Below are 72,089 nucleotides of genomic sequence, written 5' to 3'. Positions count from 1 at the left end.
ATCTGCCAAAACACATGGAGTCCCAAACCCCACAGAGCTTGCATGAGGGCCTTCTTGGTGAGGTATTGGGAAGGAAGGAGCATGTCATAGCAGACTACAGAACTAGTATAAAACTTTGTTCAAGCCATATACTGTAGTCATGATTGTTAATTGGACTTTTATACAGTAAAGGCAGGTCTTCCTACAGAACTACAGCAACATGATCTTTTTTCCAGGACAGCCTTTGGAAACTTGTATTTCTTTTAAGTAATTTTGGGGTATTCTGTTTTCTTACTGTTGATATTTCTTTTGAATGGCCTTTATAGGTCTGATCCAAAGCCTATTGGATTTAGTGGAAAGACTCCCATTGTATTTATAGACTTTGCATTAGGTGCTATGTGACCATGGTGTGTAGTCATTTTGGAATGCTATATTGCATTGCCACAATATAGCATAAGCAGCCTGATTCTTATACAACTTGCAGCAGTTTAACATCAGTGGAACTCACCATGACCAGTGGAGTTACTCCTGAAATACAGTGGCTTAGATGGGATCAGAATCAGGCCTCTAGCCTTATCTTGAACAATAAAATTTGTTATTGTTTTGAGAAAAATAAATTAGTTGCTTTTTTAAATGATTGCTGTCATGTTACTTTTCAAAGTAGAGGGGAAAGTTTGGGGGGAGGGGAGGAATTGGTAAAAATGTATAGTGTGTTCGTTTTGGTAAGGAAACGTATATTATAACAATTTTCAGATCCTATTTATTCTCAAGGATGTTTATGTATTCATGCTGAATATGTGATAACAGACTGTGTAAGGATATAGAATATTAGAGAAGGAGAAATGAGTATGTGATAACAGACCATGTAAGGATATAGAATATTAGAGAAGGAGAAAATGACTATTATAGTACTTCCTGTTCTCAGTTTCTTCTACAGTAATGCCCTTACACCTTTTCTTTTTCAGGCTTTTTGTAGCATCCTAAACAGAAGGATATTGAAGGGAGCTGATTCTGCTTTGATCCTTATGCTTGTTGTCAAAGCGCTTGGGATTGAAGAGACTGTTGGCTACAATTGACTGTGACAATTAGGAGATGATCAGAGCCCTAGAGTGGAGCACTTAAAGGGTAATTTACATGTCAGTTTGTCGAATAAAAAAAAAGATATTCAGCTAAGATTTTTTTTCCCCCTCAGAGCCTTGTAAACTGCAATTTGTGTGCTAGTAAGAAAAACCTGGCAGAGGAGTTAGGATAGCCATTTCCATTTGAAAAGAGGCAATCATAAGGCCACTGCTGAGCCTATTGTCCACTAAAAATGCTGATTTGCAGTCAGTGAGTGAAAGAGTGGAACCATCACTAAATAGAACCTTGTGCAAGGTAACTCCCCCTTGGTGGCTTTTTAATGTTGGTAAAGGTTTTATATACCTTAAATCCTACATTTACTGTCATTATAACATTGTTATGAATGTCCTTTATCATAACAAAAAATGAATGTATTGATGGGGAGGTAGGTGGAATGCTAGCTAACAGCAAGTTGATAGACTAACACTGGGTATCTGTTATCAGATCTTTCTTATTCTCTTGCCTTTTGTATGCCATCACAATTTTCTTCTTGTAGCCCTTTGCACTTTGCCATTCAAGCCCTCCATAACAGTTTTCTGGTAGGTTTTCCATACTTGTTTACACTCTATTTTACCCAGCAGATTATTAACATTTTCCACATTTAATTTAGTGGGATAAGTAAACTGGGAGGGAGGTGACATGAGCATGTTTAATCCAGAATTTGCTGTTCTCTAACTATTCCATGATTACTGATTGTAATAAATATTGTATATGTACCAGACTGAGATCAGCACAGTTAAAATAGTTGATTAATTACTGACAAATATATTTAATTTTTCTCATATTTGATTGGTCTGCTATATCTAGTCACTTTGACTGTAGTGTCATATTTTTTTTTTATCATGTAAAAATCACAGTTACTCTGGTAGGTCTGGGCCATAGCGTATGTTATATTATTAACAACAGTTTAGGGAAAGGATATAAGGGGATTTACATAACCCTCAAATGTTCGTATGTGCAAATGTGATTATAATAAGCTTTTCTCTTTTATGGTGGATCTCCCCAAAAGAAGATCTAGTAATATACAAAATACCAGGTTTGTGTTACGAGTTAAAATCTTTACTTTATCATAATTTTGACTTACCCTGCCATTTGCTGTCAAGAACTAAAAGACATTGCTATTAAAACCCAGAGGCTACACTTTCAACAAATCCCAGGGCTGGACACAATACGCCTGATTCTGACCTCCTGGACACTGGCGTAACTCCATTGACTTGACTAGACTCCTGATATCTGCTGCTGTGAGATAAGAATCAAGCCATGTATCTCCATAGGGTCATCCGAGTGCCCTTTCATTAGTTGTATTCTCTACATCCTTAGGCACTAAATATGTTAAACACCAAACAATGAAGCTTTTATTTCTAAATTTGTACTTGCAACATCTTTTGAAGTGACTTCTGTATTTTGTAAAGAAAACTTCTGAAATTAATTCTAAGTTGAATGGAGCTATGTAACCCCCACCCTCCAGTTTTCATTTAGAAATATATTATTTCTCCCTCTCTCTCTCTCTCTCTCTTTCCTTTTCTTCTCTTTTAGCACAGGTTTTCTTGTCTGGGAGAATTGTTTGGTTTCATGGAGGAAAAATAACATATAATGCAAGCTGGAGACGTTGGCTTCTGCTCTTACTGCTCTTCAGCCCCCCGGCCCCTCCTATGTTTTAAACTTCCTGAATGCTCAAGTTTTCATGTGTGCATGTCTTTCTAACAAAGAGAGATACATAAAGAACAAATGAATAAAAGAAGATATTAAGGGCAAACAGTATAATGACAGAGAGAGTCTGGGATGTCTTTGGCTTAGCATGTATCTGCAAAATCGAGGCAGTCGTAAATCTGTATCAAAAATCAGGCACAGCAGGAGGTGTTCGTCTCCCAGGTAATGGCTAAATGACGAGCAGATGAGCCATCGTCATATTGATTTAAGCATTTTGTTCCAGCCAGTCACAATTAACTTTGATTTGTTTTTACTTTCCTCTTACAGGTTTGCATTTAAAGCACTCTCAGAGCACTAATTGTATAAAATTCTACTAACTGCACATTCTCTTGCTAGAGAGGTAATGAATGAATGAATAGGCAGGAATTATTTGAGATTCTAAGCAGGGTTTCTCAGCACACTTCTAGCTCTGACTGAAATTGTTTCTGAAGATGAGCAGGAAGGAAGAAGAAAGTTATACCCAATTGGAAATAGCTTTTAGAAATTCCTTATTTTAGGGATGTGGGCCTTGGCTAAAGAATTCAACAGAAGTGTGTTGGGTTGCAAGATTAATTAGGATTTTACTAAACACCTTTTTTTAAAAAATAGTTAAGGTTGACAATGTGTATCAAATGAGTCTAACCTCCAGAAAAGCATTTTACAATGTCCATAGTATAATTCGTCTACCTCAAAAGCATCTCAAAAGTGTGAGAGGCTCAAAATACAGTTAAGAGATGCATCTACTCAAGATATATATTTTTCTTAATCTAGATCTGGTTTACATGTAGCTTTTGTACCAATTTAACTGTTTTAAAAATCAAAATAGTTATAATGGTGCCTTATAATGATGTAACTTAGTTCCCTAAATTTATGGGGATAATAAGCACCATTTTACTAATATAACTGTCTGTGCTTTATGTAGTTGTACCACTTTACCTATAGTGGTTTCAAACCAACTTAGTAAAGTATGTGTTGAGAAGTCCTTACTATCATCCTATACAATGTATACCTTCCCACTCAACCTGAACTATGATCCTTTGTTGCATTCTGAATTAATAACATGTTGGATATAAACAGGTGACATAATATGCTATTTATTTAATGAGAACTAAAGATTTCAAACCTGATTCAGTCCCAGAGTACACTTGCATGTCAGATCGCCATGCATTTTCTACTAGTGCAATATGTTGACGGAGTAGCCAAATGTTTTTATAAATAAGAGAGCAAAACATATTGTAACATTTTTCAAACCTAGATGCCTAAAGAAAGTCACCCAAACGAGGCAATTAAATGAATGGCCTGATTTTCAGAAGTATTGAATTCCTGCAACTACTGCTGAAGCCAATAGAAGCTGTGGGTGCTCAGCATCTTTAAAAAATCTAATCACTTATTTATGGACCTAACTTTAAGCAATCTCCCTCCACTTTTGTTTTCTTAAATGAGCAACAAAGTTTAAATCAAATTACTGTATAAGGTCTGCAGGAGTGGGGTATCCCTCTTCTGACAGCTCATGTGGGGTCCAAAGCAGGACTAACCTCTTTCTCAGGTTATCAAGTCAACGTGTTATGTGTGATGCTGGGAGTTGTACCTGTGTAGGATGTGAGCATAGTGAATGGTATAGTAATGGAGTGGAGGAGGTGGAAAGGCTTTTACCGTTACGAAAAACTTTAGGCAGTCTGACTTTCCCTGTCCCGTTCTCTGTTGGCCCAATTCACTGTTGTCTTATGGCTCCTTTGCGCCCATGCACCTCTCACAAAAGTTCAGAAAAGCAGCTGCGGGAGTTTTCTGGAGGATTGTCCCAGCTCTCCTCCTTTAACTCTGTGCTCTCTGCTGCAGTGGCCATTCTGGGGAAGGCTGGGGGTAGGCTGGGAGTGAGGAGGAATGGTTGGGACATTTTTATGTCCCAGTCATTCTGTTCCATTGTAATAGGACTTCCTTAAACTGCACAAGAGTCCAAACAGGTCCCTGAAATTTGAAGGCAAATCCTAGTTGAACCTAAATTCTGAATCTTTTGAGGTGTACTCATCCCTAGATAAAACTGCCTTTACAGTAATTTGTTGTAGTAAGCTAGGTAACTGTTCTTAGGAACAGCATCTTCTTATGTATGTTAGGGCCATGTCTGGCACGTGTATGTCTTGGCCCAATAAAATGTATGGAGCTGTCTAGTCATTGCACCGTGACCCCCTTCTGCCACCACCCGGCGTTAGGGTGTCAAAGCCTGAGCCTCAATGCCCTGAGCTGGGGGATCAAAGCTGAAACCCAAGGGCTTCAGCCCCAGGCAGGTGGCCTGTAACATGAGCCCCACCACCTGGGGCTGAAGCCCCCAGACTTCAATTTCAAGCCCAGGTGATGGGGCTCAGGCTTCAACTTCAGCTCCAGGTGGTGGAGCTCAGGTTTTGGTTTTGGGCCCCAGGAAGTCCAAGCTAGTCCTGGCGACCTCATTAAAATGGGGTTGCTACCCACTTTGGGGTCCTGACCCACAGTTTGAGAACCACCAGTCTAGCCTATGCAAGTTATCTAAGAGGAGAATTTGGCCTTCAGAACCATGCTGAAGCTGCCAATATTCTGTTACCCTCAGGATGTAATGGGAGTGATCTGGTTTATGAGTGTCTCCTACTTGTAAAAAGAAATGGCCAGATCTTCAGCTGGTGTAAATTGGCACAGATCCATTAACAGTGCTGGAGCTGAGGATCTGGCCTAAATTATTTTTACTGGGCCTTATTCTGATCACACTTAGGCTGGAGTAACTCCACTGACTAAAGTGGAGTTACGTCTTGTTTACATCAGTGTAAGTGACAACAGAATCAGGCCAAATAGGTAAAATACTTTTAAATTTAAATTAGAATGTTTAAGCTTTTTTTTTTTTAAAAAAAGAAAAAGTCGTGTGGAACACACTTAACAAATGAGAGATCCTCACATGCATATAAATTCACTATTTGGATTGGCCAGCTTTTAATGGTGAACAGTAGTGATGGCATGAATAATAAAGCAGAGTCAGGTGAAGGACAATAAAAGACAACATGTTTATTTCTGTCAAAACAAAGGTAGCAGGTCACACTTTTATCACTCTCACCCAGATACATAATCCTACAACCCTGGCATGCCAAATGGCATGACATCACCACCACTGGCTTATCCAGTGCCTGAGCGCTCACATGTTACACTCTAATGATAGGTCTGTATTTTCTGATTTTCTGGAGTTGCCGCTGCCACAGATCTAGTGGTAGGGAGACAGGGAGATGGTGTTATGCCATTGCAGATCCCTGGCCTTTGGCTGACTGGGGGCTGGCACAAGTTAGAGCAGCCCAAAGGGCTACTCTAAGTTGCCACCAGCTGCATATGACCCCAAAGGATTATTCTAGCAGCTGAGGATCACTGGAGTCATATCACATACCAGGAAAGGATGACATAGATCTAATATAGTAGCTCTATGCCACCTGGAGATTCCTGCCATGCTGACTTCATTGGCACTACATTGATTTACACCATCTGAGGGTCTGGCCTTTCATAACTTTTTTGTAGTAAATTATCCCTCCATTAAATATCTAAATGAAAACAAAAAAGTTCTTAATTAAAGAGCCTGGGAAACTGAACATGTTTCAGTTGTATTTGTCATTAGCTGACATGCAAAAACATGGAAAGATTCATGCAGCTCACAGCCACTGCAGAGTGCCATCCAATGTATCAGAGCCACTGGTGTGTGTAAGGACTTGCATGGATAGTTTGCACCCCATGCACATGGGGAACTTGGATTGTATGCTAGTTCTGCTTAGATCAGTACAGAAGAGAGGAAGGATTGAAGGGTGACCTGAAGAAAGGGAAGGGACATAGCCAAAGGATCTGCAGTTATGTGGCTCTAGTGGCCGCACACCGCTGTATAGCATGTGTGCAGGGGTCACAATCCAGGGGTTACTGCAGAGGCTTGTGGGCTATCCCCCCTCTGCTTTTTGGTGGAGAGGATAGATTTTGTGTACCCAGTTCTCATACACAATATCTGTTCCCTCAGACTTTATGCAGGGACTGCGTGAGTGAATTTTACTTTTAACGTGTACTAAATAAAAACTGACGTCATAAAGCATGCGCATTTCCTAAAATGAATACAGCTGTTAACACAGCTATGAAGAAATATGAATTTGTCTTAATCGGGAACCTGATTTTGTTATATGTCAAATTAGATTATTAGAGTTTTCTTTTGGAATAAATAGAGCAAAAGGCGGAGAGTTTTGTTAATTGACTGAATTAAATTATTTTCTCATTTGCATTATTGTAAATCTGGAGTAATTCCATTCAAGCAAAGGGTGTTACTCTAAATTTACAAAGGTGTATTTGAGAGCAGAATTTCTCCCTCACACTTTTGGGTCATAAGCCTTATTTCCATAGGCCCTTTTGTACCATTCTGACAGCATAAAGGGGCCTTAAAGTGGGGCAGGGTGGTGCAAAGTGGCCTTAACATACATGAGAACTAGGTCTTCTGCCTTCAACAGATGCGTGCTCAAACTTGGTAAAAAGATTTTTTTTAAATATATCTTACTTACTGTATACACACATCTCATAAAATCCAGCAGTGGAAGTCCAGTAGATTTATTTCATTTAGATAACTCAACATAGGCTTTTGTTATGTTCCATAATGATAACAAGGTGTTAGAATCACAGAAAGTGCAACTGCAGATTTCTACTTGGTATGGTGCCAGGAACTGCAGGGTCAAAAGAACCTGCAGATTTATGTACTTTTAGTTGGATTTTTACTATCAGATCTTTGGCTCTCCAATAATTCAGAACCAGATTCAGATCTCATTTATTCTGGTGTAAATCTGACAATGGATTTACGCTGCTGTCAAACCAGGCTGTGTGAGAAGAGGCTCAAGTCCTGTATATCCAACTGCGTTTGCAATTCTTTAGATAATGTTTAAGTTGATGAGAAAATTAGCTTTGACATTCAGTATTCATGCTGAAAATATAAGGGAAAATAGGATTATTATTATTAATCAGTAGTGGAAGTCAAGTGTCTATAAAGTTTGATTTGAATATACTTAAATTACTTTCATACAAGACCCTAAAGTTCATATTAATTCATGTGTTTTTCTTTAATCACTGATTTGTAAAATATGTGGATTTTTTTTTATGAATAGTTAACTTTTGGCTCCTCCCTTGAAATACAAAGTATATGTCAGAATTTGGAAAAGATTACTAAAACCTGTAAAGTGAAGTTGCCTTTCAGATGAGTACATTATATTTGGCCATTTGTGATCGTCAGCAACTGCTGTTGTCTTTTTTTTAAAAAATTTAAAAAAAATTGCTACCATATCTCTAAATTTTCATCAGCATCTGCAACATAATTTGGTATGTATTACCTCTGAACTGTAAATTACACATTTCCGGGAACTTAGGACCAAATTCTTAGCTGATGTAAAGTGGCATAGTTCCATGGATATCCACAAAGCTTCGATTTACACCAGCTGAGCACTGGGCTCAGCCATTCACACAGCCATTCCAACTGTACATATTTATTCTGAGAAAAATATTTTCACAATAAAAGGACATATTTATGATGATTGAAATCCTTTTTTCTTTGATATTTTTTCTCTTTTGCTCTTTACCTAGTAAGCAACTAAGCTGCTATTTTCAAACCACAGTGTCTCTTTTCATATCCTTCATAGAAGCCCTCTCTCCCAAAACAATTAAAAATAAAACCAAGTGACATTCTGAGTGTGTCAGGATCATGAACCAGGTAGGGAGCATGTGGAAGGAAGGGAGAAAGATGTGTGCATTCTGTCTTTGCCACCATTTTGTTGCAGCTCTAGAAAGCAGCAAATGGTGGATATTGTTTCATTGCATAGTATGGTTTTGTACTGGATCCATCTGCAAAGAATAAACATGTCATCAGTCCTCATTTGCTATATCAAAAAAACATTGCCCATGTCCATATTTGATTTTCAAGTGCATCTGTGCACTGATTGAAACCCTCCCAACATGCTGCTACACAAATGCAAAACCCACACATTTCTGATTTTGAATCAAGCACTGTTATGCTCCTGCACTCCTGTTTCAAAGTTTGCTTGAGAGTTGCAGTGCGTGCCCTTTTAACACATTTTTTCTTACTGAGAGATCCCGGTGTTCATCGTCAGAGTGTGGTGCAGTCTTTCCATTTTGTTCTTATTTTTGTCTTTGGAGCCAGCTTTCATTTTCACAGTTTATTTACAGCCCACGTGTGCTTTTAAGCAACAAGGAAGTATAAGCCTGAGTTTTAATTTCGGAATTTCTGGCAATTGATAAATTGAACTAGATGTAGCACTGACTTTAATATCAGTTTAGAATTTAAAAGAAAGAGAAAAAAAATACTACATTGAACCACAAAGTTCCTCAAAAAGGATGAATCTGATATAAAATATCAGGGAATATTTTTCTTTTAACATTGATTAAATTGTTAGATTAAAAAAAGATCAGTACAAAGTGGTAATTTTAGAGAAAATTTTGTTGTACCTAATTATTTTGTGCAAGCCCAAAGTCCAAGAGTTACCTTAACTGTGAAGCTCTGTAGTAGCCTTTGCCTGTCATTTTTAATCAGCTTGTTTTAGGTAATTTTTGTTATGCCCCTCATTACTGAATTGTTTATCAATAGGTGCACCAAGTGTCACTAGCTTTTCTCATCAAGCCAGGTCTGACAAAGAGCTGCAGTGCATGGGAAAGAGGCAGCTAGGTGAAACTAATGCCATAGATGTTTGATTCATTAGGAGCTTATTGTTAACGGGGATGTCTGATTGTAAAGGCTCAGTCAAGCAAAAGAGTGCAGAGTAATCAGTCGGATTTATAGTTTGCAGGCCTCAAAAAAAAAAAAATCAACATAAACCTTTGGATATAGCAGAAACAGAAAAATCCCCTTTGGGCAGCCCTAACCTGAGACCAGCCAAATAAGGTCATGCTACATGAAGGTTGCCTGTTAGGTGATGGAAGATATAGGAGGATTAAAGCCATATGGCATGGCCTATCATACCTTCTGACTTAAGATAACAAAGCCAAGCTTTGTGCTTAGCTGTTTTTGACTGACATCATCAATTTTATTTTATGTTGGTCACCTCCGGTAACAGGAAAAAATGGCCTAGGGTTGATAACACATGCCTGTTTTTTTTAGTATTAAGATGCCTTACAGCTAGTTTTGTGCTGTAAAAAATTTCAAAGAATTAGTAGCTTGTTCTTCTATCAGCCATCCTCCAGCAACTGTCAGCCCCCCCCTTCCCTTGTTTTCAGTTTGTACCTTGCAAATGAGAGACAGCCGTATTCAGAACCAGATGTAAGGCTCCTAGAGAATGAGCGTAAGCTGTTGTACTTTAAGCCTAATGGGAAGTTTTATATGCAAGGGCCTTGAACTGATTAGTATAATTCCCTCTTTAATACAGCTGTCCCTCCAGATTAAGGTAAACCAAATGTTGCAATCAGAGATTAGTGTACCTTGCCAGTTATTAACATCCCTGGTTGCTCAGCAAGCACGTCAGACACTAATGCTGTGTATTTATTTGCTACTTCCCCACTGTAACTTGAACTTCTGCACCTGTCAACGCATTCCAGGGAAGAGAGGGGTATTATTGGAAAGCAAAAGTTTTATACCTGTTACACCTGGTTTGGTTTGTCACAGCCTAAGATTTTCTTCTTTTCTTGCCAGGATTGCCAGGTGGTTTAATCCATTACTCTGCTGAAAAAAGTCTTTGTATGTGAAATTGCATTTGTTACTGTCATCTGCTCTCTCTGTTTCGAATATAAGCTACTCACCTAAACTGGGCCTTTTCTGTCTTTTCCCTTCTGTAAGGGAGTTTTCTTCTTTTTTTTCTGTATAGAGGATGTAGCACAGGGCTAGAAGAATCAGCACCCACTCCTGCTGTGCTCTAATCAGTTAGTGGTGCCTCTCACAAGGTGGGTCACACAGTTGTCTTATTACATTTGGCAGGATATCCTGTCCACCAGCAACACAGATGTCAAGAAGGACAATGTCCTGGCTATCGCAGAAAGATCTTTATCCCCCACCCCCTCGACCCGGTCTGATTTTACAGATAATGTATACCGTAAACATACTTAAAAAGCCAAGAGGCCTGAGTGTCTCTTGTGTAGGAAACCAGTAAAGTCAGGACATTCCAAATAACTGCCTCTCTAAAGCATTTAATTAATTTGGCAGATGTGTTAAAATAAGTGTAAATAACAGTTTGGGGGTGGGAGGAGAGAGAGAGAGAGAGAGAGAGAGAGAGAGAGAGACTTCATATATAGAAGAAAAGGCTACCATGAAGCTATCAATGTTTTTTTTACTATGGAAATTATCTGCATTATCTGAGGATAGGAGGCAAAAAGTTAAAATGAATAGCAGAAGACAAGTACATGCTTTTGCTAAGAAAATAACACCCTGTTTAAGCATTCCATTGTTTACATATTGAATTCAGGATTGAATATCAACTATAGTTTCTGAGCTGTTACTGTTTCCTAACCAAGATTATGCTAAAACTTTTCTTACTTAATAGGTTCCTTCTTAAATAGATAATTGACATAAGGTAAAAGGACCATTTTTAGCACACTTCTCTTACAGCACTGGGTTTGCAAAGTTCGTTGCCTGTTGTACACTGTCTGCACATTATAGCTTAATTGCAGATTTTTGAAAAGACAAAATATGTTCATATCTTAGGAATTATGTCTTGCAGCCTACTAAATATGCTAATGCATACTAAGCAGGGATAAAGTTCTTGCCATACCACCCAACAGTTGCGTGGGACACGCTGCCAAGTTATTGTTAATTGTAAAGCACAAGCAGGCTTTGCAATCCATCTTAATTGTCATACTTACTTCAGGTTTTGTGATAAGGCTAGATGTTCTGTTTAAAGTGACAGTGTTGACAAGGGGAAAGGGTGTGGGCCTGAGCTTGTGGTTCTAGAGAGGTTATGTGTTCTGACCTGCCATAGGTTGATATGGACAGTCTGCAAGGGGATTTTAGTTGTCATGGGGTCCCCAGGCAGTTGAATAGAGTGACTGTCTGTCCTGCTTTTTCCTGTTAGGATCCTGACACGTGGAGCATTGATGAACTCAGCATAACGTTGAATAGGAGCTTTTTGGCAGCTGAGACACAAGGGCTAAGCTGCAGGTCAGAGATAACACTAGTGCAGATCTCCTCATGCACACAGTTAGTAGCATGCTTTCTTCCCTCCTGAGTGCAGGAAATCGCTCATGTTAAATACGTTCACTTTTCAGTTTTCCTTTCTTCTAAAATGGAGTTTGACAGATTGGGCTTTTCAGCTCCCCCTTTTTTTCACCACCTCTGCTTTCTACCTCAGAAATACTCTTCAGGAAGCAGGAGTTAATCTTGGCGAGGAAACGATAAGGTGATACTTGATTTTCAGGGGAAAGCAGAAGGATATGACTGCTTAGTAACTGCACAGAAACGTACAGGCCTCTCTTTTTTAGGCTTTCCTTTGCTTTTCCTTTCACATCCCTTAAAGTTGAGAACTGCAGCAGACAGAAGGCCTGGTTGGTGGGATGCAAGAATAGTTAAAATAGAATCTGGAATAGGAAGGAAGTGTTAGGAAGGTACATTGATAAAACAGCTTCCCTGTACTTTTCTATCAGCTAGTAGGATCAGGTGAATTGGGTCGTTAGTTTCCCTACTTTGATGCATCCTGGCTGGCACAGAAATGTGTCTTTTGAAGTTGTTTCATGCTCAGCCAAGTTTTTCACATGATTCCAAATACTGGATAACAAAGAGAGAGAGCATGAACATTGTCTTTATTAAATGATGTCAAGCCAGCATCCTGTATATGGAGACAATGTAGAAGTGTTTGTCTCTTTTTGGCATTAGGATTAAAACTGCACTAAAATGCTTTCATTAAAAGGTCTTGAATATGACAGAGATTTGGGATCTTATTCTTTAATAAGTGTGTGTGTATGTGTTGCTCATGAAGGATAACGACTGAGGCCCTCACCAGTGTGCTATAATGATGTCATGGAGAGACCACCTCTACTGGTGAGGGGGTTCACTTATTCTCAGTGCCTATTTTGTCCTTGGTCTTTTTTTTGCTGAGACTGACAGCAAGAATGTTAGTTCAGAGCAATTTGTGATAGTGGGTTTTCTGTTGACACCTGTCCAATGGGAGCTGGACTGAGACCACCAAATTCATTTCACTGAGCACACTGTTGGACTATTAAGAAAAGTGAAACTATAGGAAAGTTCTCTCTACTGTATACCCGAATCTATTCTTTTCTTCCCTACAGGCTCAACTCTGCCTCCTGTGCCTGCGTGTAGCAGTGCCTTTCTCTTTGAATAGCCCAATTCATTTCAATGAGGCTACTCACAGAAGAGAGCACTGCTCAGCATGAGTAAGGGTGGAAGAATTGGGCCCTGACCCTGCAGATTTCTCCATGTGGGTGGATTCCTCACCCATGTTTAGTGCTCTGGTGACTTCACTGGGTCGCTGTGCTGAACAGCTTGCAGGATAAGGCCTAATACTGTGTAAGTATGTGTGTGTATTGTTCCTATTGATATCAATAGTGATGTGGGAACAGGGAGAGGAGAATGGACATAAATACTGTATGAGCTTCAGTTCTGATCATCTTTTGACACTTGGAATTATTTTACTATTTGTCAATGAATGGCTTGAACAGTTTTTTCTGAGGGGTCTTTGCTCTCACTTTCTTTGATTTTTAAGAAAAAGAAAATGGGTGAAAAAAAAGACTCAGGAATTATTAACTCTTACTTTTATGTCTTGCTTAAGTTAAGTGCCGAGGTTGAAGTATGTGATCCATAGATGAAGTGCTTCTGTTCTTTCCCTGAGGCCACGTCCAGACTACCCGCTGTATCGGCGGGTTAAAATCGATTGCTCGGGGATTGATATATCGCGTCTAATCTAGACGCGATATATCGATCCCCGAGCGCGCTTATATCGATTCCGGAACTCCATCAACCCCAATGGAGTTCTGGAATCGACACGGAGAGCCGCAAACATCGATCCCGCGCGGTGTGGACGGGTGAGTAATCTGATCTTAGATATTCGACTTCAGCTACGTTATTCACATAGCTGAAGTTGCGTATCTAAGATCGATTCCCCCCCCCCAGTGTGGACCAGTCCTTAGAGTAACTTCTATGCCTGTGTTTGGTTTACTCTGAGGGGAAGAAGAGGCAGAGAATACAACAGTTTATTCTGTTTTGTATACAAGGACTAATTTCCACCTGCTTTATGGTGGTTTCAGTTTTTCCTTGGAAAGCAGCATTGGGAGCTCGATGTACTTTCCTGGTTAACTTGTGAATTATTATAAAGTTTTTATTAAAAGAGCTATGATAGTGTTAATATTACCACAGAGCTGAGCTTGGTCCTTTCATTCCAGAGGTTAAGTCACTGGACAGGGAGTTAGAGGATGTGGCTTTTGTTTCCAGATCTGCTGCAACTTCCTGTATGACCTTGGGCAAGTCTCTTAATCGCATTCTATCTCAAGCTTTCATCTGTATCACGGGGAAAACAATACTTGCCAACATCTCAAGGAGGGTTGGGAGGATATATTAACGAGTGTCTGTAGGTGCTCAGCTATTAAAGTAGTGGACGCCAGAGGAAATCCCATAAAATAAATAAATTCATAGATCTCATGACGCGATGCCTCCCCTTGACTGAGTTTGTAAATATAGGTCTCAAATGGTTAATGATAGAATAAAATCCAACTGACATGAATCAATCTCTGTTGAGTGTAAGCCTGAATTGGGCAAGGAATTTTCTAGTGAAGTAATAAAGAAGGGGAAAAATGCAAGAAGTTTTGTAAACAGATGTTGAGGAGTGCACACAGAAAGAGCATGTCTGAGAAATCCTAAAACATGACATTAGGTCAGGACAAAACAACATTAAAGACTTAGATGCTACATGATATAATTATACTAGATTTTGAATGTGCATGTAAGAACACAGACTTTGTTTGTTTTGTAGATGTTGATGAAGAAAGTATATTTAATAAACCAGCTAAGAAAGAGGAACTTGTGTTGAGACAAGAGCTTGTTCAATTAAATAACTCACTGTAATTCACGGAACATAGTAGATGACTGTCAGTTCAAGAAAGCAGATGACCAAGTTGCTTAGAAATGCTGGAATGTGCACATGCGCGCGCGCATACACACACACACACACACACACACAAATATATATGTATGAGAAAGAGCTCACTTCGCTTTCATTAGAGAGATGGACCAATCTATTAGCTTAAGAGAACTGCACTAAGAAATATCATTGTTTTAGTGCTTCAAAAGGATGCCAATCTACTAATAAATACAGGAAAATCTAGGACCTTCATTGTAAGCAATGGGCTGTCTATATCTAGGAAACAGAATGTAAGTTCTTTGGGCTATATGCTGCAGTTAGTTACTTTTAGGGGGAGAAAGAAAGTTGTACACTATGAAATCCAAGATCAGGAAGCCCCAAATAAATAAAAATTATCTAAGGCTCTGTGTTACTGGTATTTACCAATTTTCCTGCAACTTCCCCAGGTTTTGAAAGAGTCAATATTCAGGTTTTACTCATTTTTCACCTGAACGTTGGCTCTTCTGGGATCTGGGAATTTTTTTGCTAGGGAAGTGGGTGGGCCACATTGAAGGCCTGGGGTCAGGAGGAGGCTCTTCCAGCAGGGGGGTCAGTACTAAAGAGTTCCAGCTTTCTGCGTCCCTCATAACTCTGGCCCTTCAGTTGGGCCCTGTTCACTTCCTCTGTGTAGTGGGGGAGTGAGACGGGCCAGGAGCAAGGTCCCAGCAGCTGAGACCACCAGACTGCTGCAGGGAATGGAAGGCTTCCTCAACTGCTACATGGTGAGTAGCCCTCTTTCCCCCTTTATGGGTACTGGGCCTTCTCCCTCCAGTGCCCTTCATTTTTGGTTTTACCGATTTCCCCCACACTATCTGGGTTTTTGAAGATTTTAAACAAAACCTGATACATTCCTGGGAGATTAAAACAAACAAAAAACCCCTGAAAATGAAGGACCTTAAAAATGTCTAAACAGCAGTCAAAAGAAAATGGTGGTAGATGCTCAATCGCTATGGAAGAGTTAAGAACCTGTAAGTGCATCCATTTCTTCACCCAGTTCTTTTATCAAAAATCTTTTACTCACTCTTATCTGACACCAACATTTTGTTTAACCTACTAGAATATTTCTGGGGAGAAAACGCCCCAAGCAACCAAATCACTTATTATTTTTATGAAAAGAGTCGTGAAACTTTACAGACAGAAAGATAAGGACCCTGCCCACAAAGAGCTTACAATCTGAATTTTAGATATGGCCTAATGAAAGAGGGTAACAAACAGTAGAGAGGGACTGATGGACAAAGATTACTGTCATGCAATCATATGGTTACTCAGTTTAGGCATGCTTACATCTTGACGGTTAAATTATGGTTCATATATGTATCTTTATAATGTGAAGAGAATGACTTTCCTCTCTGTCAGGTTGATGTGCAGAGGATCTATTCTCTAGAAGAGGGTGGGTGGACTGGCTCGGTTGACTATATATACCCTAGTAATCCTGATACTATTACTTTTCTTTCTTCAAAGCCTACTGCCTTATCATCCCTGCAGGTGTCACTGCACACGGTGGGCTAAGTTTTGCCCTCAGCTATACTGGATTCCAATAACATCATTGCAATTACTCCAGATTTACACACTGTAGCTGAGAACAGAATTTGGCCCATTTTATTGCTAGAAATAGGCGATATATTCTATGGGACATATTCTGATCTTGTTAAATTGGTCTAGAATAATTGCATTGCTTCTAAAGAACTTTTTGGATTTGCAAAGATGTAAACAAGATCAGAATCTATCTCTAAGTCTCTGTATCCCAAAATAAAAAAATGAATTCTGAAGACACATGGGTTGGGATCCTGTTGGGAGATCGGAATGTATTAGTGGATGATCTGTAACTTTTGTATCTCAAAAGCAGATCCATGCTAATGAAAATTGCTTTGGAACAAGATCATTTACTATTTCATTACTTTTAAGTATCATATGGGTCAGTGGTTCTTACTGAAAAGTATAGAGTGCATTCCTGCAGGTCTCCCAAATGCTACAATGTCTACTGTTCTCCACTGGGCACACAATACATTATAATGGACAATCCTTGTGGACCTGCTGGAATGGACCTCTCATGAGGGCTGATGTGGGTAAGCTCAAACATAAATAGGAAGCAGCATTTCCTCTGCATTGTCTGAAGTTAGTGTATTTGTTCAAGAAAAATTATAATATGCTAATAATCCAGATAGATGAACCACAGTTCTCCATATCTAAAAAGTGGACCTTTGATCCAACACTGTTATGTCTAAATTGCAATTCTTAATATTCAATATTGTCAGAATAGGGCTCTGCAGGCTAAAGTATCTTAAGGGTTCAGATCTCTTTAAATAAATCTATCTTGTTCTGTTTGTTCTTTCAGTTGGAACAACTGGATGGAGTGTGTGTGTGTGTGTGGGGGGGAAAGTATCAGAAATGTCAGATTCTAAAGGGAAAGACAGGATGGAAAGTGCCTCTCTTGGAAATACTTTCATCTTCTGACAATTAAATAGCAGTACCAACACCTCTCAGGGCTATGAGGTCTGACAAACTAACTCTCAGCAGCAGTAGCATTGCTATACTTCTTTCACTGGTGCTCTTAAACCCTGGTGAGTTTTATGAGGGGCATAATCTACATTTGTTTCACACATGGAATATACTTTTCTCATTCCTTGTTTGTTTACTATTTTGTTAGCTTTAAAGAAGGACAATAGAAGGAGAAATATCCCTTAAATGATGGAGAGGAAATGGGTGAGTGTGAGAGACCTTCACAATTAAACCAATTTATGCATTAAAAAAACCCAGTGAATTTGTTTTTGTGTGCAATGCTAGTTGCCTTGCCAGTCTGAAGCTGGCACTGTGGGTTTGCTGTAATCACTGAGCTGAGAAAAAGAGAGACTTTTTTTTTGTCATCACAAAGTCAAGCAAGACTTAAGCAGTTGCATGCATAACACTTTTCTTGCTGCTTTCAATTGCCAAGCTTTGTTTCTGGCTTCCAAATGCTTGTCCCCCTCACCACTCCCAATTTCATTTTTGACCCTCTGTTGCTACTGTGATTTAAATATCAGTATTCATTTTGAAAATACTTCCTTTAAAAAAGGGGCTTTGGTTAAAGTCAATTAAATCTGTAAGTATGCATATGGATTCTTTTCCTGAGGCTATCTCTGTCTTTTCTTTCTTTCTTTCTTTCTTTCTTTCTTTCTTTCTTTCTTTCTTTCTTTCTTTCTTTCTTTCTTTGTCCCATGTATTATTTCTCATTCTGAGCCAGTTGTCAGGTAGATGAGTGGTACAGATTCAGAATGGCATCTTAAGTTCAGTACAGCATGACACATTGGCAAATTTCCAGAATAAGAATTTTTGGACACTGTGCAATATACTGCAGAGTGACGAGTTCAGCGTGGGGTCGCTACATAAAGTAGCTCAAATTAAAATAGAAACAAAAGTAGATGAGGGAAGAAGCAACAAGATGACAGATAGCAATACAGGGGAAAAATTACTTTCAGCCAACTAATCAAGATTAGAATGTTTTCATCCTTGGTACCAGTACTCCTATATTACTGAAACAGCAGCTTCAGAAGGCCTGTGGTATCAAATATTTTATGTATGGTTATTTGTAGACCAGATAATGAGATCACCAAGACTTTCTTTCACTTTAAGGAACAGGGCTCTGTCCTGCTTGGCTTCCTTGGTGCCATTCAGGAAGCACAAAGGGAATTCAGACTGGCTGTATTCCACAAGCTGATTCCCCCAGCAGAGATATGGTGTAGCTGGCTTCCATATCCCCTTCCCCATAGCTTTAATTGCATAGGGCACATCAGGGGCAAAGAGGAGTGTTTTGGGGGTGGGAAAGAGGTGTGGCTGAAATGTATTGCACTCCAGCTAGTAAACCTTTGCCAGTCAGCCAGCACATTTGAGCTGCTAATTTGTTCCCAACTTGAGTCTTATAGCCGCATGCTAGCCACAGCAGATAATCTGGCCCTAATGGCGGAAAATTTATCCACAACCTCTCTGAAGTTCGATGACGTAGCTAAGGCATTGGACTGTGAGTTATCAGAGCTGGGTTCTATTCCCAGCTCTGCCATTGACTTCCTATGGGACTGAGCCAATCACTTCATCTCTCAGTGACTTAATTTTCTTGGGGACGATAGTGCTTGAACACCTTTGTATGGTGCTTTGAGATCCTTAGATGGAAGGTGCAATAAAAGTGCAACGAGTTATTAAAGTCAGACTTGAGGGAGTAGCTGACTGAGCTGCAAAAGGATTCACCTACCTAATTTGTGCCTGGGGCCTGCAATTTTTACATAATTTACAGTGACAACATTGTGCACATGCCCAACTCTGAAAAAAGTATTAAGGAATGTGAAATCGTCATAACCAAATGTATTAGAACAAAGTATCTGCTGAAAATTGTTGCTAAGCTGATGGTTAATGAGTTTGGCACAAGCAGAGACTATGTGCATGAAGTCAGTTAAAAGGGAATATGGGCATACAATGAAAATGGCAACTTGCTGGGAGTGTGTGTCTGCATGTGCCTGAATTAAGAGAGGTGAATGGGGAGCAGGCATGTCAATAAACTGAGAAGCTTCTGGAAGATGCATGAGGTTATCATAAAAGACAAGCACATTGCTCCAGGGAGAGTTAGAGATAATGGCAACTTCCTAAATTCTAGTAGGAAGGAAGGAGGTGGCTTCATAGCTGTTTGTGAATGAAACAGAAAAGCCACTATTCTATAAGACTCTTCAGGATGCTTAAATGGAAGAATCTGAGAGACAGAGCCCTAAAACTGACAAACACAACACTTGCTACCCCAGACTTACAAGGAGACTTTGGGGACCAAATCCATGATGCAATGCAGAACGAATGTTCAGTCAAGTGAAAGAGGTACTCTTGCATTGTGAGGGTAAAAGGTAGGCCACAGCTGGGATTTAATAGGACCGGTTAGTTCCTAGTGGACAGTGAACCTGGAGTAACAGTGGTGGGTGCCAAGGGAACCAACTGAGCTTCCGTTTCTGAGAGTTTTTCACCAGCTTGGCTTGGCGACGGTGAAATGCCATTGGAACAGTGAGGGGAAGTAGAGAGAAGGCTGAGACTGGAAGACTTAATCACCCCCATTCAGCTTTCCTGAATCTGTGTGAATATTTTTGAGAGCATCCAGTTTTTCTCTGTTGGTGGACCCATCCTTCCACAGCTCCTCCAGTATCATTTGTTCTTCTGGTTTCAAAGAGGGCTTCCTCTGGGGCATGGGTCCTTCAGTGCTTGTTTTTGAGCCAGCCAGATGGGATTGCACAAGAGCAATAGAAGGCATTTTTCTTCTGTGAGGGGCTGAGCATGTTGCCCTCTTTCTGCCCATACTTTGTGAGGGTAGAAGGAGGGGATCACTACAGTATTGCCACTTCCTGCCAACCCAAGAGCTTGGGCCCAAAATAAATTTTATCACTGAAATAAGACAGTATGAAGCTTTGATTTCTCTAACTGTGAAGAAAATTATTCCTACAAACTATCCTACATGGGGTTGGATGACATAGGTCTCAGTGCTATGAGCCTACACTGACCCTGAAATGCAGTATCTTGGGTCCCAGTCCAGCAGATCAGTGAACTTTAAGCATGTGAGTAGATCCATTGAAGCCAATGTGACTGCTCAGATGTTTCATGTTAAACATGTGCTTAAATGCTTTGCTGGATTGGAGCTTCATAACATATATTTTTTTTAAAATGGAGACTATAGGTATTTAACCAAAAGTAATTTAGAGGCCTCTGAGCAGTCTTTGCTAATGAGTTTTGAGTGGTATCTGTAGTTTACTACCAATATTGGTCCTCCATTGTATCTTGTTGGAGAAGGAGTTATTGGTATGTATGGGCTGTTTTTCCCCTCTCTTTTTAAGGTGTTCTGTAGTATCTTAAATAATGTTTTGATATTGGGGAAAAATATTATTAAAACAAAGAATTGTAAATGTGTCAAATAGTCCCCAGTCCAGGGGTGGGCAACTGGTGGCCCAGGGGCTGCCATATAATTTTATTTGGCGTGCCCACAGGCAGAGTCACAGCCTCAGATTTTTCTTTCTTTCTTTATTTATTTAAGATTGAGCTGGATTGCTTAGGGCCCAGTCTTTTAGTAAAGCTGCTGCTTCCTCAGACTGCTCTGCTTGGCTGTGCTTCTCCATCAACGCAGGCTCTGACTCCACCCCACACCACACAGCTCCATTTACTGCCTCCCTGTTGGCTGATTGTTTGGGAGCTGAGAGCCAGTCAGGTTCTGGCTAGGCCCAGCCAGTAGTGGACAGCTTGGAGCATATCTCTGCCAGTGGGGAGGAAGTAACCAGAGCTGGGTGCTGTAATGGCGGGGTCTCTTTCCTGTTGGCATAATGGAGGGTTGGCCAAGCCAAATCTGAGTAACATTGTGACCCAGCACATGGGGTTCTGCTCCCGGTCCTGGATTGCACCCCATATGGCAGAGCCTATGTCCATGGGGAAATAGAATGGAGGCAGAGACTGGGAGCAGGTGAGAAAAAACATTAAGAAAGATGTTCTGATGTTTTTGTTTTCATGCACATCAGCAGACAATTAATCTCTTTTGTTTAAATACTTTTCAAGGTTGTGCAATAAGGGATTTTATATTTAAGAACTTCAGTTTTGCACTGTTAATTCATGGTTAATTGTATGTTAACATGCCATATTGTAGCAAACATTTATGAGTTATGTAATATGTAGCCACTTAAAGTATGGTCTGCCAAAGGGTTTTAGTGGATTTTGTGGCCCTGTGCTGCTTTAAAGTTGCCCATCCTTGCCCTAATCAATCCTAGGGCAATCAGAGTGAGGCATTGTATTCTGCAGAAGATGAAGATTGATAAAGTCACTGCTGGCCCGTGTGTGTGTATGAATTTAGGAGTACTGTGATTCCACTTCTCTGGCCTTCTCCAGTTGCCCATGGAAATAAAGTTTCAGTGCGGATCGATGCCTGATACACTCAAAATTGTGGAAACACATGTAATTTTAAAAACTAGTTTCAAATATCAATATTCATTTTAATAGCTAACACTTTCTGAGTTTTTTCTCTCTGTCTTAACAGTCATGAGAAAGCCAGCCCTACCAGAAAGCCCTGCTTTAAAAGAAGGAATTATTCAGACTAAAGGAGTGGTTTTCCTAAGCAACCAGATCAAAGTGAAAACTCTCAGAATAGCTCACTTACAGGTTTCCTTTTGCACACAGGTTCATCAAGAGTGTCAGGCACTTGGTGGACAGTTCATACTTCTCTGACAAACTACAATTTGGTGGGAAACTTCACAAGAACCCACGGTATCAGTAAGCCCTGTAAATATCTTGATCTCTCTTCTTTTTTAAAAAGACTTTAAAAATAATTTGGTGGATCTCTGATCTACTTATCTGCTGTAACTGCAATATACCGTGTATGTCTAACTCCCACAGACGAAGGCCTCTGTTTCCTTTCTGCCTGTACCGTAGTATCTGCCTTGCCCAGGAGTTTGCTGATGAAGACTTCCTGTTTGTTTTGAGTCACTGTTGGAGTGATAAATATACTTCAGCTTTCTCCTCAGAGAGGAAAGAAACCAGCTGCCCTGAACTAAAGAGAAAATATGTAGAAATTCCACCAAAGGGCCCTGTTATCATGGAGCCTTTATGGAAGCATAAAAACAAGAAATATAAGCAACAACAAAGGAAACAATTTACATACTAAAACATTCTTCCACATGCATTGACATAAGTTGTTTGCCTTTAATCATTTATTTTCACTCTATAATTCTAATTTAAAACGAATTATAAATAAATAAATAAATGCAGCGGGGGAGAGGGGCGGGGGGAACCAGCCCCATAAACATACACTGCACAGTAATGTTTGACTGGATAAACAAACAATTATACTTGTGGTTTCTTGATCTGACCACAAGCTTTAAATGCCATTTTTTGCATGAACCTATAATGCTTCTGGATAAACAATTGTGTTTATATTGTCAGGAGCATCCAGTGCAGTGTTGTGTAATTTCTATGTGTGATTAGCAGGATATAGAATAAATTCTAAAATAAAAGAAAGGAAAGGAAGATGAGATTATTAGGTCATTTTTAATAAAAACAGCATAGTTTGGAATCACTTATAGCTTAATTTGTAATTTTAAAAGAATGCGGTGGTGGCTTTTAAGTTTCTGCAATTATCTTTTCATCTCTTTTATCCCCCCTGCCTTTTTTTATCCCCCTTGGGCCCCCTAGTTGGGCCCCAACTAGAGATGGGGCCCAAATCAAAAACCTGGATCCAAACCCAAGATCCTGGTTCATATCAGAGTTCACAGCTCTAACCTATTTCTTTAAGAAGTCAGCTCTAGGAACTTCAGTTTTGGATTTTAAACCTCCAAGTTCAGAAGCATTTGAATCCAGGTGTTTGGGTTCTGCCAGCTATAGGAGTACAAAGTTTGTATCTTCATCAGTGTTTGTGGTCTGGGCCTGTGACACCCTCTGAAAAATGTAGGTGTGTATGGTGTGGGAATGGAGGTGGTTAGCCAATGTGCTATGACTGATAATGATGCTGGGGAGCCCGAAGAACAGCTTTGAGAAGTAGTGTGGGCTAGTGGTTATGAGCACTGGAGTAGGGGTCAGGAGACATGTGTTCTACTCCTAGATCTGTTACAGACCTGTTGTTGAACCTTGGGCATGTCATTCACCTTTCCATGCCTCTACACGGCAATTAAACACTTGCAGCTGGCCTACGTCAACTGACTTGGCTTTGCAGGGCTCAGGCTACAGGGCTGTTGAATTGCGAGGAGGGAGGGTCCCAGAGCCCGGGCTGCAGCCTGACCCCAAGCATCTGCACAACAATTAAGCAGCCCTGTAGCCTGAATTCCACAAGCCGAGTCAGCTAGGGTGACCAGATTTCCTGATTTTTATAGGGAGAGTCCTGATTTTTGGGTCTTTTTCTTATATAGGCTCCTATTACCCCCACTCCTGTCCCAATTTTTCACATTTGCTGTCTGGTCATCCTAGAGTCAGCTAACATGCATTTATTTGCAGGGTAGATGCACCCTCTGTTTCCCCTCTCACCCTTTGTCTGCCTTGTCTATTTAGATTCTAAGCAATTTACAGCAGGGACTCTGTGTTTCTACAGTGGCTAGCATAATGGGTCCCTGATCTTGGTCGAGGCCTCCAGGCACTACTGTAATACAAATAATGAATAATAATAAAAAATGAGGAGACATTCCAGGATCAATGGGTTTGTTTAGTCAGAATCTGCAAGGTGTACACTCCTCATTCCAGGATGTCCCTCTCATGGAAGAACCAGCAAGAAACTTTGACCTTCAAATGGTGGTATTTTCTGCTCTCTCATTTAAAAAAAAAAAAAAAAAGACGTGACCTGGATTATTTGTAAGGGGGAATGGGGTTGTGTGTGCCAATGGCGTTATTTTGGGGGGATATCGGTTTCTATTAAAAAATGACACCAAAAAACTCTGCTTTGGCTAAATAATATTTGAATTACCATTACCAGAAAGGAAAACCTTATTTTTCTTACATTTTTTGGTATATTTTCCCTTAATTATCACATGCCCTAAGTATTGGCAAACGTACACTCTTTTGTAATGAACTACCCATATACATTCCTATAAGGTAAAAGGGTTATGGCCTCTATATCACTCAGTGAAGTTATGTGGAACAAAAATAATCATTTATAAGTGGTTTCAGTTTTACCTTTTTAATGGTTTACCTCTACTAACTCCTAGTAAAATATAATTTCTTCTGTTACAACTGATGAAAAAAATCATTATGGCTTTAAAGCATGAGACTATAAAAAGCTGCAACTAGTTTAGATATCAGTTAGAAGTTAATTCTGAGTCACTGCAATTGAAAACATCAGTTTACAACATTTACTGGGTTGCTATAAAAATGTATTCCCCTGTGTTATGTTAAACATGAGAAACTACACCTCAGTGTTTCCATTATTTATATATTTGTTCATATCTTGCTGCTTTTGATTCAGCTGTGTAACTGTATGCAAAACAAATAACTACTGAGGAACAGAATAATTTGTATTTTGAGGAGAATAAATATCCTGAAGGATATTTTTTTGTGGGTGTGGTGGCACCTATAAAGAATCACATGGATTTTGCAGACAAAATATGAGAGAGAAAAAGTGAGTGAGACATTTTGGGCCCAGCAACCTTGAGATTGGTCTGTTATGGAAATGAAATTAATTGCTTTTTTTGTTTGTTTGTTTGTTTTTAAATCCTCAAACAAATTCACTTCTTGAAACACAGTTTGAGGCCCCTAGCATCTTTTACAAAGGTCCTGAAAAAGATTTACTCTCAGTCTCATACGAATAGAAGGACAATGGGCCAGACCCTTGGGATTGCTCATGCTGCACCCATTACCACTCTAGGGGTAGGGGAATTGGGGATGGGGTAGAAAGGAAGCTATAAGCCACCTTTACATTGCCCTGATCAGTCCCAGGATTGTTAGGTATTGGTCTGGTCTCCACTGCAAGACAGAACAGACAGACCTGCGCTGTCCTACACCTGCATGCCTATGGTCTCCAAGGACTGTTTCAGCAGCTAAGGTTTGGCTCGAAGTTATGGCTCCCTACTCTGGGAGCTAAAAGGAATGGCACAGAAAGTGGCCAGTGAAAGATACTTATTTTTAAAAAGTCTATTGATTGTCCATCTAGCTTTCTAATGAAGACTGGAGTTCATGGCAACAAAATAACATATTTTATTTAAGAAAGATACCCAGCAAAGTTATACACGTGTCTTTTGTGACCAGCCATTTCTGGGAAACTGACATTTTATTTCTCCCCCTCCAGCATCTGTAAATTCATGGAGTGCCCTGCATTTGATTAACTTCTGCTGTCCTTCACATCCTCTACACAAAAGATTCTCATTTAATGAAAGCCATGTCGCTAGTTCCTTTAGTGCGATCCAGAGTTGCTCCTGGGTCACCTAGAACTGTAGCTTTTGCTGATGTGAAGACTTCCTGCTCACGGATAGCACGACATGAGGCCCTACTTGCTCCAGAGCCTGATTGGCATGGATCTCCTGGCACACAGAAAGGTGACTGCTTTCCTTGGGGATAAGTGACACAAATATCCTCCTTTCTTCTCTTTTTTCCCCCTGCATTTATTAACTCTAGAATCCAGAACAACAATGGGCAAATATTGAAAAGTGGGAATGAATGTTTGAATCTTCACAAACTCATGGGGCTGTTCGAGACCGGTTAGATTTATTTTCTATGAGTGTTCATGAGATGTTTTGTTGGTTTGTAAGGATGTTGGTGGAAAGTCTCCCAAATATTCATGCCAGAAATGTTTGCAGAGCCATCTTGAAAATGACTAAAGCAGCCCTTAAGTGGTGCAAAGAGAGTACAGCAGGGCAGTGAATCTGCCCCAGGGAGCCTCTGAAAAGTCTAGAATGCAGGCTCTTGAAGCTGGCTGTGAGTGACACAAAGCACTTCCACCCCCAGGGCCTAAGTGTGCTGCTTCAGCATTCTGTGTCTGCCTGTCAAAGTTAAATTTTGCATGTGTGTGGTAATTATCCATTGCAGTTTCTATCTCGGGTATTTATATGGCCTTTTTTACTGTAGAATCTGAATGCCTCACAGTCTTTAATATATTTATTCTCACAACACCCCTGCAAGGCAGGGAAGTGCTATTATCCCCACATTGTACAGATGGGGAAGGGAGGTGCAGAGAGGATAAGTTATTTGCCCAAGGTCACACAGGAAATCTATGACAGAAGAGGGACTAGAACCCACTGCTTTCAGATCCCATGCCGTAATAATCCTTTCTCCCCTACTAGTCTGCTATACTGGCCCAAACCTTCCCACATTCAGGATGAGTCCTTAAATTATTCTTATTTTGAAGTCACTGTACAGCCAAAGACAGTAATAGTACACACACGCGCGCGCCCGCACACACAGAGAGAAACATAAATAGTTTATCTAATATATTAAAAGTAAAAATAATACTAAAAATTAAGAAGCCTTCTATCTCTTATGATTATAGTGTTTGCCTTAGTGAGTGGGAGTCATTTTCATCGGGACTAGTCATATGTTTTTGTTTTTCTTTTCTTTCTTTGGTGGAGAAGTTTTCTAAGGTATTTTTCAAACTTTCCAGTTTAGCAAAGTGTTGGCTCAGATTGAAAAAGAGAACTGGGCACTAGGTCACACTCAGAATTAGGTTTGCACTAGTGGAGGGGGCAGGTTGCTGACACAGCTACAATCAGACAAAAACATTTCAAACTTCTGGCTTTGTACTTCTCAAATGCCTCTCTTAGAAAATCGCTTAAGTTGTTATTAACATCCACCACCCACCTTCCCTTTCTGGTCCTGACATTGTGTAATAATAGATAATGTTGACATATGTTCCCTGCTGGTCAGAAATACTATACTTCTGTGAAAGGTAAAATTTTCAAGCAATGACAAAATGTATTTTGCTTGGATAGAACATTAGTTATTGGCCTAATCTCACAATGTGGGATATGGGGTAAAAGTTTTAATGTTTTAGTTGTGGGAGAGAGTTTGTTGGGACAGTGAAAGCATCAGTATGGGGTGTATTTAGTTTTTGCCATTTCTAGAGGTACTGGCTTTGTATCAAACTCTTGTGTCCTTAGGAATTTAAAAGAAACATTCCCAGTATGTATGAGGAACAGCTGTCTATGTACTCCATGCAACTTTTCAAAATGACTATTTGAACATTTTCTCTAGCAGGGATTACAGAACAAAGTTACATATGTGTCTGTTCCCCACCCTCCACCTACCCACTGGATTCTTTTCTACAGATCGTTTTTTAAAGCCTTAGTAACTGTAAAAAGATCTAAATTTGTATATCCATTTCCCATTAGGCAAAGCTGTCTGAAAATAGAAAAAGAGGAAGAGACTGTAAAATCTACCAAACAAATATGAAGAAACTGTTTTTGAAAGTAATTTAGGGTGAGATTCAATAAAAGTGTGTCTAGTTTGCATGCTACTGATATCTGCACAAGACTGTGAACGCCTGGAGAAATAGAGTTTTATTTTAAGTTGTGTACGAGTTTCCCTGCTGGGGAGCTGGAAAGAATGGTTTATTTAATCTGATCTTTTGCATTTTATGATAGTCTGAGCTGGTGTTAAAAATCCAGAAATTAACATGTTGGTTTTGTAACTTTCGGAACTAAACGTCTCTGATTTTGTTCTGAATGTATTGTCCTTCATCACCTTAAAGCTAGGGTGGGGTTAGCAGCTACAGAGCCAGGCATTAGGCTCTGGTTCCATTTCTATTGCAGGGTGTAGGCCAGCAATGCTAATACAGTTTTAGAGGCAAATACCCAGTTCGGCACCCAGCCCATTTAGCTGGACTGGGTAGTGAGCAAATGCACTAGGGTGATGAAAAGCTTTAACCCCCCCCCCCCCACACACACACGTAGGCAAGAATTAAGAGAAAGACAAGAGGGTCCTCGGGCCCACCTGGGCTCTGCCTGCTGCATTCTGTCTTACAGATATCCACCATGGAGTTGAGCTTCCACCATGTAAAAGTGAGTACCCTCTGCCTTACTTCCAAATCCTTCCCCCTCCCCATACAGTGAAATCACATCTGCCGGGGGCCATCTGCAGTTCTTGAGGTGGGGACATCATTTATCCCTTGGTCCTTCCACATACGTACATTCCCACTGATGATCTGGCTAATAAATTCTCTCTGTCTCCTTCCCTCAGGAGATGAAGAGCACGCTCAGAAAACATGGGCAGGACACACATACAGCAGTAAATTCAGATCCACCTGAATGGGCTTTGAGCAGGAGTTTGGCATTCTCAACCTGGGATACAGGTGTTGGCCTGAGATTGGTGGCATGTTACCGTACACCTCTGACAAGGTTAGCAGGATGTTCCAGGTATGTTTATGCTACACAGCATTGCCATGATCCTTGCCTGAGGGGGAAGACATACATGAAATACGGAGCCCTGAAAAGAAGAGGACATAGGAGCTGTGAGGCTCAGGAGGACATAAGCATGCTGGACCAGGAAGATGATGAGGGAGCAAGGACACCAGCTAGTGTTCCCTGAGGCCCCTGATTCTCAGAGACAGTTTGATAGTCAAGGTGAGTAGGGATAGATTGATTATTGTGCGTATGTGTTTGATTAATGGGGGGGACGGGTAGTCTAAGCAAATATAGTCTGTGTGATAAAGACATATTGGGTGGAGGATAGGTTCTTTAACTACAGTTAGTGCAGAGCAGTTAGGTGGCTCCCCCTCTGCTGCTGATGGATAGACATCCTACCATTCTGTGTTGGTAGTGCACAGGAGGCTCTGGCTATGCAAAGGGTGGAATCATTTGCGGGATGACTGCAGTATTTCAGGGTTCAGCATGGGTTTCTGCCTTACTCCTTTGAAGAGGTAATGAGCTGCAGTTGCTGAGGGAAGGGTGTGCCTCAATCAGTCTGCATACCGGTGACTATTAGCACAGCCTTGGGGGTGAGTAATGTAGAACAGAGGGTGTTGCTGTGTCTGGCTTAGCAACTGCCTGGCAGTGTCCAGAAAGGATGCTGTAGGATCTGCAAGCATGCTTTCAATTCAGCCCCTGTCTTGGACAGAACACGCTGATGTCTGTTCTCACAATGTGAGGGGAGACTGGTAACTCCTATTAATGCTAATGAGACTTGTATGCCAAATATCCCATAGATCAAAAGGAGAATAGACTGCATGAAGGTAACAAATGGATGTGCCAGCAACTCCTTGTGTGATGGGGCTTTAAGGACTGCATTTGTCATCATAGTTCCTTTTATAAAACTGAATATGTGCAGTTTTTTATCTTTTGGAGGGAGCTCGCTTTCTTAAAGCCTAAGGGACAACTTGTCCAACAGCTCCCCCAGTAGCTCCCCATTCATTTCAGCTTCCAGATCCGAATCACCCTATTTGTTTTCCAACGCTTTCTGTGCTTATTCCAGGCTAAGTGGCTCGGCTCCATTCTCAGTTACACCCACTGATGTCAGTGGAGTGGTACTGGTGTAATCGTAAGAAGAATTTGGCTCCTCTTCTTTTTACTCCTTTCCTTATTTGTCCATTTAACACCAGCCATTTCCGTCTCTTCTCAAAATTCTGCCTTTGTTGGCGTGAGTCTTCCACTCTGTAACTCCTGCCTCATGGTACAGTCCTACTGATTCATATTAAATCTCAGCTGATAACTGATCTATTTTCCCGTGCCTCTGCCTCTTTTTCCCTCGGTCCCTCTGCTCTCTGTCCAGTGTTTTGTGATCCAGTTTGCATGAAAACACTGGATAATAAAAAGCCCTATAGTATTAATTTTAATTCTTTTTGGTGCAGCAAATCCAATAGTGTGTGTTACTTCATCCTCTAATCTTCGCTTATCTATGATAATGCATAAGTTTTATTTTCATTAATTGTGGGGGAGTGCTTCTTTAGTGGTTACTTCCTGGAGCTAAACTATTATCGTCCTTAAATAGATCTGTTTATATTATGCATAACATAATTCCTGTCATAACTCTTTGAAATACTTTGTGCTCTCAATTAGCATAAGTTTCAGTTTAGCTTTTATTAAAAAAAATAGTGAAAGGCCCAGGCAACAGCACTATCTATTGCCCCTTAATAGAACTGGCTCTGAAGTGATCTCTGGCTTCTTGGGATGGAGCCAGCAGTGCTGCAGAGCTTGTATTTTCAGCTTTAGGAGACAAAAGTAAGTGTTAAGGGTAATGGGTGGAGGCAATAGGATTCACACATCAGTGTCATTACAGATTTAGGTTCTAATTATTTGCATTAAATAGAGCCTCATCTGACATCAGTGCCCCATTGTGACAGTCCCTGCCCAAAAGAGCTTACACTCTAAATAGACAAGAGAGAGAAAAGGTGGGAGGAGAAACAGAGACACAAGGAGGTGAAGTGACTTGCCCAAAGTCACACAGCAAGTTAGAGCCCAGATTTATGATTCGGCACATTTGCAATTTATACTTATCTCTTAAATGCATGTCTTTACAAAACAGGATACCATTCCGAGGTGATATCTAAGGTGGCGTGAATTGCACATTGTGAATGGATATACACAAATAGAGCCAAGGTCTGCTGTGTCCTCTGTCTAGTGTCCTATTCACTGGACCACACTGCCTTTTTACCAGTCCTGAAGTAATCCTTACTCATATAAGTAGTGCTAATGAAGTCAATGGGACCAGTTTCTGGAATAAGAATTACTGTAGGTGTAAGGTTTTGCAGTGTGAAGCCCTTGGAGGTGCCTTGCTGTCATTTCAGTGACTGCTATTTTTTCCCCTGGGGCGAGGGACATGGAATGAATGATGAGGTGACTGAAAGGCACAGCGAGGCTCCTTGGGACTACGGAGGGAAGACCCACATTTGGTTATAAGAATTCCTCTTCCACACACCTCAGCTCTCCTGATAACTTATTTAACATATATATCATGGTAACATCCAGCAACCACAATCTGGATCAGGGCCCACTGAGCTAAGCTCTTTACTAACATATGCAAAGAAACAGGGTGAAATCCTAGCCTAGTGAGGTCAATGGCAAAACCCCTATTGACTTCAGTGGGGTCAGGATTTCACCCATGTCCCTATCTTGAGTTTACAAACTAAGAAGACAAGTGACATATGAAAAGTGCAGAGGAGAGGGATGCAGTCAAATATTTATATTTGCTGTACAAGGACTATATAAGTTTATTGTTACTATTTTTGAGAAGTACTGGTCCTGCCTCAGTGCAGGGGGCTGGATTAGATGACCTCTTGAGGTCCCTTCTAGACCTATGATTCTATTATTCTTCACAATTTACAATTCTTACAATTTCTATTGAAGAGTTAAGTCTGTGTTTACAAAACAGGGTGCCTTTCAGAGGTGATAGGTAAGGTGATGTGAATTGCTCATCATAAGTGGGTATACAGGTTTGGTTTATACCAATTTAGATTCCTTTAGCATGTGGTTTACAGCAGATCAGATTCCCTGGGCCAAAGTCATCCCTTGTTTGACTCTTAAGTCACTCTGTTGAAGTCAGTTGAATCAAACTAAGGGTGACTTTGGCCCAGGGAATCAAATCGGCTGTAAACCGCATGCTGAGGGCCAGATGAAAAAGGTGCAGTAGGAAAAGTAACTGACAGGTGTAAGGAGGTGTAAATTAAAAGCTGGTCTTCCCTTGCCTACTTTAACTTGTACCATTTTTAGGCCCCTCAGTGTGTAAGCACCACAAACTCTCTTGCACTCACACTTACAGGTACTTTTGCAATACCTTCAAATCACTTCTAAATTTGATCCCCTCCTGCCACCGTGTTGTTTATAAACAGATTTATGTGACTCTCTGCAGATGATACAAAATCAATTTGATTAGTTTACATTGTAGTTGTGCAGGGTAGGGCGTAGTTGGCTTGCTTTGATTCATGTTAATTTTAAATTCTACCATTAACAACTCAAAAGAGTAACACACAGCGCTTATAAAGTGCTTCACATCTTACAAATGCTGCATCAATATTAACAACTAATTAATTAGCTATGAATTAGCTCAATTGTTTTCAGGTATATAGTTTCATAAATAACTTTCTAAAAGGGTTGTGACAAACTTGTACCATTCTTTTCTATGATAGCTGGAAAAAAATCCTGGAAACATATGTTTATTTTTTTTCCTGCTTCTGACCACTCTGTTTGGAAAAACTGCCAAGTTTGACTCTAAACTTGCAAATACAGTAACTTTCTTCTTTGAAAATCTGAGTCTATAACGTCTGGAGCAGCTTTTGGTAGAAAGGATTGTTATGTTACTGACTCTTACGATCAATTTCATTTTCTTAAATCGATTTCATACACAAGGTTAACAGAGAAGGTCCAAACAAATGAATACATGTGCATTTATCTGACAGTATTTCATATACAAATAATGAAAGCAGTACATTATCGATTCTCTTTAGTAAGAAGTATTCTTCATGTTTTTATAAAAAGTACTTAAGAGCTGACTTTGAAGAAAGACTTTGAAAACTTGCCAAACCTTCTTTGTATTTTGAAAGTCCACATCAAGAAAGTAGTAAATAGTAATTGAGCGTAGGAAAAAGGAAACTATTAGCATTGTTTTCTTTTAAAGATAAAAAGAAAAATGCAGTGAAAAATTTCATAATCTCTGAAATGTGTATTTGTTATTTGAATCAATTTAAAACAATTGTCACTATTACCTTCATGTTAGCTTGCCAACCGAACTGTACAAAATGGCTCTATATCTGCTGGTTTCATGTATGTGAGGGCTTTTTTGTTTTTTTATTCTCTTTGGAGTTTTACAGTTTTAAATTATTTCCATTTAATTGCAGTTAGAACTATGCCAAGACTGTGCTTAAAGTCCAGGATTGTTCAACTTATATTCATTTTTCTAACTGAAGGACATCTATGCTTGATTTCCATAAAGCAATAGTTCTTCAAAATTCCTTTTGTGACACCCCATTTTTATTTAACTCAACTAAAATATCCATGCTTTTGGTTTAATTTGTAGACCAAATTCTTTGCTGGGCCAAATTCTTTGCTGGAGTAAAATGGTGCAACTCCTATTCAAGTCACCACTCTACATCAGCAGAAAATGTGACCATGTGACTTCGCTAGAAGTTATTTTGAATAAACAGTTTGTTTACTGTGAAAATGCTCAAATGGAGATCAGCTGTATGCTTGGAAGGAACTACAGTGAACCCTCACTATATACTGCAAAGGTTACAAGCTATCTTTCATGCTTGCACTAGTTACAGGAATTTACATTGTGTAATTATATGTAATCAAGTGGTTAACTTGTCTTTTATCACTGATAATGCAGGTTGTACTTATGCATATATTAATTGCAATGCCATTAAGCTATCCCATGTGTGAGGTAGTATTATGAAGAACTGTCTGTTCACTTTAACTTTAATAAGTTCAATACATGTTCAGCTGAAAAGGAATCTGCAGTGTATTTAAACTGTGAGAAACAGATGTGTTTTCTGGAATTCTGGGTGTAATGTAATATATAGCTGCCATTTAAAAATGAAACATTTACCAATAATTTCCACACAAGTGTTCAGAGATTATTATGGTGTACATGGTATAAGAACCAAGAGAGGGAGATGGATAGGTAGGCACAGAGGTGCATACAACTGATTATAAATGTTGATTTTTTTAGTAGGGACCACGTATTAGTCTATATAGAGAAAATATATATTTGTGTATAGAATGAAGATGGGATTGCACCACAGGTTTTACTGGCATTAGTTTGAGTGACTGCATTTCCTAAGAGTTGAAGAAAGATGCTAGATTTTCAGAGTTTGCAAAGATCCTTTCAGGCTTACCAGTGCATCATTGCTCATCTCCATCTCATTTTCACACATTGGCTCTGAATATTGACTCATCTCCTGCTTTTACTATGTTAAAGTTTTTATTTAATTTTATAATTCTCAGCAAAACATGACACAGATAGAATCTGATATACAATACATGAATAGAAATATAATGCAAACATATATGAGAATGCTATCATACTGTCTGTGCCTCCATTTGCCCATTGGTAAAATGGATTTGATGATGCATACCTAAGAGGTGAGTTATGAGGCTTAAGTCAGATCATACCTTCCTGCCAAAATATTTGTGGGATGTTAACAAGATGACCAGCAAACTCTGGGGATTATGGGGAGAGAGTTTAACCAAATCTCTTGCTCAGTGGAGAGGCTTAGTTGTCCTATTGGTAGGGCAAGAGAATATAGTCTCACAACTCTTTCCATCTGTGGGGAAGTGAATGCCTAGTTGTGCAGAGGGGAATTCATTTTACTTTGCTACATGGGCTTCAACTTTGTTGGCAGAGCAATTCCTGTGGGTGTGGCATTGTCATAGGTAATAGGGAGGGATGCAAAGGGAATTAATGATGCTTCAAGCATCCAGTGAGAGCTGTTCTTCCCCATCACCTACTCCCATACCCCAAATCCCATGCTAGAAGACTGTGAAGTAGATAACTTCCTTAGGATCATAAAGCATTTGGGAGATGGTGCCACAGAGCTGGCACTATCCACACCCCTGTACTCCAAAGACAGCCTTTTTGGAAGCAGAGGAGACAATCAGGGCCTTATTTACTTAATGTTTATAAAGTGCCATGAGACTCTCAGATGCAAGTTACCAGCATCTCATTATTATTACTCACTAAAGAAAAAATCTTGCTAATATTAATTTTACAGTAAAAATATACTCTGATTTTTCAGATTTTCCTTAGTTTGACAACAAAACTTTTACGCTTACAGAAGTGAGATTTTAGAAGGGCCTTCTTCTGACACCCAACACTATGCAGGACACAGGTGAGGCAGAATTTCACATTTCTCTTTATGGCAAGGATGAATCTGCAAAATCATTAGCATAGAAGCTATGATTGTCTACCAAAAGAAAAATAGATCCTCATATAAGGTGAAATCCTTGTCCTACTCAAGTCAATGAGAGTTTTGCCACAGCTTTCAATGTGACCAGGATTTCACCCATGATATTTCAAAATGGATGTAGCTCCATGGAGTTGGGTAGGAACAGTTTTATAAAGCAGTGCTCTTTAAAAATTGATTTTTAAATTTAAAAAATGTAAAATACAATGGTCTGTGGTCATCCCTGGTGGAGCTCCATCAACTTCAGTCGCATTCTACCAGAGATGAATTTGGAACTGTTTGTTTATTTAGAGGTTTAAATGTTCTGTACCCTTCTAAACTATAAAAGTATACAGCATTATTCCTGACAGTGCTATAGTTCCTATAGGGAAGCAGAATTTCACCAAGTTAAACTTTTCTGTTTGCAAGGTTAAAAGAGGAGGCAGAAGGCCAGATTCACCTCTCTTATGCCAGTGACATAAAAAAGTTAGTTTGGCTTTACACTTGTATAATCAAAAGCAGAATTTGTTTTACAGATTTTCCATACATAAAGTTCACTTTGCTGACTCTCAATATGTGAAACCATAGTAAAGCCACATTTCGTACTGTGCCACAATTTACCTAGCCATAATTGATTGGAGTGATGCCTTATGGATTATCCATATTATCTATGATATCTCCATTCTAAGTGACTACTACTGATTATTACATAAAATAAATTGCTTTTATTATTTCTTCTACTGCATATCTTCCTGTTGTTGTACCACATTCCTAAGCAGAGATCCAAATTTACTTCATTAAGCAATGATACAATCCTAAGTGTCTTTTTGTTTTGTTTTTACTATAATGATGAACTCAACTGTGCATTCCTTGTTCACCAAATGCTGCTTTGGGAAGGAACCAAGTGTTTAGTGTGCAAGGAATGCCCTATATCTTTGGGAAATACTATTCTGGAAAGATGCAGTTATCCTATCTGTTATTATGATAGCAAGTCTGAGTGGAACACCCTGCACTCCCTGCATTATTCTGTTTTACCTTAGGTCAGTGTTACTGAGTGGTTGATGAAATATGATTTGAAAATGTTCCTTAATGCCTGCTGCAAGGGGGCCCCACCCCATCCTTCCCTTATTTAAAACATTCCTAAAGCCATTTTCCAATGAAATCCCACTCAAGTGGACTGACTCACATCAGAAGACATTCCAGAAAGAAGAATAATTACGCCATTGCTGGAATTGATGTAATGGTGTTTTTCAGGATACTTTAATAGACATGAGTGATGTTTTGGCAGGCAGTTGAAATAACCCTAGATATCTGATTGCATTACTGACTACAACCAAGGGGCATCTCTGGGGAAAGAGCATTACTTGAGGTACTTCCTTCATATTTGTAACTTGCTGTAGTTATCTTTTAACACAACACAGGATTTTTTTTTAAAAAAGACAGACATATTGGAGAGTTTAATGGAGAAGTATAACGAAATCTATTTACAAACTGAATTCTAAACATACACAGATTCTAAGAGATGAGTTTATGTAAACATCAACATAATTCTCTGTGTTATGTGCTGTTTAAAATAACATTCAGTTATGGATTTAGCCCAAAAGGTTGTCACTTAACAGCAGCATTTCTTTTATAATCTGTATAGTTTGGATTTATTAGAATTTTAATTTTATCTTTAAATGGTAATGGAAATGGTTCTTTTCCCCTTCTTTGGAATATTCTGAATGTCACATTCATTGCTCTCAGTTATTTAATTGAGCTTTGTTACAATTTGACACTTGTACTTCTCATATATGAAGTTTTGGGGCTGAATGTTGATTAGCTGTAATGTAGACGAGTGGAGGGTTGGTAGGCAATAAGGCCCACGATGCCTGCGAAGCTGCATTAGAGTGACATGTACTGTGACTCTGCAAGAGAGCAGCACTGGGGCAAGTGGAGAGGCAAGGAGTAGGGGGAGCCAGGATATGCTGGCCAGAAGAGATGACTGCACACAAGTGAGTTAGGGACACAAATTACCTTATTTTCAGGGCTGTAGTAAGTTATTTCCCTTCTCCCACTCCTGGAGCAAGAAGGGAGGAACTGTGAGTCAATTCCTTCCCAGTTTCTGAGGTAGTGCAGCTAAGTGCCACCCCATACTCCAGACTGTGCCTAAAAAGCCTAACGTCATCCTAATTTATTAAGAATATCTCTCTCTCTCTCTCATCTAAATACGTTTATTCTTTCTCTCTCTCTCTGTATGTGTTTTAATACCATACTTATCACTATGATATTCTTATTAAATGCAGTAAACACACTGGACCAAAGTGTGCCCTTGTTTAACATCCACACAGCCCCACTGAGGGCTCAATCATTGCCTTCACATCTAAGCTATTTATGAAAAAAAACAAAAAAGCTGAGCATTGATGTTCCTGTTTTTATTTCTCAAAGCCTAGCCATTTAGCTACTCTCTTCAGGTAAACAGGGCCTTTTCTTGGTCTGGCATGCTGATAAGCCTTCACACTTGGCTGGGCCTGAGGTGCGTTTGTGCAAAGCCAGATTGTTTTAGTTAACATAATCAGTGAACTCACTGTTCTACCTGGATGTCTGGGAGAATTGCCAAGAGATTTCCCAACATTTCAATCAGAGACATAGGCTATAAAGCTGTCAGTTTTCTTGTAGGCCAATTTGCCTTTGCCATGGTTCTAACGTTCTATTCATTTATAAAGAAATCAGCCCAGGTCTTTTGGGGTAATATTTTATGCTGGTTTCAATTTGAAGAAGGCAAGAAAGAAAGGAAAGAAAGAGAGAGAGAAAGAAATTGAAACCAACATAAAATATTACTCTGAAAGATCTGAGCTGATTTCTTTATAAATGAATAGAACATTAGAAACATGGCAAAGGCTTTCTTTCTTTCTTTCTTTCTTTCTTTCTTTCTTTCTTTCTTTCTTTCTTTCTTTCTTTCTTTCTTTCTTTCTTTCTTTCTTTCTTTCTTTCTTTCTTTCTAAAATATGCATTTTAAAAGAGCATTTCCTGACACAGGAAAAAGTTTCACACTGTGATTTTGACACAATAGAAAGAAAGCTTCCATTTTTTTAATTATTATTATTTATTTATTATTTTATTTTGCAGTGCTTGAGCCTGGCTCTCTTCATATATTGCCCCAATCTCAAGTGACTCTGTTCTTAAACAAAGACATTGAGCTAGTCAGGTCAAATATTCAAGGATAATATTGGTCTGAGAAGTAATTACAATCAGAGATATATTAAACTACCTGAAAATAATTCACTTCCACAGCAAAAAATATACCTACAAGTTTGAGTTGTGGGTCATTGTCATACACCCTACTTCCACTTGCTATAATAAATTTTGGTGAAATAGCTACTACTGAGTACCTAATTCAAAAGATTTGTTTTCCCAAGCATTCCATATTCACCATGTTGTGCCAGATTACATCATGTAACCTCCAACTATGTCATGTCACTTTTTTCAGATGACTTGCTGCAGTAGGACATAGTATCACATTCACTTGAAATTTCTTTAATATTCTCCATGGGGAGTTTTCAATATTTGGTTCCTTGGATGTTTTTCAAATGGATAGCTTGATATGTTTATGACTTGACCAGGCAATGAAAAGTGTAGACGATTCATATTGTTCAGCAATACTTCAAATTGCATTGAACAGATGAAATGCGTAACAGAAGTGGAGAGAGAATGCAGAGTATGGAAGCATAGCACTCAGTAAGCCTGCAGGAGAGGTAAGCAGAACCATCAAATATAGTTTGTAGGAGTTCTCTGCTATTTAATGATTTTGAAGTTTTTTAGGCCTGCGGGTCAACATCCCAAGAAGATGTCGATGCAACTAAGAAGGAAGATCAAGAACCTGGAAGATAGGGAGAGACAGGTTCTCTGGAAGGGAAAGCTGGAAATGAAGCAGATTAAGAGTTTCACCTGTCACAGAAGAATTACACTTGCAATAAGGCAGATGTCAAAAAGACACTATTAGCTTGGAAGACTTCAAAACAGGTGCTGGGAAGAAGGAGAGAATCTCATTCATAATCTAAACTGAAAATATTCAACATAAACAGCAACTTACTTGCATCAAGACTATATCAAAGCTTGACAAATTCACCTGTCTGGTGCCTCATGCAACTGATTTATCTGCCTGGACAGGTGGAAAACTGCCTAGACTTATCCGTGAGTAAAGTGGAGTTGTTAGTACAGTGCCATTGAGGAACTGCTTTCTCGCACTACAACAGTTGGAATAAGTATGTTACAGTGCTACAAATTAGCAGACAGTTTAAAACAGTTCCCAAGCATTGAAATTAGAAGTGCTTAATGCAGAATTCATATTTTCTAGCTCAGTCACAACGGGACTCTGGTGAATTTAATTTTTATTGCTTTCATGTTGTAACAGTCATTTGTCTTTTGGAGGCAATCATGGGAGCAGCATTACAGCAGGACATATGAAGATTCTTGTTTGCTTCTTGTAATCCTGATGATATTAATTCTTTACTACAAGCAAATGCCACCTGGAAAATAAAATTCTGTTCTTCCACTTGTACTCATGTTGCACAACAGTCCCACTGAAATAAATGGATCTCTCGATAGAGTAACGTTCTAGTCAATGTGATAAGGGTAGCAGAATCCGCTCCACAGCCATTTGGATTCTGGAGAAAAAAAAATTCTATCACAGAATTAAGTGGATACAGAAATATCCAAGGTCATATCCTTAGATATTAACTGGTGTAGCTCTATTAACTACAATTAAACGAGGTTGATTTATACCAGCTAAGGATCTGACCCATAAACATTTAAACAAGTATTGTAATTTTTGGAAATTATCATAAGTCTCCACAAAGAGTTACATGATGTTATATTATTTAAAATCTTGTACTAAAACCAATGGTTTTTTTTATAGTTATGTCAATTTTCCCCCCTCTAAAATGTGCTAGAATCTACTGTTACCAAAACTTACCATGATGCCATGCACTGTATGTAAGAAATCAGAGACCATGACTGCCATGCTCATTACTGTTTCATTGCTTGATGGTTGGGAGATCTTTTTCTCTCGTCAATGTCTGATATTTATATTGTCAGCAACAAGGCAAGATCTTTGATGTTTTGTTACATTCTTCGGCATCACTAGAAAACTTGTTTTCTTAATTTTTAGTGGTTTATAACTGATCTATAGCAGATCTTTTGGATTTAACCTCTAGTCACATATAAAATATTAAATATGGCCATTCGAGAGACCATGGCTGTTTCTGAACCAGTATAGGTTTTAGCCCTGATGTCCTCGACAAATTCTAATTTGGGTAATTAAATCCTGCCTACATAAATTCCCAGTACAATTTTAATTGGATACAGGATTTTCCATTTCTAGTACTAAATAATTGTGCAGTATTGATGTATCCTGTTAAACAGCTGATACTTTTTTTCCAGAGGTTGCTGAATTTCACTGGTAAGTGTAACCACTTCTATATGTATAAAGACATAAATCTTGAGAAATGCTGGATGTTCTTAGGATCAGGCACAAAGTTTGCCAAATGTTTTTGGCATTGATATGAATGGCACTGTAGAACTGTAAAATATCATTGTTATTTCTAATTGTTATTCTAAATCTTCAAAGCTGTAGCCACACTAATGAATTCCACCCCCCAAAAATAGATCTTTATACAGTATAACTTATTAGGTGACTACAGGGATTGGACTGACTGATCTGAGAGAGAGAGTTTCCGGATTTGACTACTATGATTATATGAGATAGGCAAACATGGTTGTCCAGATATTGGTATGGAACTATTATGTCATCCGAACCAAAACAAAACGAAACAAAGAAACCACGGCAGATGTATTGACTTGGGGAAAAAACAGCCAACATGATAAGGGATTTATACTATTTTTGGAAGCAATACACTTACTTATTTTAAAAGATATAAAACATTATTTCTTTTGCCCCCTTTGGCTGATGGAAGTATGGGCATACCTGTTATCAAGTAAAATGTATTGCATTATTTGTGGTATCCTGCAGAGTTTTTTTTCATGATTTTCTGTGGGACCACAGAGACAACTTGCAGAGAAAATCACTACAGTTTTAATACGTTTGCCATATTTTTCAGCTGAGGGTGTAGTCCTAGCTGAATGACTTTGTACATAATGGTCACTCACCCATCATCCTATTTAACAGATGCACTCAACAATATTTAAATGCTGAAGGCATTTAACCACCCATAGTGAAATCTGTTGTGGATATGTAGCTTTTCATGGGCACCCATAGTGATTGTGCTAGCCCCAGGTCCTGTGATGGATTCTGTACTCTGACAGTTTTGGTGGAAAATGTTTTACAGGGAAAGATGTTTGGCATAGAGTGGCTGCAGTATTAAATGAAGCTCCTTGAGTCACCCCTTGCTTGTGTGACGTATCAGATTGCATTAACCTGGCTCCACAAAGGAAAAGAAATCAATACATATGCAAATTTGACAAAGTTTTAAAAGCTATTTTTAGTTTTTACTGTTACCATGACAAAAGATGTCTCCACCTGCAAGAGGCCTATTTACTAGAAGTTGACCTTGCTCATGCACAAGAAGCAATGGGCTTAAACTGCAGCAAGTGAGATTTAGGTTGGACATTAGGAAAAAGTTCCTAACTGTCAGGGTAGTTAAACACTGGAATAGATTGCCTAGGGAAGTTGTGGAATCTCCATCTCTGGAGATATTTAAGAGTAGGTTAGATAAATGTCTATTAGGGATGGTCTAGACAGTATTTGGTCCTGCCATGAGGGCAGGGGACTGGACTCGATGACCTCTCAAGGTCCCTTCCAATCCTAGAGTCTATGAGTCTATGTCTGTGGGGTAAGTGGATCAGTTGGCTTGTCTGAAGATCAGCAGAAGTAAAACTAGTGTTAATCATTTACTAATGATCATCTATTTTGAGAGCAGCCAGATTTTCTTTTCTCCTAAAAAATGATGCTAAATTAATAGGCTACCCAAAACATTTGAAATCTCACAGATTATTTAAACATTTACAATGGACTATGTACCATGGGTGACATTCACACCTGCGCATAGAGCCTGCACACCACTTAAGTTTTCAGAATATGTAGTCAATATTTTCCTGAGCATCAAAATTTACCTAAACATTCCAGATTTCAGTCACATGGATTTTTCAAGTTTCTGAATTCCACAGTCCTGGAATTTAGAACTATACAAACTGAAGGAGCAGCAATAAAATAACATTAAAAGGTTGCATAGCAGACTCCATCAAGATGATTCTTCAGGGATCATGTGCCCCAGTTGATATCAAACCCAAAATTTAGTTCATGAAGGTCATTGCTGGCACTAAGAAATATTTAGGAAAGAGATCTTGAAATGTTAGCATCCTCAGAAGTTAATTGATTACTGTACAGAGAGTTTGATTGTCCCTTAGCAAGGTTCTTTCAGTCTAGATTTTTGTCAGTTTCTCTTCTGAAGCTATAGACAGCAGATTCAATATGATTACAAGGGTCTCAAAATGTATCTGAAAAAAAAAGATATGTAATGTATTTTAACTGAATCCACCTCAAAATTGTCCACATTCATATCCCTCACTCATCAAAGAATTGGTATTATCCTTGAATCCCTATGTTTTAAAGTAGGTTTGTAAAGTACTTACTCTGTTTCCACTATCAAAATTGAAAGGAGAACAGGCATAATGTTGGCACTAGATAAAATAATGATTCTATCAGGTTTGGGATTTCAATTTGACCCTAACAAGGCTAGAGAAGTTTGGCTTACCACAGCAACAGGGTTAGATGCATGACATGTTTAGGACACAGCTTCACAATAGAGGTCTCTCCAGTTGCCTAATTAGACAATGTGTACGCATGTACATATGGGAGGGGAGAGAGGTGTGTCTGTGGGTGGCTTGCTGTGTGAGCTGGTTTTCAGCAGGGTAAAACTAAAAGATGTTAACTGTTAATGGAAATGGCATCTATTCCATACAAATCTGGCATAGGAATGTGGAAACCTGGCACACACAAAAAGTATGAGAGGAATTTTGGATGGGTTTGAAAACAAATGCCTGAGGGGGATCATGAAGATCATGGGGACGGACAGTGAGGATTTAAACCATTTAAGAGATGAGCAGGCAGAGATAGCAGGCAGAGGTGGTGCAGAATAGGAAACTCTAGTCAGGGTAGTAGAGCACAGACTGCCAAGATAAGTAAAGAAGTAGCCCCACAGTATGGAAGGAACCATGTCTGTGGGAGAGATTTAGGACCTTATTAAGCAAAGCACTTACATATGCTTAACTTTAAGCGTGCACAGTACTTAAGTCCTATTAAAATCTACATTAATATCTGCTTAAATTTAAGTAGGTACTTTAATACTCTTCAGATGCAGAATTGTGGCCTCAGTGAATCACAACTGACTGCACCACAACTAAGGTTTTGCAGAGTTTGTCTGGGCATAGCCAGGAAGGGCAGCTCTGCTTTGTGGTGGGTAGGGGAAAAAGGAGGTCAGAAACTGCTGTAAAAAAGGTGCTCGGTGGTCAGCTTTGCAGCAGTGACTCACCCCCCCCCCAGGAATGTTCATAAAGGTATGAAACCTGTCTCTTTGTTCCACGCAGTGAGGAAGCCAGCACCCACCCTCCCTTCCCTAGTGGAGGTGAATGGCAGGCTGGGTTAGGACCTGCTGTGGGCATTAAGGTAGTCACCCCCTTTTAAAAGGGGCTGGGAAGAAATTTTTCCCACACCACCAGAATTGGCTTAGGTGGAATGTGTTTTTTTCGCCTTCCCTATGGCGGGTGTAAGGGAGGATCTTTTCTGGTGAGACGAAATGGTGGTAGACCATATGTCGCAACTTATTTTATACGGTTGGGCAGATGTTCGGTGCAGGTACCCTTTGAGAGGGCAGCAAGTGACCAGACAAATGGTCTGGTAAAGGACTTAATAGGAGATACTGGATAATAGAACAGAACAGGGGAGCAGGTTGGGGACTTCTATAATTGATATGGCAGAGAGCCGCGTCCCCCCCGCCAGTAAGAACTGGTGTCAGATATAAAGAAGTGGAGAGAGAGCATTCTGAATTTTGAAGGCATCAATAGGAGCTCATGATGATTTAAGGATTATACTGATGATATGTACCATGTATGTGGTTATATTCACTCTCTGAATTAAAAAAATACTTTAGTCAATGATACTTGTTAATCAATATCTTATTTGCACAAAGAGGTAGGATCAGTGGAGAGCCTCCAGAACATTTGAGGAAAATTTGTGGGGATTTTCGCTTCCAGATGTAGATTTTTTTCTGAGTTTTAGTTTTCATTCTCCTTCTGTACTTTAAACTAAGCATCATTACATAAGAACAACCATACCGGGTCAGACCAAAGGTCCCTCTAGCCCAGTATCCTGTCTTTCGAGAGTGGTCAATGCCAGGTGCTTCAGAAGGAATGAACAGACCAGGTAATCATCAAGTGATCATTGTATTACAGAAAGTACTGCAGATGATTGAAAAATATTTATTATTAAATTGAACCACCTTCCCTGCCACTGCATGTCATTTTATGAGAAAAGGCCACAAAACTTCACTAGCTGTACTGCAAAAGTCAGTCCTTTTTGTTGAAAGTAATATAAACGCCGCTTGTATCTCCAGTGTTAGGAAGGCAGCAAGCACCTTACATCTCTATTATTTCTCTGATTGCATATTGAGACATACAGTCTTATTCCTATCAAATCAATGGAACTCCAAGGTGTGACAAATATACCCAGCCTGATTAGCATTCCTAGGATGATTTTGAGGTGGAGATAAGCAGTGCAAAGTTTTATAATGTTGGTCCTTCAATATAAGGCTTCAAGTTTAACACCCCATTAAGATGAATGGGCAGATTCACATTTCTTTTAGTAGTATCATGTGTCAGTCTGTCAACAGACCCATAAAGGCAACAGTGAATTGGTTTGTATTCTCAGAGTTAACATCACTATATAAAAAAGCTGGAAACAGAAATCATTTAAAATGCTCATGAAACAATAAAAACTGGGGAAAACCTAACTCCGTAGAGTGTGTTAAACTTGCACACCTGCAGATTTCTTCCTTCACAGATGGTCATTTGCCAGCAAGGCAGCAAAACAAGCAATGATTTGCATGGCCTGTGCAAGCTCAGTTGGCCAGGCACCTTGTGTCTGCAGACCTCCACCCCTCTGAGGATGGTGCAGAGCCCAAGTTAAGGCTATTGGTTGGCATCTCTTCTCTCATTAGAGGAGAATGCTCTGCACAGTAGCTTCTCACTAGCTTTCCATAAACCCCACAAACCCTGGAGCCCCAGTCCCGGAGAAGTCCCACAGAGGGGCTCTTCTGGAATGATAGAAGGGAGAATGATGCTGTGGACTCAGCACTACCTGCCCCATCCATCTTCTGTGGAAAAACTACCTGAGCATGTGAAAATTTAATAAGCATGAATGATTTTGAGCCTCACAGAGCCTGGGTGAGGTTGGTAAGTATTATTACCCCCATTTACATATGAGGTAAAGGCAGCACAGCAAGAGTAAGTGACTTGCTGAAGGAAAGGCTGCTGATTTCCAGTTCAATGCTTTTACCATTACCGTATCTTCCCTTCTTCCTCCACACAGTATAGCACTTTCTGACACATTTTGATGCCATTGCTGAGCTGTACAATGTGCAGCTTCATTGGAACAAAACATCCACACTTTTGATTTGGCATAAGAATCCATTGAAAGTTCATTGAAATTAGCATTAATTTTTCTCACCAACGATTTCCTACTGCAAGGTTACAAGTCTGTAATCTTTCATCTATTACATGACTCTGTTATGTCTATAGCCAATGATTAATGTAGGGTTAATTATTTTGTCTGATGGAAGTTGGTATAAGAGAGTGACTGTTGCTGACTGTAACCTTATTAGGCTCCCTTTTGTTTGGTTTAGAGAACAGATTACTGTGTGCTTCACCTACTCAGCAACAAGCTTTTCCATAAAAAGACAAGAGTAAGAATATACCTGGAGGAACAAACTGTTTTCAGCTTGAAATTCATATACACACAATAGTCCAACACATCTTCAAATTGGTGTATCGCAAAGTAGCACATTACGTTCAACATATATTTGTAGCACACAATAATAAATCCTTTGGAACCATTAAGGGGTAATGCCACCAAACCACTATGCATCTGACAATCTAGCTTTTCCCAAACAATGCCAGGTTTATGTGACAAGCTGGTGAGCTTTTACAGGGTAAACATTTTATCCTTGATGCACATCTCTCCAGTGTAAACTCTGTTCCTGTTTTAAAAGCACATTGCTCTACTAGTGTCAGATAGAGGAAGTATTGAGGCAAAGTGTCACAGCCCCATGAAACCTGTGCTGGGCATCTGCCCACATTTGGGATTTAAGAAAGTCTGTATATAACTGAGGATCTCCAGTTGTGCACTCATCCTACTCACTGAAACGATCAGCTCCTCAGACTTTTTTGCATTTGAGTCTGAAATGTACAAAAGAGGGCTTGGTTTGACCAAAGCAGAGTGAAATCAGCCCCAAATGGCCTCAGGCTATATTACACCTGCAGACAAAAGGTGAATTTGTAGGAAAAAATTAACCATAACTTAATGTCGACATTAGCTGAAGTAACTTGCACTCTTCAGCATGCACAGCTGTGCTGTCACTAGGGAATTTTTTGGCTACATGTGAATTTACACATCTGTCAAATAACTTGGAGATCCATAGGCAAACTTTAGCACTCAGGAACATTGTGTGGATTTGTGACACTTCCTGTAGGATTCTGAGTTCACAAAACAGTGAATGGATTGCAATTTTACAAGACTTTTTACCTACATAGATATAGAGCCAAATTCTCTTCCCAGTTACACCGGTGTAATCTAATTGAAATCAAAGCCCTGACTCCAGAATGCTGAGGCCCACCTTTCGACACAGTCCAAGAAACAGAACAAAATTGCTCTTAGGTGCCTCCACGTACTTCCTACTAATTTTAGCGTCTATTTCAAAATTGTGTGTGGGTTTCCTCCCATGGAGCTTGTCTCTATTGTTATTTGTATTATGATAGCAACTACAAGCCCCAACCAAGGCTGGGGCCTCATTGTGCTAGGTACAGAGCCAGGACATGGACCCAGGATTCTATTATCTTAGGTTAGTGCTTTAAATACAAGACCATATTTCCTTTCCTTTCCTTTGCTTTGCTTTATTCCTGCCACATTCTTCTATTCCTTCTATCTTGTCTCACCCCTCTTTGTGTGCACTGCAGTTTCCATCTCATTGACTCTCCAACTCTTTTAAAAAGCTCACGTGGAAGCTTCTTTTCTACAATGCAGATGCTTTTTATTTTCTTTCTCATAAGCCTTCATCTTGAGGCAACATAGTCTAGTTGACTAAGCATATGACTGGGGACCTTGAATTACTGAGTCCTAAATCTGACACTGCTGTTAGCTCATTAGGTGATCTTAGGAAAGGCACTTAACCTCTTTGTGTCTCAATTTCTCCATCTGTAAAATGGGGGATGTCGTGATGTTTAATTAGCTAACATTTATAAAGTCCTATAGTCAATGCTAAGTATTTGTATAATTTTTAGGATAGAATGCTTTATTCATTCAAAATTCATTGTCTTTATACCACTGTTTTCTGTAATTTACACTGTAGACTGCTGTCATCTATTTAAATATGTAAAGCATTTTGGAATACATTTTATATGATCCACTATGTTTAAAATATGGTTGTATTGTGCATATGGCAAATCATTTGGCATCATTTTTTAAAACTTCATAAGTGTAGGACAAACACAATAAGTAAAGTTTTCCTTTAATTGTTGCAAATCATCATGTGATAAGCATAACAGAAAGGAAATGGCTCATCAGAACTGTGAAGCTGAGTTGTAGCATATTGAGATATGTTGGGCATGTTGGTGGAATGAGTTGCAGGTGAAAAGTGATTTTTTAAATTAATTTATCAACTAGCTTGTGCCATGGCCTAGCATGCAGGGTAATTGGGACAGACTCCAGCCTTGAGGTTAAGTTGCTGAATTTGGTTCAGTTTAAAGCAGTGGACAGTTTGACTTCACACCATGTGTCTGTCTGTTTGGAACCTGGCACTCAACAATTCCTTTTATACTTGGGAGGATAGCTGATATATTTTCAGGTCTGAAAATTGTTATGCAAACATAAAGGTGTTTGGATCTTCAGCAAGGAGTCTTAAATGAAGACACATTTTTTAAGTTTAGAAGCTCTAGATACAAGACGAAAATATTGGTGGAACACTGACCGTATATTTCTATATATTTCTTAAGAGATGATCTGCATGCACCTCCAATAGCCGACTCATTTACTAGATCCAGAAACACAAATCCAAAGGGCAGAAGTTAGGAAGGTCAGTTGTCACAACAGCACACAGAGGTCCACCAACATTTTGGTGCAAGACTTTTTTTCTTCCAAAGAGCAACATCTGCTCCTTAGCATGCTGCTCATTTACATGGCAATACTCCCGTCACTCTTCCAGTGTGCAGCTCTTTAATAGTAGCGCTGGTGTCTGAGCTCTGGAAGAAACCAAATGGTTTGGGTATGCTTTTGTGTGCAATGAGTTATTCCTACAGTGTGCTTATTTATAATAATGGGCATTCATTATCATGAGAGAGGCTTTTTTGCTCAGTAGTCATCACAGTATATACTGTGAATGCGTCTTGACAATAGTTTGCATTTGTGTATTATGGACCCATAATATGTATTTTTGTGTGTGTATAAAATCTGTAATACTGAATGGATAATAATAAAAAAAATCCTTAGGAAATTGCATGAACAGTAACTCCTTTTAAAATATTATATCTTGGCCAATTTTTTTTATTTCCAAATATCCTAGTCCACATTGTAGACTAACAGCCTGCCAATTTCACTTAAAAGTAGCCAATTTTTAAGTTACAGAAGCACAAGGAGCAGTGGAATATTCTTTTTTTAGGACTCCTCTAATTTAAACAAAAATTATAACATTTTGATTGCTTTGCCCAAATCTCTGAAAAATGGTTTTGCTGTAATTCAGGCTGGATCATTTTTTTCCTGCTCTGTTGTACACTATAAAATTTAGAGCTTGGTTTTCTTTATAAATAGAACACATCATTCAGGATCTATATTGATCTATTTAGTTCCAAGCCCAGATATAGCAAGATCTATTAGGAAACATGAGTGACTTCGTTGTATGTTTATTAATGGTATTTAATTCTTTCTTTCTTTGTTTCTTTGTGTTATTTTTTTTTCCTGAAGCAGAGCAGCACTTTCCAATTATTCTGTGAGCTACGAGAGATTTTTCTCCATATACTGCTCTTCTGTACTTGTAGATGCTTTTTCTTGCTCTTTTGAGATTGTAACATGATATGTTGTCATGCACACAATGCCATAAGAAGAAAGTTGAAAATGATGTAAAATAAGAGATGTTGACAGAGTCTCAACCATAGCAGAGCTAGTTGGCTGCTGCTATTGAAATGGCTTAAAGGCAGCAGGGAAATAATATTCAGATTGCAGGAATACCCACAAATGTTTGCATGAAAGATTTTGTTGTTGTTGTTGTTTAACTAAGGTTTCATTGTCAGGAGAAAAAGAATGACCATCTTTTAAGATTTCTCATCTACATACCTAAAAACATTATCTACTGGCATCAAAGGAATAAATGCACAGATTCATTAGAATAATTACAGAGAAAAGAGAAAAGTGGAGTGAGCCTCCTTATATTTTTAGTTTCATATAGTGACTGCCATGTTGGGGGGGAAACAGCTAATTAGAATCGCAAAAGACAGTACCAATGCTAAGAAAATGTGCTGTGTGATGAAGGTGGCAGAAGTTGTAAAAGATTTATATTTAATAAGAAGTAAGCAATGACTATCAATGTACAATAGCTTAAAAACAACAGTAATTACCATTCAAATGCTTGGAATTTTGACATAAATGTTATCTAACCTTAAAAAGAATATGGTGGTAAAAATCATATATATTTATCCTGCATAGTTGAATGACTTCTCTCTTTCTGTCTCTAAAACCCTGCACTACAGTGTTTTATTTATTCGGAGTCTAGCTTTTAGACTGTTTAGCCAATCAGAGAGGCTGTAAAGGCCTAGGACCAGGCTTGGTGCTGAGCTCCAAATGCGATTCCAGTCCTGACAGGGGGATTATAGGAAACAGATGACTTACGCTTCTAATTTGTGGCCTTAAATTGCAAACAGAATTTCAGGAGTCGAGCAGAGTAATAAATGGCAATAGAGAAAGCCACACACAGCCAAATCAGTATGTGGTGGTTGTAGGTTAAACTAAATAGGAAGAGACAGGTTATGATGGTTTAGTGTATTACAGAGAAGAAAGTCTTAAATTACTAGTGCTGAGAGGTATTGCACTATGGCAGACAGTATTGCATTGTGTAGTCTACAGATATCGCAAGCAGAACAATAAAAAAGCAGGTTTAGCATAAAACCTGTTGCTGGACAAATCTTTTTCTCCTTGGAAATGGAAGCCGTGTTTTATGTTTGTTTTGACCTTAACTATATGCTTGCCCCTTAACATCTGTTTTCTACTGTTGCAGTTTTTCACACCAAATTAACTGTCAGGGATTCAGATAAAATAAGTGTAGAATGCTTCCAAATTATTTTTTGTTGACTTTCAGGACTAAAAAAGTACCTTGATACTCTTTCTGTGCTGTATTGTAATACTTGGATTTCAAAGACATAAAATATAGTCAAACATTTTCAGAAAATTAAATATCTATGATAGTTTTAAAAAATGAAGCTTATGGCAGCCTTCAGACACATGGCTTTTTGAATGATTAGTATAATGATAAAAAAGTAGGTTTTGGGTTAGGTTGTTGAGCTTTCACTCTGAATCAGCTGACTAGTTTTATTATCATTTGGAGCTTCTTATTTATTTAATAAAACATCACATCAAAAGTTTGTTTCATAGTGTTAATTGGTCCCTGCTTTTTATGAGCCTTAAATTAGAAAGATATATGCTGGGAATCTACAGAGATCTAAAGACTCACATGCAGAAACTAACACTGGGTTTCCTTTTCTTATATTGGTGTTATTGAAATGCAAGAGAGATGGAGAGACAGAGAGAAGGCTGAGTTTTCAGCATGTGGAGTAGCTGGTGCCACAAAAGCATTGTACTGTACAAAAAATGATACATCAACTGTTAGTGCTTCTTAAGCTTCTTAATTTAAAGGGTATTTTAAAAAATGATCTAGCTCTTTTATTTAGGAGTATAGGCGTTACAGAATCTGTGCAAGTGCTTTGAAAAATCCATATTAAATACCAAGTATTATGGTAGGGATTTCTGCTATAGAGATAATACTGCTTTAAAATGATAATTGATCAGGCTTAGAAATAATACTAACTCCAAGTTAAAAAAGGAGACAAAACAAACCTTTGACCCATTGCAGTACCTTAGCCTGCCATGTTGCATGTGACATAGTAGTATATACCCCATACTAGTATCCTCTTGATCAGATAATCCATCATGCTAAAACCTCTAGTCTTTTGAACCCCTGTGCCAGTGTACAACTTAAGACGTTTTATATCAGGCATCAAAGCTGGCTTGCAACAGAATGAACAGAACTGTTGTTATTGCAAAATGGTTATTGTTTAAAGCAGATCTATTGATAATCATTGAATATGACTCGCTAAATACATTTTGATTAATCACTTGCAAAAATTATGCTTGTTGAGCTGCTTAATATTCTTTGTCACTGTGATCTCAGCATAGGTTAAAGCTGTTTCTCTATAGCTGATATGATTTTTTTCTTTAAGTCACCTGGTGAGAAAGGAAAACAAATCTTAGTTGAAAGCTTTTGTCTGCAACACATTCTCCTCTTTTCATCCCTAGCTTCTTTTTTTTTTTTTTTTTTTTTTTTTTTTTTTTTAAAGGCTCAATTATTGTCTGTGCCATAGAGAGAAGAATGCAGCCTATATGGGACCTGAACCTTTTTAGACAGGAGATAGCTTTTGTTTTTGCACCCCATCAACACTGATCACCTAATTAAATTTGATATCTCTGGCTGAAGCAAAATGATTTGTTAATTGTTCTTTGGGAATTTACTTAATGAGTTTAGATGTCTTTTGTATGGTACATGTGGGGGTATTTTGCAAAATGGAGCTGAAAAGAAAAACAGGGGCAAAGGCAGAAGAAAAAGAGTACCGAGAGAGCAAGGTGTAGTTTGAACAGAAATGTTGGTGGACTGCAGTCATTCATTAGTCAATAACAGAAAACAGATCTGAACTGTAAAAAACCCTCCCTGTCAAATATAGCCATGGACATCTGTCAGGGCTTCAGATATTACACCTTGATCAGACCAAGACAGTGACACCATTTTCTTTAACAAACACCAGCAGCCTTTCTTTCTCCTTCATTTTAACATTTCTCAGGGGTTGGATTCCCTTTCTTGTCCTGCTCTGTAGAGAGTAAAAGGAGCTTGTTAACTTGCTTAGATATTTTGACTGCTGATGCACTTTGGCCACTTGCCTGTGGTAACAGTGTCAAAGCATTACTTGGTATAATTGCTGTATTTGCAGTCTGAAGAGTGCTCGGACTTAGTGTTCAAGCAGCTGAATAAAAAATAAATTGTCATTTTTGAAAAATCTGTGAATTATCCTCAAAGTTGAAACAATGCACAATGTTTAAAATGCCTCCTTTTATTCCCTTGTATTCAAGAACAAAAATTCAAATAGGTAAACGTTTTGATAAATTGTTTAAAATAGCAAGTGACACATTAAAGGCATGGTTTTAGTACTTTTTTTAGATAGGGGGATTAACCAGTGTGGGTGGAGGGGCTCTGTATTTCAATTTCTTCTACATCCAAAGCTACCCATTGGTCCATTTCAAGATCATATGCTTGGAGTCTTGGGCTTTCAAGGAATGCAGGATCAGGCCCATAAAGTGTACAAAGTTACAAGCCAAATCATCTTTTTAGTTTCAAATAAGTGCCATAAAATATATGAGCTCTTGTAATTAAGAAGTAACCAGAGAGTATTAAAAATATTAGTTACACTGACAATTGTGTCACAAGTTATATAGAGTATGGATTGCATGTGACAATTTTTTGATGGTCCTTCATTTAGCAAAGATGTGAATAATTTATAGATGCTCTTATGACATCCATTTTCCAAGTGGAAATTGAGAATATAATGGAGTTTAATTTTATTAATATGCAATAATAGATGGCATTCTAAAGCCATATTTGCTATATACTATACCTCTGTGATATGGTTGCATGCATCACTTGCTGTGTGATTCTTTTTTTACATAAAGCAAGACAAGGTGCAGATTGTACGCAGGATTTGGTCTAGAAAAAAGTCTATGTTTTACGTTGAAACTTATGGACCAGATCTGGTGAGGCAAGCTACTGAATGCCCTCATCTCCCACTGAGCAGCACACTGTGGAAGGAACGCAACCCCATGCATGATCAGGCCTTCTGGCACAAAGTAGATGAAATCAGGATATTTTTGTCCTATAGATTCTAGACTTGACAACCATTCTAGGGTTCATCCTGATGTGGCTGCAAAGAAAGGGGTAGTTGACACAGTAAGCAAACACTGCTTTCTCATGGCCCCTTTTTTGGTTAGGCCAAAGCTCTATCCTGAGGCACACACACTGTGAAGAAAGCAACAGAGCTAAGCCTGTTTTTCTCTCCATAGCTATATAGTATTTCAAAACCTGCTTTTCTGACACGAGGCCCAAACCTGTGCTGAGTTTATTGTATTATTTTTTTCAAACCCATCAAAAGGTCTATTCAGGACTCTTAGGCAGTGTTCCTTAGCTGGAGATACATTAATTGATGCCAGGTGGGGATCTGGCCCAACAAGAGAAACTGACCACTGAAAGAGCTCCCTGACATACCAAAATAAACTTCTTCAAAACCCTGTCTAGATCCCTGACTATCCCCAAACCTGGGAAAACAGATAAGCCTTGCAACATGCCTGGATGGTATTTTCCAATTGCCTATATAGAGGCCCAGTTCTATCATGTTTGGCTTCTCTCCTTGTTGTGGCAGGGGAGCAGGGAACATGTTGCCTTCCCTGGAATTGCATGAGGTATAAGCCAGGGCAGCATTTGGTCCATGGAAGTCTTGTAAGACAGCACCTAGTAAAATGATGTATCCTGCATTTTACTATTGCTTGTAGGCTTCAGTGCTTTCTCTTTCTAATTCAAAGTGAAGCATACTTTGTTTTACTGCCTCCAGATACCTTCTGTGGAGGGCTGATGCAGTATGATGTGCATTTTACCTGGCATCTGGGAGTGTTTGTTTAACACTGGACATGATTACTGCTCATACAGTGCCTGATTCTACAAGATGATGAGCCCTTTCCAAAGGTGCTAAGTTCCCTCTGCTTTCAGAGAAACCAACAAGGGTAAAGGGTGCTCTGCATCTTGCTCAGCACCTTGTCATTTGTTATAACCTTACATACATGCCAGATTTGTCTCTACTATATTATTTAGGGCCAGATCCTGCTCTTTCTCCTACTGATGTAAATCTGCAATGGCTCCTTTGAAAGTCAATAGAGTTATTGGAAATGTACATGGTTGTACTTGGGATCAGAATCTGTCCTTTCACGTTTTGGGGTTGAAATCTCCTGCCTGGGTACATCTACACTACAATAAAAGATGCACAGCCTGGCTGTGGCTGGCCTGGGTTAGCTGACTTGGGCTTGGGCTAAAAATTGAAGTGTAGACATTCAGGCTCAGGCTGGAGTTCCAGGCTCTGAACCCTCACGAGAGGGGGTGGGTCTCAGAGTCTGGATTCCTGCCTGAGCTCAAATGTCTGCACTGCAGTTTTCAGCCCAACAACCCAAATCCAGTGAGCTTGAGTCAGTTGACTTCGGCTCTGAGACTTGGTGCTACCGTGTAGCATGTAGACGTACTTTTTCATTGCAGTGTAATACAAAGACGTACCTTTTTATTGCAGTGTAGACGTACCTGACACCAGTACACCCCAAGAATTGCCCATTTGATTGTTTCTAGTAAAAAATTGCCTTTATGTTTTTGGAAGACTTTTTTCCCCCCACCCCATCTCCATTTTAAAACTGCTTTTGAAGGAAAAAATATGGATTTCCAGAAGTAAAGGACTGTGAAAGAGAACTCCTCTTCAGAGGCTGGATTCACTGGGGTGAGGGTAAGCCTCTTGCTATATTATACAGAATTGTAACATGTAAGCTATTGTTTTGAAGCTTTACTATGTTATTGTCCTTTCTCATCTGAATAGGATGCGCATATCTCTGGTGGATGTAGGTTAGCTAAGTAAGTCATGCATAGATGGAATTTATTAAGTTTGCATGGTTGTGACAGCTGTGAGTGGGAACAGTAACTCTGAATGTGCCAAAGGCTGGGAGAGGAGGAATTTTTGTATGTGTCTTAAAGGAAAACTGCAGTGTAATTATGAAAGCTATTCAAATCTCTACATTTAATTATGAAGGGGAGAAAGTCACTAAAAATGATTTTTAAAGAGTAATAACCTGACAGGAAGCTGTCACTTGGACAATCTCCTGAGGCAGATTAGGGCAGAGGAAAATCAGGTTCCATTAAGAACCATTGAAAACTGGGCATTTTAAAGGTAAATCAGTTTAAATGCAGACATATTTATATGTATCGATATAATGTAACAACTGGTTAAATTATCTGTTAAACTGACTAAAATGGTTATTTTTTACATAGAGAATTTACCTCAAAATAACTTTGAAGCAAGTCTGATTTTCAGCAGCTTCTAGTGGAAACATATATCCCACTCTGCTTCCTGAGATGAAGTTCACCCTCTTTGCTGTATCATTAAAATGGCAGCTGTTACTTAGAGAGAGAGACAAATCTCAGTCACTAGGCCAATCCTGCTCTAGCCTTCTGCACATGAGTGACATTCAGTTCAGTGGGAATCCTCATGTAAGTAAGTCACTCATATCTGTAAGGATATGCTGGATTGGGCCCACTGAGGAATGGAGACCCAGAAACATTGAGAGGCAGCTAATGCTAAATACAAGTTAAAAAAATCATTTTTAAATACATAGCCCAAATCCTGTTAGCCCTTTAAAACCATATATGTGTTTCAGCCTTTTTAAGCCCCATAACCCAGGTTCACACCACCAAAGGGTCAGGCCTGTTGCAAAAGAGGCTCTGTCTGTTCCATGGTGGGGAAATGTGTACAATGAACTGCATCCTGCGGGTCCCCTTTAATCTTGTTATGTACACTGCAACACTGAAGTCACAGTAGATTGAGGCCTAAAATAATCCCTCCTGAGCTGCTGCAGAGGGAGAAAGAGATATCAGGATGTGTCTTAGAAAGACACCTTGTAAGAACAGCAAAGAATCCTGTGGCACCTTATAGACTAACAGACGTTTTGGAGCATGAGCTTTCGTGGGTGAATACCCACTTCCTCAGATGCATGCTAGATACCCATGCATCTGAGGAAGTGGGTATTCACCCACGAAAGCTCATGCTCCAAAACGTCTGTTAGTCTATAAGGTGCCACAGGATTCTTTGCTGCTTTTACAGATCCAGACTAACACGGCTACCCTCTGATACTTGACACCTTGTAAGAAGGTGCCTGTATTGCTGCTTTCTGCTACTTCTGTTGGCCAGGGTTCTGTTTGTTTATTTGATCTCTAATGGTCCCCTTACATCCTTCTAAGATGGCAAATCCATTCTTGAGCTGTCAGCCAGAAGGTTCCTCTCTTGGGCTGTATGGGCCATTCTAGCTCCCCAGCTGAGTCACACACAGGGTTCATAGAAACATAGATTCTAGGACTGGAAGGGACCTCAAGAGGTCATCGAGTCCAGTCCCCTGCCCTCATGGCAGGACCAAATACTGTCCAGACCATCCCTGATAGACATTTATCTAACCTACTCTTAAATATCTCCAGAGATGAAGATTCCACAACCTCCCTAGGCAATTTATTCCAGTGTTTAACCCTGACAGTTAGGAACTTTTTCCTAATGTCCAGCCTAAACCTCCCTGCAGTTTAAGCCCATTGCTTCTTGTTCTGTCCTTAGAGGCTAAGATGAACAAGTTTTCTCCCTCCTCCTTATGACACCTTTTTAGATACCTTAAACTGCTATCATGTCCCTCTCAGTCTTCTCTTTCCAAACTAAACAAACCCAGTTCTTTCAGCCTTCCTTCATAGGTCATGTTCTCAAGACCTTTCATAATTCTTGTTGCTCTTCTCTGGACCCTCTCCAATTTCTCCACATCTTTCTTGAAATGCAATGCCCAGAACTGGACACAATACTCCAGTTGAGGCCTAACCAGTGCAGAGTAGAGCGGAAGAATGACATCTCATGTCTTGCTTACAACACACCTGTTAATGCATCCCAGAATCGTGTTTGCTTTTTTTGTAACAGTATCACACGGTTGACTCATATTTAGCTTGTGGTCCACTATAACCCCTAGATCCCTTTCTGCCATACTCCTTCCTAGACAGTCTTTTCCCATTCTATATGTGTGAAACTGATTGTTCCTCCCTAAGTGGAGCACTTTGCATTTGTCTTTATTAAACTTCATCTTTTTTACCTCAGACCATTTCTCTAATTTGTCCAGATCATTTTGAATTATGACCCTATTCTCCAAAGCAGTTGCAATCCCTCCCAGTCTGGTATCATCTGCAAACTTAATAATCATACTTTCTATGCCAATATCTAAGTCGTTGATGAAGATATTGAACGGAGCCGGTCCCAAAACAGCCACCATGCGGAACCCCACTTGTTATACCTCTCCAGCAGGATTGGGATGAAACTCTCGAGTTCATCATTCTACCCCATTCTGTTGCCCCAGAACACCCAGATGGGGAGGAGTCACCATTTCCATCCCTGTGCTGGGTTGACCTACACTAGGCCTGATTTTGATCTTGTAGAAGTAGCTTTATGTTGAGTTTACTTCTGACTTTCACCTGTTCAAATGAGAGGAGAATCAGGACTAGGATTTATATCTCTTTGGGTTTGATTAGGATTCTGTGGCTGAGAGATCAACTGACCTGTACAGATCAGGGGGTCCTTGAGCAGGGTAGATAAGGACAAATAGGGGAAATAGATTCAGTATGTGTAATGACCCAGCCACTCCCAGTCTCTCTTCAAACCCAAGTTAATAGTATCTAGTTTGTATATTAATTCAATCTCAGCAGTTTCTCATTGGAGTCTGCAGGACAGGCCCAACAAAGAAAATAAAAGAACGCCACTAGCCATCACCTTCAGCCCCCAACTAAAATCTCTCCAGTGCGTCATCAGAGATCTACAACCTATCCTGAAAGATGATCCCTCACCCTCACAGATCTTGGGAGACAGACCTGTCCTCGCTTACAGACAGCCTTCCAACCTGAAGTAAATACTCACCAGCAATCACACACCACACAACAAAAACACTAACCCAGGAACCTATCATTACAACAAAGCCCGATGCCAACTCTGTCCACATATTTATTCAAATGACACCATCATAGGGCCTAATCACATTAGCCACATCATTAAGGGCTCATTCACCTGCACATCTACCAATATGATATATGCCATCATGTGCCAGCAATGCCCCTCTGCCATGTACATTGGCCAAACCGGACAGTCTCTATGCAAAAGAATAAATGGGCACAAATCTGACATCAGGAATCATAACATTCAAAAAACTGTAGGAGAACACTTCAAGCTCTCTGGTCACTCAGTAACAGACTTAAAGTTGGCAATTTTGCAGCAGAAAAGTTTCAAAAACAGACTCCAATGAGAAACTGCTGAGCTTGAATTAATATGCAAACTAGATACCATTAACTTGGGTTTGAATAGAGACTGTGAGTGGCTGGGTCATTACACATATTGAATCCATTTCCCCATGTTAAGTATCCTCACACCTTCTTGTCAATTGTCTAAAATGGGCCATCTTGATTAACACTATAAAAGTTTTTTTTTCTCCTGCTGATAATACCTCATCTTAATTAATTAGCCTTTTACAGTTGGTCTGGCTGGTTCAACCTTTTTGGTTCTCTGTATGTATATATATTTCTTACTATATGTTCCAGTCTATGCATCTGATGAAGTGGGCTGTAGCCCACAAAAGCTTATGCTCAAATAAATTTGTTAGTCTCTAAGGTGCCACAAGTACTCCTGCTCTTTTTACGGATACAGACTAACACGGCTGCTACTCTGACAACTTCAGAAGTGTGTCTCAGGGAAGGAAAGACACAGGTGGTTTTGAGCCACCTAGTTTTTTCAGTCCTGGGGTCCCTGGGCACTGACACCATCTCCTATGTAAAACAGAGCATCCTGATGATATGGTGGCTGTCAGTAGCCCACAAAGGCAACCCAGCATCCAGGAATCAGCCAGGGCAGGTATACACCAGCCTAGCACATGGGAACAAGTTGACGAATGACCTGTGGGATCCTTCTTTTGGCTTGTTAAACTGTGTTCAGGTACTTTGCACTACTGGAATGGTGCAAAGCAACCTAACCGAATGGAGAATCCAGCCCATTGTGTTAGGTAAATATGTATCCACCAATGTAAGGAATTATCTTAATCACTGATGTTTTCCTTTGCTGTAGATATAAGACTGAATGAGGGAATACAGTACAACCATGAACATAGTTTTAATAGGGCTGTTTTTTTCTATTGTAAGATAATTTTTGAAAATTTTTATAACTTAGCATTCCATTTTAGACACTTTCTGAAAAAATTAAATTAATTCTAATTTTACAGGGCTCTTTAGGTGGCATCTTTTAATTTTCACCTTTTCTGAGACTTTTGTTGTAACCTAAGATTTTACTTACAGTAGGTTAAATCCACATTTTTAATGAAGCACTTCTTTCTCTGTTTTTTGTTGTTAGACCACATGGGATATGTTCTATTGATGTGTGGGGAGTTATGATTAGATGAGAATATACCTCTGAGGAAGCTCATATTATCACACATAAAACATCAGAAATTGCAGAAATGATGTTCACTACTGTGAAAACACAATGGATTTATCTGAGTTTTTCCTAGTCACACCGCAGCATCAGTACGGTAGTTAAGGCTGTCTGCGAGTTTGCTAGGATTTATAGTTTATTAATAAGGGCAGTTGAAAATAAATTGATAAGGGCAGCTGAAAATAAATGTTCCCAAATCAAAACTGAATTTCGATTCAAACACGTTCATTACTTGTTTGTGTTTACTTTGTATATTTCATGATAAAATTCACAATTAGCAGCTTGCACTGTATTGACTACTTTGATAAGTTATGTGGCATTTTTGTTCTCTGGTTAGATGACTTTGGAACTAACCAACATAGAGTGAACAACAAATGTTATAACTGAATATACAATTTGAAGTCCGTGCTGTGTTGATTAATTAAATTGGTCTCATGAGTTATGTGTTTCAGATAGTAACTGGCACAAGTTTTAGTGCAAATTGTGAATTTTATGTTCACTGTTTATTGTTCAGAACCTGAGGTTCAAATAATCTTGAGGCCACAAAACGTTTGCAGATTAAATTTGTGAATAATGTAGAATAGCAAATAAATCTCTGAATGTTGTGGTCTGTTAAGGTAAAATTATTTATTGTGAATTATTCTCTCACTTCATATTTTGACACAAATCAATGAGGGCTTGATTCTGCACAATTAAAATTAATGGGAGTAGGATCGAGCCTCCCAAAAGAAGCATAGTTATGAGTGGACTATACTTTTCCAGTAATACCCATGTTTCCTTAATGCCACCAAATGGATGACATCTTAATGAATTTTTGAATGCCACTGTATCTAAATAATGGAGGACAAATGATGCAATACATGTCATCTTTGACTCTTGATTTCTGGTATGTGCTGTTTCAACAGAAGTATTAAAGTAGATTATGGTGGGAAAACATTACCCAAATTCAGTTTTAAAGTTCTATCATGTTTTGAAATCCAAGTTCTCTCCTTTTTAGTCATTGTCAGAGCAAAGAATTTTACAGTGTTTCAGAATAGGCACAAAATTAAAATAATCTTAATTCCACACAGTTTGTTTTAGTCGGTGTAGACTGAAATCCATTAAAAGCCCCATTACAAAATTAAGGACCATTGTATGTTGTACAAAAAGCAGAGAGTTTTCCTTAATGAATCTATTGTTTTACAGTATCTATTCATTAATGGTGGTATAGAAAATTACTGTACTGCCCGTGAAATGCATAGTGAAATAAACTGCACACACATGCTGTAAAAATGGTTCCCTCTGATCCCCTTGTGGTCTCACAAATCATCAGATGTTCCTCTTCTTTGTCTCTTTCTTTTTTCGCAGACAAGATCGCTGAAACTGCAACTTTTTCTGAGCAGGGCCTTGAATCTACACAGAGTGCGCCACTGATTCCAAGCCCAGGGATCTACCCGTGCTAAATAAATTGCAGGATTGGGGCCTAAAGTCTGTTTAACAATGAAAGCCTCCAGTGCCTACATATGAGTCTTTTTCAAGAGCATTTAAAAAGAAATCAAAGTGAAATATGGCATTATCTACTTGGACGTAGAGAAGAGCCCAAAAGACACTGATCATATCTCAGCATATGACTTTAAAAATGCTCACATTCTATCCATGCAGTCAATTGCGATTAAGATTTTGTTCAAAGTTGGTCAATAGGAGATGCAAATAATTTAAAAATGAGACCGTCCTGTTAATACTATGAGTCAAAGCAGGAAGAAATGGAAAAATCCAGTTTATGCTTTCTAAATCACTTACCCATGTTTTACCAGTCTTTATCAGAGTTTGTACACTTGCTCCAATTAAATTATTTTTCTTCAGGGAAGCTTGCGAGGCACTTATATAAATTCTCTTAATTTCTAAGTAATGCAGTCCTGACAATCACTTAAGACAAGATAGTTGATACTGCTGCCAGGAAAGACTCTTTTTCAAAAGAATGTTTTTATAGAATATCATTGTGACACTTTGCTCAGATGGATGTCTTTAGCAGAATTTGATTAATGTAATGTAATAAAAGAGATGCACACTAAAGTGTCTGTACATGTCTTGTTAAGTATGTTTGATTCATTATATGTAGTTCTCCTCACTTCTTTTCTCTTTTCTCAGTTCATTTTTTATCATTTCAATAATATATCTATAAATATGAAAAAGTTGGCACTTTCAAAGTCTTTGACATATAGGGCTATTAATTCATAACTCTAAAAATTGTATCTTTCAACTTGTCATTTTAAAACTTGTACAGTTTATTACAGTAAGTAACCTGTGTTGGAAATTAGATTTTGAACTTTAGCAAGGAGATAAATAAGCTTGTGGACACAGAAGTTATGAAATACAGTGATAAAATAAAATCATATGAAAAGATCACTTACATGAAGATGATAATTTCAGAGCTCCCTGAGGATCACATTAAGATCATATATTGGAAATGGGCTGCAAGTTTAATTCCAATAATTTTAATTCCCAAAAGTTTTACAATACTTAGGTGTTTTTTTTTTTTGTCACTTGTGCTTGTCTCATCTCAGGTACCATACATATAGTAAAAGCACAGTCTTTAACGAATTACATCAAATTACTTTTAGAAAGATTCCAAAAAACCTTCTCAGCCCACTTGCCATCTCCACCCTTTCTCAATACATTTCCTGCAGCATAGGGAAAACCTGGGAAATCATAATATCCTCATGACTCTATTTATGACAACATTTTAGCGTAACTAGGTTACTTACTTCCCTGTTAGCTAACTGAGTCATGAGGATATAATGATAGTCCTCAACATACTTGGTTCCTGATTCAAACTTAATTTTTTATATTAAAATAACCACCGTGATTCTTTCCTGCTGAGGACATCCTGGGGCTTGTGGTAAGGGCTTCAGGAATCCTTTCAGAGCAAGTGTGACAGGTTGTTGGGCACAATGTGATGGCAGCAAACTTAAGAGTGAGGGCTGAAATGGTGTTGTGTCTGGGATTTCTCTGTATTGTTTTCAGACATCATAAGGCCAATTTGGTTGGTTGTTGTAAATGTGCTCTAAGGCCTTGTCTGGACTAAGAAGACATGTTACTGCTTCATTGTGGTTTGACTGGTGGAAACTCCTAATTTAGTCGCACTGACCCGGTGCAAAATGGAGCATTCACCCAGTGACATAAGTGACATCACACACGTGCAGCACATCTGCACTAGGGATTTACACTGGCATAGCAACATTGGCCTACCTATACTTGTGCAAAAATACCTACTGTAACCAGGGACTTAGTGAGGAAATAAGAGCCTGGAGGAAGAATATTACTACCCTGTTTTGATTGTTACACCCACTGGATTATGCAATTTGCCTACAGGATATCGAGAGCTGATATATTGAGAGTCAACATGTCACAATGCAGTGCACTGAGGAGAATGAAAATTTTATACACAACAAACCTAGAGAGGCAACCACATTAAAAGCTGGGTGGTTTGGAGTGTTTATGATAAAGTACGATGACAGACGGGAGGTGGGTTTGTTGGCAGAAGAGAAAAAGGAAGTCATGGTTGCCCATCCAGGAGTGATGGAAAACCACACAATGTAACTGCCAAACAGGTTTTCAAACCAGCAAGTGTCTGAGCATAACACAGCAAGTACAGGAGATGTTGTGGGTAAAGAAATGCAAAATCAAAGCAACCAAATGGGGGCAAATAAATTAGCCATAGGAAATGGAAGGTGTGAGTGGTGGGGACTCAGGATGTAGATAGTACAATGTGCAGTCCTGTCTCTGACACGCTTATGGTTTGCTGTGCTCTGAGTGACAGGCTATTACATTATCTGTGGATGCGCTTGTGGCAGAAGCTTGGTCTCAAACTAGTATGCTAGTCTGGGCTTGTGTTAGGTGAAACCACATAGCTTATTAACTCATGTCCTTGAAATACTATGGTTGTTATTCATTATACAGTCACAGTATCAGACAGAGATGCTGGAGTTCAAGACCCATCACTGTACAGTATTTCCCTATGGGAAACCATAGACGACAGGCATCACTGAAAATCAGAACTCATCCCTGCGAACCCAACGGTATGTGATGAGGGTTGATTGCTCTCAACAAAGCTAAATCCCCAGGATACATGAGAAAGTATCATACTTCTAAGATGTCTTTCTGTATAACTAGATGTGTATGCAAATAGGCAATTTCAGCAATATGGGGTCTAGAAAAATATTATGGGGAACTAAGAGGCAAGAGAAAAAACTATGAGAGGGTCAGGCACTAAACTATTGTGGAAATCCCCTCTCACCTCCCAAACACCCACACAAACTAGGCATGCTTTAGACACTCCTTATTCCTGCACAGGAAAGTATATGGTCTGGCAAAATATGTGAAGGTGATCAATGAACCTGCTGTCTGACTATAATTCCTTTCCTTTTGTTAATCGGTTGTATGAATAAGGCACCGTACTCTTGTAAACATTAATAAAACTGTATGTCAAAAGACTCAACTGCCCTGATTCATGTCAGCATGCACAAATCTTCCTTAGATGTGTTTCTTCACTGGAGGAAACTACAATTATGCCAGGCCTGAATTTCAGAGGTGTTGACAATCTGCCACTCCCAGCACCTTGGAAAAATCACACCTCTACTGTATTTTCATGAAATTTTCTTAAATTAATTTTAACAGTGTGTATTCATTCAAATATTTGTTAATTAATCTATTTTTGCACAAAACCAGTAGTTATTTTCAAATCTCACTTTTCAAAGAATTGCTGTTCCACCCTCACAGTAGAAAGAAAAGAGAACAAAGGGGGGAAGCAAAAGTGAGCCAGCTTGCTAGGAAAGAAGAGCTTTTATTGTGATGATCAATATGTCAGTGGGTGAGTGACTTGAATAAGCTTCTAGAATGACGGCAGAAAGTAAACAGCAATAAAATGAATAAAACAAGCATTTATTAATAAGACCCCTACCCCCACCCGAGTAAGCAGGGGTAACAGTGCACTATATTGCCAAGCACTTCGGGGCTGACTTCTCAATTCAAGTAAATTAGAATAGCTGCATTGATACCAATAGAACTATGCCTATTTATACCAGCTTAAAATCAGTTTTGAGGATCCTTCTAGGAACTCATTTTCTCCCACCTTACTTCCCTTGAAACTGTTATCTAAAATAACTTCTATATGTTTGGGGCAGGGCTTTTATATAGCAGTATTGGCCAGCCTATGACTGATTTTTGTCACACCTGTGACACCTTAAATTAGCTACAGGTAGGCTGATTTGGGCCCAGTAGCCATTAGTTGCCAGGAAATCACTCACATAGTCACTCTCTTTCCCTGGTGTTAAACAGCGGAGAGAAGGCTTTTCTTCTGTGAGATAAGAATTTCTACTTCCTTGAGCTGGAGAAGAAAAGGAGAAATAACCTATGTTTACAATGTTACATAATTAGCTAATTCCTTAAATAAGAAAACAGAAAATTCAAAAAGGAGAAATAAGAAAATGGATTTCCTTTCTACTGTGAGGAAAGCCTTTAGACATTTAGGGTTTGACTCTGTTTTTGCAGCAAAGAATTTAAGCATCTCCTTAAATATGAGCAAATATTCCCATGGAAGTTAATGTGTGTTGGAGGAAATCATTAGGGCTATTCTGTATGCTTGAAGTTAGACATGTATTTAATGGTTTTGTTGATCAAGTAAAATAGGAGGGGAAAAAAATCTTTACCCTCTCCCTGACTCCTCCAGCACCATTATAAAAGCAACAGCTTAGGTATAATTCACTTATTTACAGGAAAAAATGTACTATTGAATAAAAGCTCAAACTGGACAAAACATATTTGATTGTTGAGTCTCTTCCTCTGCAAAGACAGAGGCTATATCTTATATCAGACTGAAAACGGATGACCAATAAATGATCATTTACTAGAGAGAGGGAAAGACAGTTTTGTTTGCTGCTCATAGTAAATGTTCATAGTGTTGATGTACAAGACCATAAACAATTTGAAAAATGAGGAAGGGGCATTACAGGATGTAGAATGGGTTCTGGAGAAAGGGGTGTGTGCTGTGCTGGAAGCACAATAAGGTCAGGGCTGAAAAATGTAACTCTACTGTAAAATTCTCTTTGATTACGGGGTTTCCTTCCCTGTTTCTTCAATGCTGACCTCTGAATTGTCATATCATCTTCCAACAAGAAGAGAAGTGAGAATTAAAAATTGGTAAACTCATAAAGGGTCAAATCCTTCCTCTCCTCTACCTTCCACATTAAACAAATAGCTAGGTCTGGTTTTTAGAAACAGATTGGCATCGCTCCATGGGTACTGTTCCTATGCATGTGCTGGAATAGGGCTTGTGACCGCAGTACACCACCTATATTTGTGATATTTTTAATTGTAGTTCCAAGGACCACATTTCCAGTCCCTCTTTACTTCCCCCCAAAGCAGGGTTCTGTAGAGCTGATGTTCAGCTCACCTCCATGGCATGCCAGAGTTGCAGAGTTCTTCCATGTACCCACCTACTGTGCAAAAGGTTGGTCCCATTTGCTCCTAAATTTACAAATAGTCAGTTTATCAGGCCTCATTATCTCTTCCTGGAAGGTAAATGTCTTTACTACCTTGATATAGTTCAATCTTCAATTTAAAAACAAAATTGTTATGTAAAAGTATGTTTAGAAAGTAAATTTTATATTAGATTAAGTAATTAGTTTTGTAATTCAGTCTTTGGTGATGTGTTTATTTAAGAAATCTGCCTGAGTTTATATATGTCAAATGATTTACATATAAAAACTACATCAAGTGATTCACATATAAAAATGACATAATTGCTATTAAATTTAGCAGCCATATGGATGGCAAAGAGAGCTTCTTTATTGGCTTCAGCAACTATTTTTTATTTCTACCTATCTAATGTCAGTATTGCTCTTTGTCAGCAGATAAAACACTTACGTGCAGGAAAATAGTCTCCAAAACCTAACATACAAAGATTAATGTTAATATAGGAAGGGAAGTGCATAATCCAGAAAAACAAGAAAAAACATAAAATTGGTGTTATTGTGGAGCTGAGAGAGGGGTTTGTCATTTTTATCAATGAGACTAAACACTAGTCTTGCAATATGTGCCATGTGAGATTTTATTGCTATGTTATTTTTAGTACTGTAAGAGAGATTAAATGAAATCTGGGATTATTTCAGACAGTGTTAGAAATGTGCAATAAAAGTTCATCATCAGAATCAGGCTGACCCAGTTGGATTTTGTGGCTTTAGGTATTCCTCTATGAATACTCATACAATTAAAGTTCTTCAGTCATAAGTAATCTTGGATGGATGATGAAGTGGGGAGCAGTAAATATCCGTCTTAATATGGGGATTTTTCCCTCCCATGGTATTAATGTCTCTAGGATTACATGAGTGGCACCAGTTTTTGTGTATGTTTTTGATCATGAAAAGAACCTGTGCGTGTTGACCGTTATACATTTGAGTTGACCCACTGGTGTGTGAAAAGTTCAGCACATGCATAAGTCTTTGAAGGATCATGGACTCAGTTTGTGCTATCTTCTTTTCAGCCTATATTAAGCATTGGCTTTTACGAGAACCAAATGAGGTAAATGTAAATTGATTTAGATTCCCTGTTTTGCTTCTTTTTGTAAGAGGAAGAAGATTACATCTTGTATCTGATTAATTAACTGCTTTTATAGCATTTAAATCTTTATTTACATTTTAAAAATTAATGGGCTCAATTCAGCTGACTTGTCTCATGTTAATGAGTGCCTTCCACATTAGTCACAAATCCAGACACACACATGGAGTCAAGAAGGCTTAGAGTTTTGTTAAAAGAGAGCTGCTCTACAATCAACCTTCAGTTGTTGGAGAAAGTGAGAGCTCTTCCTTGCTTCTTCAGGTGTTGAAGGCCTCCCTTGCCTATATTCAGGGTGGATTTTGCTGATTCACAAACCTGCCTTTCTGTAACCAGTGGAATTTCAGTTCAGGACATGAACATATTGTCTTGGTTAAAAATTACAGAGGTAAGTAGGAAACTTGTCATGACGTACATGCAGTGGTAGGAAAGTGGTTGTAGAAAAGAAAGCTATTAAGATATTTGTAACATAGGTCTGTTGTTTACATCCAGAGATAATATGACATCAATTATATTTTCCTGTTGCTAGTCAAATGTGCTTTTAAACATCACAAAGGAAATGCATCATATACATGTTACGTACTGCATTTGAGCAGGTTTTGGTGGCCACATCCCTCCATTTTGCCATATCCCCAGATTTTCTCACATTTACTTCTCCCTGTCAGTGGAGTACTGTCTTCAGCTGGGCCCAGGCATTTGTGTGCATGTCTCTACTAGAGGGTTCAAAGACTGTACTGTTGCTGTTTGTAGGGCTGGTTGAATCCAGATGGTGGGTGCTAGTATCTATTGTCTTGCTTTTCTTCTTGCTGCAGTCCTATCTAATCCTGTGTTGAGATTAATGGAGTTACACAAGGGATTCATTTTCCCAGAATGTTCAGTGCAAAAGTTTTCATAACACAATTAAATCAATACATGTGGTTTTGCTTGGGCCTTTCTTTGTTTTTTGTTTTTGTTTGTTTGCTTTCTTTTGGCACTCTGTCTTGAAATTTTTGCAGACAATTTTGCATAGTTTACTTCAAATTCCTAGTTCCAACAGAGTTTATCTGGTGGGAAGCCACATGCTAATTTTTCAGGTTCCCAAACGTGGTTAAATCTAATCCATGTTCTCAAGAGGGTTAGTAGAAACTACTTTAATTAGTTTGATCAGTCCTTTATGGGAAGAAGAAAGGAAACATGCTCTGGGAAACCTGAGTCTGTGGCGGGAAGAGTGGCAATATACCCCTGAAAGGCACCACAAGAGGATTAGGTCTGCTGCCTTCCAAAGACCCTGAACAGAGGTAGAAGGCCCACTCAGGAAAATAACGCTAGGTAGGAGAATACTCTTTGTTGGCATAGGCCTGTCATTAGGTTTGTTTCAGGGTGGTGGGATTATGTGAGCCCAAAAGCTTTTCTGCAGATTCAGCTACATTACCTAAGTATCCAAACTAAATAAGAGAAGCTGAATTAGGCCAAAAGCTGAAGCTGAAAGATCCCCAGAGTGGAGGGAGAAGAAAGGACCTAATTCTTCTAGGAATTTTAGAAAATAAATGTTAAAGTAATTTAAAAATGAGGGCATCAAAAATAGATGAGAAGTTCTGAATTGAGCCCTGATGTAATTGGCCATGACTCCCATTGACTTCAGTGTGAGGTTTGCTACAGGATTGAGCTGTATGAGAATTAATGTAGATTCTGTTCCTAACTTTGCCAGAAACTGGAATCCCTGTTTCCCGGCAAATACAAGCCTATGGTGTTTCATATTCCCCCAATGAACAATACCAGAGCAAAAACATGCTGAGCACATTGCAAGCTCTGAAATCCCTGGTTAGTGGTAATTGTCTTGGTTTAGGTGTTGTCCTTTGTGTTTCCTGTGAGCTTTGCTGAGATGGGTCGTCTGTCATAATGCTAATGGCTTATCCTTTTGGAAAGGTGCTTGAGGTGATGTAGTGAATTTAGTGACACTCTTCTCTCTTCCCCACACAACAGCTACATCTGAAGTGCTAGTCACAGTGGTGGCAGCAAATTAAGATTGAACTTTTCACTCTGGCCCTTATTGTAGCAACCTAATAGGGTGAGCGAAGACTGCAGGAACTAGTGTTAGGAGCTATTTTTGTTTGCTTCCTATTTTCACCTTGTTCCGTGTTGACGGAGTGAAGAGTAGCTTGTGTGTGAGAGAGCAAAGCGCATTTCTAAAGAGGAAGAGATAGCTCCCCCATAATGAAGAGTTCAACTGAAATAAATGGGGATTTTTTTTCTTGCATGCCAGATTTCTTGCCACTTTCAAGCTAATCCTTTCAGTTCACTTCAAAATAGTCACTGAAGTAGCTTAGAAAAAGAGAGGAAAAAGATCTTTGATATGCTAGATCAACCAAAAGTTTAAAAAAATCTCTCTTTGTATCTGCCATTTATAATGCAAATCTCAAGTTAGCATTTTGGGTTCACTTTGCTGAAGTACCTCAGCATACAAAGAGTGAGATACAGAGGGAGATCCCAAATGACAGAGTGTTTTTGATAGTTCAATAATAAATAAAAAAGGAATTTAAATCTTTTCATTTTTAAGTACCTTTCACCTCCTGTGTGTGTGAGACACTATTACTGTATATTAGTTATACATTAATTATTATACAGTAATAGCATACTGTACATTAGCTGATGTAAATCAGCAAAGCTACATTGATGCCATTTGAGGATCTGGCCCATTGAGTCAGGCATCTCCAGCTATCTTCTATGGATTAGAGAAGAGAATATGTATTAACAGTACATATTTGGACAGAGAACACCTGAATAGGCCCCTGGCTTGCAAAGAAAATACATTTTAAAGGGTCAGATTCCATAGAGCATACTAGCTTGATTTTTCAAAAGTGCTGAGCATCTGGTCTCCCATTGGCTTTGATGGGATTTATTGGTGCTCCATCTGTATCTCCTTCCACATTAAAAAAAAAAATAACCCAAAGCTAACTTTTACTGTGACTCTGATGACTTCAGTAGAGTTGTATCAGGAATGAATTCTGCCTGCTGGGTTTTCACTGGAAGATGCAAACATGTTTATACTTTTATGAACAGGAAAAGGAATTTCATTAGCAGAGATTTAACTTCTATTAGATACTATGCATTGTGTGTATTTAAAAAAAAATTCTCTGGGTAACTTCACAAAACCTGTGGAAATAGAGGGGATAGAATCACTTTTAAATTTCTGTGGTCTCCTTGGTTTTAACCCTATTACATTCCCTAGCTCTGTTCTATGAAGGGTACATATGGTATAAAAACATGTTTTTGAAATGCCAGTTATTTGGTTTTCTATTGGAGCTGCATCGATTTCCAACAAGACTTTGTAGTGAAAGTGACTGAAAGTCATGATGTACCCTACCCTGCCTTCCTAGTGCACTCCAAGTTCCCATTACTATAATTTTATTCAACCAAGATTCAAAAGCTGCAATCAGGATGTCACCCAAAACAATGCAAATGCTCAGTTTACCAAACCTCTTTATCTCTTGGTGTGAGGTGCTGTAAAAATGAATTTGAAGACATGATCCCTTCCAAATGAATCCAGATTGTAAGCTCTCTAGGGAAGTTTCAATGTGCATGGATAATCAGTCCTTTATTGGTAAACTCTTGTAAGTTCTTTAAATGTTTACTGTATTTGCATGGAAAATGTTGATATTTATATTAAAGCTGTATGGTTTTAACCCTCTTGCTGCTCTCTACTGCACCTGCTGTGTTGTCATTATCTATATCATGCTGAAATTGCTGGTGTCTTTCATTAGATGTGGTGCATATGGTGGCTCAGCAAGTGTGGTTCTACTAGAACATATTTAGTCTATTCTGTAACATGAAGATCTTATCAAATATTCCAAATGATGTTTGTACTCTATTTTTTACTTATGATTGTAATATTCTGCATTGACTAAAGAAATTGGTAGAATAAAACACATCTTGAATCATACATTTTTAAATTTTTATTTCATTCTATAAAACAACTCCCTATCCAAACTCTGGATACCCTTCACATACATTTTAAATCAGTATGACATAGGAGTTGCACAATAAATAGTCCAAAGGAACCGCATACAAATGTATTCCTTGGTTGCTGAGTACCTGAGGCTGAAACCCAGGCATTAAGCTCAAGTACCCCTTTGCTACTATGCTGCTGCTTCTGGAAAACTTCACCCATCTCATCCCAATAAAGTGCATAACAAGCTATGGTGGAGGAAAGAAAATGAGACAGTAAATCAGATCTTTATGTTCAGAAGTTTTGGTTATTTTGTTGAATCTGGGAAATGTTTGGATTAATGTTTTATCGTTTATCAAAAGCTAAATTGTCACAGACGGCCTCGGCATAATGTAAAGACAACGGCCTGATCCAAAGTCCATTGATGCCAATTGATTGCACTAAACTATGGATCAAGTTTTATGAGTGTGCAATCTTTAGTGTGGTAGGACATTTAGAGACAAACATAGGATGCATCTTAAATTCAAGGTACAACATTTTCCATTTCTATCAGTCTGAAAAACTCTTAATAAATCTTAAA

At 38.9% G+C, this 72,089-nt stretch overlaps 1 long non-coding RNA gene across 3 annotated transcripts; it reads left to right on the top strand.

Annotated features, from left to right (window-relative positions):
• Positions 1-11,979: 11,979 nt before the first annotated feature.
• On the top strand, positions 11,980-62,412 carry LOC115659905. 3 transcript variants are annotated; one of them, XR_004002668.1, is made up of 8 exons: positions 11,980-12,140; positions 13,027-13,264; positions 17,518-17,573; positions 22,029-22,130; positions 25,615-25,861; positions 27,650-27,737; positions 28,497-28,879; positions 61,342-62,412. It is a non-coding gene; the product is annotated as an uncharacterized LOC115659905 (long non-coding RNA). The 3 variants fall into 3 exon arrangements; XR_004002666.1 differs by lacking the exon at positions 27,650-27,737; XR_004002667.1 differs by lacking the exons at positions 17,518-17,573; positions 27,650-27,737.
• Positions 62,413-72,089: the final 9,677 nt, after the last annotated feature.

Source organism: Gopherus evgoodei, chromosome 11, assembly GCF_007399415.2.
Source record: "Gopherus evgoodei ecotype Sinaloan lineage chromosome 11, rGopEvg1_v1.p, whole genome shotgun sequence".
Taxonomy (NCBI): Eukaryota; Metazoa; Chordata; order Testudines; family Testudinidae; genus Gopherus; species Gopherus evgoodei.
This window is presented reverse-complemented; position numbering and strand designations above follow the sequence as displayed.